The sequence below is a fragment of the Hevea brasiliensis genome, chromosome 17 (assembly GCF_030052815.1).
Source record: "Hevea brasiliensis isolate MT/VB/25A 57/8 chromosome 17, ASM3005281v1, whole genome shotgun sequence".
Classification (NCBI taxonomy): domain Eukaryota; kingdom Viridiplantae; phylum Streptophyta; class Magnoliopsida; order Malpighiales; family Euphorbiaceae; genus Hevea; species Hevea brasiliensis.
Window position 1 is genome coordinate 2,913,811 of NC_079509.1, and position 70,680 is coordinate 2,984,490.

At 35.5% G+C, this 70,680-nt stretch overlaps 3 protein-coding genes and 1 pseudogene across 3 annotated transcripts; 1 reads left to right on the forward strand and 3 right to left on the reverse strand.

Annotated features, from left to right (window-relative positions):
- Positions 1–25,047: 25,047 nt before the first annotated feature.
- On the reverse strand, positions 25,048–26,156 carry LOC110666199 (B3 domain-containing protein At4g01580-like). Its single transcript, XM_021826612.2, has 3 exons — positions 26,073–26,156; positions 25,556–25,919; positions 25,048–25,471 (listed from the first exon to the last, which is right to left on the reverse strand). The coding sequence occupies exons 1-3, from the start codon at positions 26,154–26,156 to the stop codon at positions 25,302–25,304; spliced, it is 618 nt and encodes a 205-aa protein (XP_021682304.2). The 3' UTR covers positions 25,048–25,301.
- Positions 26,157–27,681: 1,525 nt separating this feature from the next.
- LOC110666165 (uncharacterized) lies at positions 27,682–36,778 on the reverse strand. The gene is made up of 5 exons (XM_021826565.2): positions 35,650–36,778; positions 32,247–33,138; positions 29,231–30,611; positions 29,049–29,132; positions 27,682–28,476 (listed from the first exon to the last, which is right to left on the reverse strand). The coding sequence occupies exons 1-5, from the start codon at positions 36,245–36,247 to the stop codon at positions 27,793–27,795; spliced, it is 3,639 nt and encodes a 1,212-aa protein (XP_021682257.2). The 5' UTR covers positions 36,248–36,778; the 3' UTR covers positions 27,682–27,792.
- Positions 36,779–37,975: 1,197 nt separating this feature from the next.
- LOC110666166 (splicing factor SF3a60 homolog) lies at positions 37,976–42,869 on the reverse strand (annotated as a pseudogene).
- Positions 42,870–57,424: 14,555 nt separating this feature from the next.
- On the forward strand, positions 57,425–60,210 carry LOC110666167 (uncharacterized). The gene is made up of 6 exons (XM_021826567.2): positions 57,425–57,639; positions 57,761–57,814; positions 58,752–58,825; positions 59,036–59,153; positions 59,723–59,781; positions 59,965–60,210. Exons 1-6 carry the CDS (start codon positions 57,538–57,540, stop codon positions 60,041–60,043), a joined length of 486 nt encoding a protein of 161 aa, XP_021682259.1. The 5' UTR covers positions 57,425–57,537; the 3' UTR covers positions 60,044–60,210.
- The last annotated feature ends 10,470 nt before the right edge of the window (positions 60,211–70,680 follow it).

The following is a 70,680-nucleotide window of genomic DNA, read 5'->3' on the forward strand; positions in this document are numbered from 1 at the left end:
TAATATTTAAATCATACTTTTTTAAGAAAATTATTATAATTTTAAACAAAGTTGAATCTTCCATGAAAAGATAAATATTGAAAAGCGACTCAATAATTTTGCAACTTGACAGAAGAAATTTCTGTAACTGCTAATAAAACTTTAAATTTTGTCACTTTCTTATTATTAATATCAACATGACGAAACTTGAGGTCTTCAAGAATTAAAAGGCTCCTTCCTTCCTTCACCATCGTCGAAGATTGATGAGGAGGAAGCCATCATACTACACAGATGCAAAAGAATTTAGTTTCTCTAATGAATTTCTATAAGTCAACGTTTCCAGGATGTGGGCAAATCTTGCAGTTTGATCACAAACTAAGTGGAAAATCATTATATGCTTCTGAATCATACACTTGCTAAGATTTTTATACTATCTTGTACAATATATAAATTAAATATATAATTTCATAGGCCACGTTTTCTCAGCTACCTTTAGCATCAAAGTCTGTGATTCACACTCCATATGTCTCCTGATCAAGCTAATGGGAACTCTGTGAAATTTGATAATTAATATAGTATCTTGATAAATAATATATATAGGAGGCTATAATAAAAAAGAATTAAAAAAAAAAACTAATGCATGTTCTGTAAAAGAACTAAGAAATTTTGGAATAAGAATTCTGATGTTTATTGTCCCAGAAATCAAAAATATATATAAAAAATTACAGTTAACAAATAGGTTTCTAATCAAGCTAAACTACTAAAATTGTATCAGAATCATACAACAAAAGATAAGAACAGATATGCACACAAAAATTCCTAAACAAATGCCCTAAATAAATATAAAATAAGTGGCAACTAACAGCTGTCTTTCCAATACCCCCCTCAAGTTGGAGCATGGAGATCTCGAATGCCCAACTTGCGAAGAAGAAAGTCAAACTGATCCTTTTCCAACGCCTTTGTGAAGATATCCGCAGTTTGCATTGAACTACGTATATAATCTGTTCGAATGTTACCATTCAATATCTCATCACGGATAAAATGACAGTCCACTTCAATATGCTTGGTACGTTCATGATAGACAGGATTAGCAGCTGTCGACATCATATTTTGGCCGATCCCTAGAATTAATAAATTTCGAAATCGATCCTCAGCACTAAGTCTTCCTTTGCCAGCCAATTACATTTCCGATCTCTCTTTGCCAGACAACCATATTTCCGATCTCTTCTCAAAAAGGAATCGAATCAATACTAAGTCCCCATGTCATTTAAAGCCTCACCGTCAGACCAATTGTCAAATCTCCTGACTAGTCAATTACATTCCCGAGCTCTCTTGACAAACGAAATTGAACCAACACTAGATCTTTATGTCACCAGTTTTATTGCCGATCTCCCTTTTAAAAGTTTAGGAATAATCAAGTTAAGGTTCCAATCCGGTTTAATGATGATCCCGATCTTAAGTGTTCAAGCCAAATTTTCAATTTTAATCAAGTCCCGTTTAGCGTTGGTTCCCTGCCGATCTCATGCTTATTGTGTTTTCCGATCTCTTACACTTAGATTAATAATCACTTTTAGTTATTTTAATATGCTCAGACAATCAAGTGCTTAAGTAATTTAGAGATTTTTCCGATCACATCCATTCACTGAACAAAAAGGGAATTTCATTTCATATTAAAATTTGTACAAGTCATTCGGCTGGAGGATCACCCCCAGCCTGATCTACATTTTGCTCACTTCCTCTCTCACCCTCAGCCTCCTCCTCGCTTTCCTCTTCGTCTTGGGGAGCCAGGTCGACCATCTAGGAGAAGTCCTCCTCGGGATAACGCTTCTTGAGCTTGACCAAGAGATCCCTGTGAGCATTTACATAAGCGCCGGCCTCCCTTGTTACCGCCTGTTCCTCTTTTGCTTTGAGCTCCTCAGTGAGGTGAGCAACTTCACGGGCCCGGAGCGCCTGAACTTCTTCAAGAACATGGGTTCGCTCGGCCAGAACATGATCTTGCTCGGCCAGCTTGTCCTCGCAGAACTTCATCTGCCCCTCAATTTCAGATATGTAGTTCTGAGCTGATGAGAGTTGGGATCGGAGGGAAGCCACTTCATGCCCCATCTTCTCGACCTCCTTACCCAGGCGGTGAGCCTTCTCTCGGACGATGTGCTGATTCACCAAACACTCCACGTTCAGGCTCATGGATCGGGTCAGGATGTCATCAAGATTGTCCGGAGACAGCCTATCCCGATCCTCCCGGAGGCAGATGGAGGACCCCAAGACCTTAGCAAAACCCGGGTTTTCTCGAACCGTGAGGTATCTGGGCAACCCGAATTGGTATCTGGGTCGACTCATTTATTTATGTATCTGGGCAACCTGAATTGGTGAAAAATCAAATATTCATTTTTACCAAGAGGATTAACATCTCCGTTTGAACCTCCTAACTATCAATTCTAGTTTATAAAGAACGTGAAGTTAAATCTACTTACCCTCATTAAGGGACGAGGTGGGGTGCCTAACACCTTCCCCACCCGTTTACGGACCCCGAACCTAGAATCTCTGTTTTTGAAGTGGTTTCATTTTAATTTGTTTTCGCAAATGGTTTTCTTTAATTTCGCTCAAAATTAAAGTGGCGACTCCTCACTCTTTCCCACTTCGGTGAGGGTTCATCCAGGCGACCGCAAAACCCCTTGCGATAGCTTGGCGACTCCGCTGGGGATAATGACTTAACCCCGGTCCAGAGGTCCAAAAGTATATTTAATTTTGCGATCAAATCATAGTTAGATGGGCTTACTCCGCAAAATTTTATACGTTAATTATTGTTATTTCTGCTAACTGTTTTGCTCGTCTTGCTTGTTCTACTTCCTACAACGCTCTTTGTTTAAAAGAAAAAAAAAAGAGAAAATTTCCCCCTGTATTGGGAAGAGGTAAAGGTGTCCCTTCACACACTGAACATTCACACGATGTCCTCACACACTTCAGCCCTATACCCGGGCTTTCTTACCCTTTTAGGAAAGTAGGAGGGGGTCATGTAGCGGTACCCGTGGGTTTTACCCCGTTAGTATCCGTGAAGGCTTCTGCTCAAATTGAAACTCGTTCTATTCACTGTGATACTCGTGGAACTTTCCCGATAGTATCATGGGGGATAGAATGGGGCTCTACTGTTTACAGTAGGGGCAATTTGGGAACCTGTGGCTTTTAGAAAATTAGACCTTGAGCTAAACTATCACGATAGCTGGAAGCCGTAGCAAGCTACCCTATAAGATAGAACTATCCAATTAGGTAGCACCCAGCCGGTACTAGGACTCTCCTTATTTTAGGACAAAAGGGGCATACTTACTCTTACCCTATTCTGCTTGTGTTCTATTTGGTTCTTATTTTTGAGGGTAATCTTGAATCATACTGTTAAGAAAACCTACACACTTTCCTACTTTGATAAATGTGTATGTGTCACTCTGCCAACAGTATAATTCAAGATTACCTGAATTTATCATGCTAACAAGTTTTTTCCGCAGGCATCACCAAATTAAGGTCTGTAAAAGGATAAGCATCATTTTTAACATGGCATCCTCAAGTCAGTCGGCAGAAGAAGTTCTTAAATCAGAACAAATTGCTAAACCATGGCCCAAAAATTGTTCAGTGCCCCTACAAAGTGATACTAGCTCATTACCTCCATTGGACCTGAGCAAGATTGAAGTCAGAATGAACAGTCTCGAGGGTCTGGCCAATGGTTGAAAGTCATTTCCCGATCAGGTTAAAGCACAATTTGAGAAGAAATATGGGAGGATTGCAACCTTGATGCGAGTTAAAGTTCAAGTCCCGGCGCTAAAGGCCATGTTGCAGGTTTGGAATCCTAAGTTTGGGGTGTTCTCTTTCAACGACATTGATACTACTCCCACTATGGAAGAATATCAAGCATTGCTAGAAATCCCTTATGCGGCGCAGAATCGGATTTACCTACACCTCGAGCATAGGCAGACCTGGAAACGGTTCGCACATATGCTGGGGATCCCACCAGAAGAAGCAAAGGCGAGGGAAACTGTCAGAGGGAACACGCATGGATGGTATTGGACTTATCTCAAGAAGGGGTTAGATCAATGCATCCAAGATGAGCAGTGGGATCAAGCTTCATTGATGCTCGCTCTAGTAGTCTACGGCTTGATCTTGTTCCCTGGACCTTTCGAATCATAACCTGCGGTGTTGTGGAAATGTTCTAGGCAGTAGAGAAATAGAAGGTCAATCCAATATCGGCAATTCTTGTCGAGACTTTCTTAACCCTTACTTACTGCAGACAACAAGGCAAGGGGTCCATTAAGTGTTGTTCTCAATTGTTGCATCTCTGGATTATCAGTCATATGTGTCCTGTGGAGACAAAGGGATTGACTTGGTACCTTGACCAGCCTCTCATTGAGAAAATGACCCGATTAGTAATCAGCCCGAAGGATGAGCCGCAGTGGCGAGAACGGATTTTGAGCTTCAATAGCCACGACTACTATTGGAGGAAATTGTGGACGTCAAGTCAATCCATTTTGATCAGCACGGGGGGTAATCAATCTGTATCCCTAATCGGAGTGACTGGATACACAAGTTACACTCCAGCATTAGTAATGAGACAGTTTGGCTCAACACAGTTCAGAATCAACATTGAAGAATACCACCAAGGTCATTTCTACCATGAGCTCAAAGAAGAGGAAGGTTTGAAAATAGCTCGCAAATCTTGGGAAAACATCATTCTGATGGAGAGGTCGCCTAAAGTCCCGAGTGCCACGAACGATTATCTTAAATGGAGGGCTGACAGGGATCAAGAACACTTGACTGCAGATTCAACAAAATTAGAAGACAGCGACCCTCGCCGAAACGTCCTATCAGAAGAAGCTAATAATCATCTGGTTGATTCCCTACAAAAGGCAAACACTGAGAACTCGCAACTGCAAGAACAAATAAAATAGTTGGAGGATCAACAGTAGAACCTTAAAAGAAAAGTGAGAAGGCTCAGGGAAGAGGCAAGGGCCGAAAAGATGGGCTTCGAAGAGCAAGAGGCACGGTGGGAAAAGGAAAAAAGCTCTCTCCAAGCTCTGGTAAAAGAAGTAGAAGTACAGAATAGTAAGCTTCAGGAAAAAATGAAATACCAAGAGATACTCGTAGAAGAGTATAAACAAGAAAACAAAAAGAAGAAGCTCGAATTGAAGGAACAGGCACTACTCATCAACGATATTCTGAAAGAATGTGCTAAGGAAAGAAAGGAAAAAGAAAGACAAGCTGCTCTCTATCAGGAGCTGAAAGAAAATGTCAACCAGCTGGAGAGAATGATGGCACAGGAAAAACAAGAACTCCTACCTGAATCCAAGTATGCTCTGAAAATGTTCGACCCTGCCAGACAAGAAGAAAGGTTATATGAGTATCTCAGAAAATGTAATCTCATTATAAAGAACCTCCCTGAGCCTAGGCCGATGTAAAGAATGTTGTGCATGAATTATTCAGTTAATAGAATGATTTTTGGGCCATTATTTAGCAAAATTATGAATGAATAGTATGACTCCCGTAGGAACCCCCTCGCCAGGGTTATGCGAAAAATTGGATGTGCCATATGAACAGGTATCATAGATGCGCATTCAATCCAGTCATTCACAGTCAGACTATCGAACGATGCCATGATAAAATTGATGCAATTATCCTTCTGCAGACTTCATTTTGGCTCCCAAATGCCACTGTATCCTTTGTCCGAACCAAGACCTTTAGTTTTTCTTACGAAATTCAAAATTCATTAAAAGCTTTTTTACTTTCCTACAGAAAATCAACATTGCTTCAAACAAAGCAAGTCTGACCAGGCACACGGTTCAACCCAAAAGAGTGTACTTAACAAGATCACGAACAAGAAGGCTAATGGAAGACCAGGAACAAGTTCAGAACCTACAAGGGCAAGTGTCCGAGCTGAAAGACCAGGTCTCAGAACTCATGAGACTAATGAGGGAGATGTCCCAAAATAAACCCGCTTCAGAACCTAACTTACCACTACCTCCCCCACCACCTACAACAATGGATCCTCATCAGGCTTCAACCTCCTTCACCTTTCAGTCACCTATCCTGGATCCGACAATCACTGTCAATCCGGCTACCATAAATAATGACCTACCTTTCTCCCATTACCCAGCCATCTCAAATGCCGACCCATACCCTTCAATACTAATTCCTCCAGTTCACTCCACCCCTCATCTCCCAACTGGAGGAGCATTTCATGTAGTAGGAGGAGAAAATAGGACCAGGGAAAATGAGAAGTTGTCTGCTCTAGAGGAGAGATTGAGAGCAATAGAGGGGCTAAACATGTATGGTTCAGTCGACGTGGCGTCACTGAGATTAGTGCCAGATGTGGTGGTGCCACCCAAATTCAAAGTCCCGCATTCACCTGGCAACCTACATTACCAAAATGTCTGCCTTGACAGATGATGATAGACTTCTCGTCCACTTCTTTCACGAGAGCCTCTCCGGAGTAGCCCTGAGATGGTGCATATAGTTGGACAGGAGCAAACTGCGCTCCTGGAAGGATTTAGCTAATGCCTTCTTGAAGCAATATAAATTTAACTGTGATGTGGCCCCCACAAGGAGGGACCTCCAAAACCTGGTGCAGAGGGACAGGGAAAGCTTCAAGGAATATGCCCAAAGATGGAGGGAGAAGGCTGCAAAAGTATATCCTCCAGTAACCAACAATGAACTATGCTCCCTGTTCATCGAGACATTGAAGGCTCCTTACTTCAATTTGATGATTGGAAACACTTCCAACAGCTTCTCGGATATTATTCAAGCTGGTGAGAGAATAGAGGCCAACTTAAGGATGGGGCGACTGCAGGAGTTGGCTGAGAACCCTGCAAAGAAGACTGCCATTTTTGGCAAGAAGAAGGAGGGTGATGTGCATTCCATCACCCGGCAGAACAATTATTCCCCACTTCCCCAAAATAACTACCGGCCATATCCTCCCCCTCATGGCCAAACCATTACAAACATTCCACCTCCTTTCCCAAATTATCCACACCCACGCCAGCAGTATCCACCACCTACAAATTACCAACCCAGACCACCTCAAAATAACCCGAGACCACCAAGAAATCCTGATCCGCCCCTTCCCCTCCCACTCAGCGAAATATACCGACACCTCGTCGGTATAAACCAGATAGTACCGGTTCCCCTTAACCCAATTCAGCCACCATACCCCAGGTGGTATGATGCCACTACCCGTTGTGAGTATCATGGAGGGGCACAAGGGCATTCAACCGATAACTGCGGGGCACTCAGAGGGAGAGTGCACACTTTAATCAGGAACGGGTGGTTGAAGATTGAGGGAAATGGTTCCCTCCCCAATGTTACCTCAAACCCGTTGCCCAATCATAATGTGGGCAATGGTGTAAATATGATAGACTCGGATGGAGAAGGGTCAACCCCAGAGATAGATGAGCTGATTCCTCACTTTGGGGCAATTTTTAGGATGGCAGTAAGGGAAGGTTACCTTTACCCTCAAGCACCAGAACCTGAAGATGGGGCAGGTTGCTCCTATCATGGAAGGGCAGCTAACCACCAGCTGCAAAATTGTGAAGAGTTTAAGCAAGAGGTTCAGAACTTACTGTCCCTCAAGGTCTTGAGATGCCAGACAAGGTCGAAGGTGGAGGGGGGGGTAAATACAGCCCGACTCGGCCAAAACGCCTCCACCCATAATCACAGAATTACTTTCTCACCCCCAGTATCCTCACCTCCAGTGACAATCATCCGAACCCCGCCTCAGCTCCCTGTCACAAACACCCATGCCATACCTTGGAATTATAACTTCCAAGTTTTCACTCAAGGAGCGTCAAGCAGTACATCAGCTCCTAATCTTGCTTCACCTTCGGCACCTCCAAAACTGTGCTTCACTTCTCATGAGCATTTCAAAATGACTTATGCTGGACCTACCAGCAGTACTACTCCCCAAGCTAATCCTCAGCCCGTCGCTGCCACAAAATCCTCCCCACCTGAGCAAGAAGTCGAGTTTATAACTCGAAGTGGGAGATGTTACGGGAACAAAGAGAAAGAAAAGAAAAAAGGGAAAGTAAAAATGGGAGAGTCACAGGAGAGTACGGAAGAGGAGGTTGAGAAAACGGAGGAAGTAGAACCCACCGGACCAAGAGAGGAAGAGGAGCTGTTGCTTCAAATAATGAAGCAGAGTGAATATGACGTGGTTGAGCAGTTAAGGAAGACACCCGCTAGAATTTCACTATTGTCACTAATTTTGAGCTCAGAGGTACACCGTCAAGCCCTGCAGAAAGTTCTAGATCAGGCCTTTGTGAACCCCGACATCACACCGGGGCAGTTTGAGAAGATAGTGGGACAAATCCAGGCATCCAGTTTTGTCACCTTTTCTGAAGAAGAGATAGACCCTGCAGGCTTAACGCACACTAAAGCTCTGCATGTGACAGTAAAATGTAAAGGTTGTATAGTGGCCAAGGTCCTTATTGATAATGGGTCAGCGCTCAACGTACTGCCTAGTGCCACCTTGGCCAGACTGCCGGTTGACCAATCGAATATACGTCAAAGTGCTATGGTGGTAAGAGCCTTTGACGGTACAAGAAGAGAAGTGCTGGGAGACATTGACTTACCCCTCCAAATTGGCGCATGCACCTTCAACGTCACATTCCAAGTGATGAACATAGAACCTACCTACACTATGTTACTGGGGAGGCCTTGGATCCATTCAGCGAATGCCGTTCCTTCAACTTTGCACCAGAAGATAAAGTACATTATGGACGGAAAAATCATCACTGTGAGAGGGAAAGAAGCCATATTGGTCACCAAGCCACAATCACTTCCTTATGTGGAAGCGGCTGAGGAGTCGTTGGAAAGCTCCATCCAGGCCCTCGAACTACAAGAAAACATTTCAAGAAATGAAGGGGCTATGGCTATGGTAGCCAAAGTGATGACAAGGAATGGGTATGAAGAGGGCAAAGGCCTAAGCGCCGCGTTGCAAGGGATTGTCGAACCAATACCGGCTATCCAGAAGGTAGGCCGCTGTGGTTTGGGTTATGAGGAGGATGCCCTCATGGATGGGCGATTCTGGATGAGGAACAGACTTCGGGATCAGAGATTCGATCAGAAAATCAGGAGAATGAAGGTAGTCCCAAGAATCACGGAAGTCTTCACTAAACCGGTCATTGAAAATCTGGCAGAGGTGGAAGAATCACCAGATGAACCATCCATCGATGTCATCCACTTGGATTCCTTATATGAGGCTCTGGTCTCGCCAATAGCTGAGGGGCAAGAACTGGACAACTGGACAGCAGAGGACATCCCTGTACTTAAGTTCAAGTAAAGTACTTTTGGTTATCTACACTTAATCACTTTGTCCATGGTGGCAAGTGTAATATTGTAAATAGACCCTTTTCTTATATCATAAATGTTAATGAATTAATAGCGCATTTTATATCCAATTCTCTTTTTCTTTCCTTTTGAATTCCATCCTTATAATATATTCTATTTTCGTTTATTCAGGACCATTCATCAATTAACACCTAATAATTCAATAGACTCAGAAATTCCTCTGGTTAATTTTGAAATCCCCATAACTGCCATTACTTCAAATGATTCTGAGGTGGAACTCACAGAGGAAAGGGATGAAAGAGATGAACCTTCCCTAATGCCTTGTGGGGACAAAACGCGCACCATAAACTTAGGCACGGAAGAAGTGAAAAGGGAACTTAAGGTTGTGGAGAATGAAGAATTAGAAGATATGATCAGTTTGCTCAAAGAATTCCTAGACGTGTTTTCCTAGAGCTATGATGATATGGTTGGTTTGGACCCTTATATAGTGACGCACAAAATTCCCCTAATTCCGGGGACAATCCCGGTAAAGCAGAAATTACGAAGAATGAATCCTGACACACTGCTCAAAGTTAGGGATGAGGTCAAGAAACAGTATGATGCTGGGTTCCTGGAAGTGGTCAAATATCCCCAATGGGTAGCTAACGTTGTCCCGGTAATGAAGAAGGACGGGAGGGTCAGGGTGTGCGTTGATTACAGGGATCTTAATAAAGCGAGCTTGAAAGATGATTTCCCTCTCCCTCACATTGATGTGTTAGTAGACAATGCTGCGGGATTGGGCAGGTGTTCGTGTATCGATGGGGCATCAGGGTACAATCAAATCCCAATGGACGAGGGAGACAAGGAGAAAACTACCTTTATCACCCAATGGGGGGTAGTTTGCTATTGAGTCATGCCTTTCGGGTTGAAGAATGCTGGTGCCACCTACCAACGCGCTATGGTCACATTATTCCACGATATGATGCATAAAGAAGTGGAGGTGTACGTGGATGATATGATCATCAAATCCAGGGGAGAAGAGAGCTATGTGCAGGTGATGAGGAAAGTATTCGAGAGACTCAGGAAATATCAGTTGAAACTGAACCCTGTCATATGCATATTCGAAGCTAGATCTAGGAAATTGTTGGGATTCATAGTGAGCGAGAAGGGAATAGAAGTTGATCCAAACAAAGTCCGAGCCATTCAAGAGATGCCATCCCCAAAAACAGAAAGGGAGGTGCGCAGTTTCTTGGGGAAGTTGAACTACATATCAAGGTTTATTTCCAATCTCAGCGGTAAAGCTGAGCCTATTTTTAGACTACTTCAAAAGAAGAACACCACTCAATGGGATTCAGTTTGTCAAGAGGCTTTCGAGAAAATCAAGCAGTATCTGTCCAACCCACCAGTATTGGTTCCGCCGGTGGCAGGAAGGCCTCTGATTTTGTATATGGCAGTCCAACAAAACTCAATGGGATGTGTTTTGGGGCAACATGATGATACCGGCCGAAAGGAAAGGGCTATTTATTACCTGAGCAAAAAGTTCAATGATTGTGAGTTAAGGTATTCTTTCCTAGAGAAAACTTGCTGCGCACTAGCCTGGACAGCAAATCGCCTCAAACACTACATGTTGAATCACAAAACATGGCTCATTTCCAGGATGGATCCTATTAAATATGTGTTCGAAAGCCCATTCGTGCCAGGAAGGATAGCCAAATGGCAGGTCATTCTCTCCCAATATGACATTGTCTATATGACCCGGAAAGCAGTCAAAGGTAGCGTGATCGCCGATCTCCTAGCAGAAAACCCTATCCAGAATTATGAAGCTCTGGATTTTGAGTTCCCTGATGAGCATATTAACGAAGTAGACTGCGGAGAAGAAGAGCCAGCTGATGTATGGGAAATGTATTTCGACGGAGCTGTCAATTTGTCCGGTAATGGAATCGGAGCTGTATTGGTATCCTCGGATGGGAAGCACTTTTCGATAGCTATCAAGTTGAGATTTGACTGCACCAACAACGTCGCAGAATATGAAGCTTGTGTAATGGGTCTACAAGCTGCTATCGAAATGAAGGTCAGGAAGTTGGAGGTATATGGAGACTCAGCCCTGATCATTTATCAAGTCAAAGGAGAATGGCAAACCAAGGATCCGAAGCTAATCCCATATCAGAAGTACTTACTGGAGCTGATTAAGAAGTTCAAAGAAATCTCTTTCACTCACCTTAGTCGAGACAAGAATCAATTTGCAAACGCCTTGGCCACCTTGGCTGTTATGGCTCAAATGGAAGAAGGGCAGACGACTCAGGTATTAAAGATTAAAGCAAGGAGTGAGCCGGCTTACTGCTTCATGATCGAAGAAGAACCTGATGGTAAACCTTGGTACCATGACATCTTGCTTTACATCAAAACCAGAGAATTCCCCTCAGGGGCGAGCAAAAACGAAAAGAGGATGATTCGAAGATTAGCATTGGGATACTTCCCCAGTGGAGAAACCCTATACAAAAGGAGCTCCAACGGCGAATTGTTGAGATATGTGAATGCAAAAGAGGCCAAGAGAATCCTTTTCGAGACTCATGAGGGAAATTGTGCAACCCATGCCAATGGGCATATGATGGCTAAGCAAATTATGAGACGGGGATATTTTTGGACTACCATGGAAAAGGATTGCATCGAGTATTTCCAAAAGTGCCATAAGTGTCAAATCTACGCGGATCCGATAAATGTTCAGCCTCACCAATTGTTCAACCTCGTCTCACCATGGCCTTTCGCAATGTGGGGCATCGATGTGATTGGCCCCATCAACCCTAAGGCATCTAATGGGCACAGGTTTATCCTAGTAGCAATAGACTATTTTTCTAAATGGGTCGAAGCGATATCATATGCCCACATTACACAGAACACATTTCTCAAATTCCTCAGAAATAATATCATCTGCCGGCATGGCCTCCCCAATGAAATCGTCACTGACAACGCCAAGAATTTGAATGGTCCGAAGATTCAGAAATTATGTGATCAATACAAGATCCGACATCTCAATTCCTCCCCATACCGTCGTCCCCAGATGAATGGAGCGGTGGAAGCTGCAAACAAAAATCTCAAAAGAATAATCCGGAAAATGACGATCACTTATAGGGATTGGCATGATATGCTCCCCTACGCCCTTGACGCATACCGGACTTCCGTAAGGACCTCAATTGGTGCAACTCCCTACTCGCTGGTTTACGGGATGGAGGCTGTATTACCTATCGAAATTGAAATTCCTTCCCTAAGGATTCTGAAGGAATCGGGGATTGATGAGTCAGAGTGGATCCAGTCGAGGTTGGATCAATTAAACTTGCTGGATGAGAAGAGGCTAGCAGCAGCATGTCATGGGCAGTTATACCAGAGGAGAATGGCCAGGGCATTTGACAAAAACGTTCGCCCACGCGAATTTCAACCTGGGGACCTAGTTCTGAAGAAAGTGCTTCCGAATCAAAACGATCCCCGGGGTAAATGGTCACCAACCCACGAGGGACCCTATGTGGTTAAAAAGGCATTTTCTGGTGGGGCCCTGATCTTGACCCACATGGACGGTGAAGAATTTCCAAGACCTGTGAATGTTGACGCCGTCAAGAGATATTATGCCTAAAAAAAAAAAAAAAAAAAGGGTAGGGGTGAAAACCCGAAAGGGCGCTCCTAGCAAGACGTGTGAAAGAAGGCGAAAACCCTCGAAGGGCGCTTTCTATAAAATGAGTGAAGGACGAAAACCCGAAAGGGCATCCTGAAAGAGCGAGCAAAAAAAAAAAAATCTAGGGGCGAAAACTCGAAAGGGCATCCCAAGAACCAAAAGGGAGAAATAAGGAAAGGAACATGAAACCGAGAAGGGAAATAAACCGTCATGGAAGGAGACTTCAGAGTACTAGAAATAATAGCAGTTAAGGGATTTCAAAGCTAACCACAAGGAATATGTGAGATCTATCCTTATACCCATTTTCTTTGTTTCTTAAAACCATAATAAAGTTATACTTTATTCACTCTTCTTTTATCTTCTCGTACACTCACTTTTTAATATTGTCCTTCTTCAATCTCTTTATCTAATGCGCTATTAATCATTTAAAATTTTGCCATAAGATTAGGATTTGAAAATTGATAACCTCACGTACTTTGCTATGAGATTTGCAAGAAATGGCTAAAAAAAAAAAAAAAAACTTGGAAGGGCGCTTCTAGTCAAATGGGCGAAAGGAAAGTGAAAACCCATAAGGGCGCTTTTCGTAAAATAAGAAGAAGGTCGGGAACAGAAAAGGCGCATCCGAAGAAATGGGGTCGTAGGTCAAGTCTTGCAACTCATCCTCCATTAATCATCGGCTTTCGGGATCCTGTTAAGTACACTTCATCAGGGAGGAACTTCTCGTGTCGAGATTAGACTTGCTTTGAAAGTTGATTTTAATTTTCAGCATTTTAAATTTCCTGTTAATCAACCTCTGGTTCCTTGATCTAAGTTGATTTTAATTTTCAGCATTTTAAATTTCCTGTTAATCAACCTCTGGTTCCTTGATCTAAGTTGATTTTAATTTTCAGCATTTTAAATTCCCTGTTAATCAACCTCTGGTTCCTTGATCTAAGTTGATTTTAATTTTCAGCATTTTAAATTTCCTGTTCCTTGATCTAAGTTGATTTTAATTTTCAGCATTTTAAATTTCCTGTTATCAACCTCTAGTTCCTTGATCTAAGTTGATTTTAATTTTCAGAATTTTAAATTCCCTGTTAATCAACCTCTGGTTCCTTGATCTAAGTTGATTTTAATTTTCAGCATTTTAAATTTCCTGTTATCAATCTCTGGTTCCTTGATCTAAGTTGATTTTAATTTTCAGCATTTTAAATTTCCTGTTATCAACCTCTGGTTCCTTGATCTAAGTTGATTTTAATTTTCAGAATTTTAAATTTCGTGTTAATCAACCTCTGGTTCCTTGATCTAAGTTGATTTTAATTTTCAGCATTTTAAATTCCCAGTTAATCAACCTCTGGTTCCTTGATCTAAGTTGATTTTAATTTTCAGCATTTTAAATTTCTTGTTAATCAACCTCTGGTTCCTTCATCTAAGTTGATTTTAATTTTCAGCATTTTAAATTCCCTGTTATCAACCTCTGGTTCATAGATCTAAGTTGATTTTAATTTTCAGCATTTTAAATTTCTTGTTAATCAACCTCTGGTTCCTTGATCTAAGTTGATTTTAATTTTCAGCATTTTAAATTTCCTGTTATCAACCTCTGGTTCCTTGATCTAAGTTGATTTTAATTTTCAGCATTTTAAATTTCCTGTTAATCAACCTCTGGTTCCTTGATCTAAGTTGATTTTAATTTTCAGTATTTTAAATTTCCTGTTATCAACCTCTGGTTCCTTGATCCAAGTTGATTTTAATCTTTTAGCATTTTAACTCCTGTTACCAATCTCTAGGTCACTAACTTAAGTAGGTTCTAGTTTCCTAACCTTGAACACCTAATCGCCCAAAATATGGGTCTGAATCTTTACATAATTCCTACACGGGAAATTTTTTTCCCTCTAATAGAAATTATGTAAAGAGGGGCAGCTGTCGACACCATATTTTGGCCTATCCCCAGAATCAATAAATTTCGAAACTGATCCTCAGCACTAAGTCTCCCTTTGCCAGCCAATTACATTTTCGATCTCTCTTTACCAGACAACCATATTTCCGATCTCTCCTCAAAAAGGAATCGAATCAATACTAAGTCCCCATGTCATTTAAAGCCTCACCGACCTCTCAGACCAATTGTCAAATCTCCTGACTAGTCAATTACATTCCCGAGCTCTCTTGACAAACGAAATTGAACCAACACTAGATCTTTATGTCACCAGTTTTATTGCCGATCTCCCTTTTAAAAGTTTAGGAATAATCAAGTTAAGGTTCCAATCCGGTTTAATGATGATCCCGATCTTAAGTGTTCAAGCCAAATTTTCAATTTTAATCAAGTCCCGTTTAGCGTTGGTTCCCTGCCGATCTCATGCTTATTGTGTTTTCCGATCTCTTACACTTAGATTAATAATCACTTTTAGTTGTTTTAATATGCTCAGACAATCAAGTGCTTAAGTAATTTAGAGATTTTTCCGATCACATCCATTCACTGAACAAAAAGGGAATTTCATTTCATATTAAAATTTGTACAAGTCATTCGGCTGGAGGATCACCCCCAGCCTGATCTCCATTTTGCTCACTTCCTCTCTGACCCTCAGCCTCCTCCTCGCTTTCCTCTTCGTCTTGGGGAGCCAGGTCGACCATCCAGGAGAAGTCCTCCTCGAGATAACGCTTCTTGAGCTTGACCAAGAAATCCCTGTGAGCATTTACATAAGCGCCGGCCTCCCTTGTTACCTCCTCTTCCTCTTTTGCTTTGAGCTCCTCAGTAAGGTGAGCAACTTCACCGGCCCGGAGCGCCTGAACTTCTTCAAGAACATGGGTTCGCTCGGCCAGAACATGAGCTTGCTCGGCCAGCTTGTCCTCGCAGAACTTCATCTGCCCTTCAATTTCAGATATGTAGTTCTGAGTGGATGAGAGTTGGGATCGGAGGGAAGCCACTTCATGCCCCATCTTCTCGACCTCCTTACCCAGGCGGTGAGCCTTCTCCCGGACGATGTGCTGATTCACCAAACACTCCACATTCAGGCTCATGGATCGGGTCAGGATGTCATCAAGATTGTCCGGAGACAGCCTATCCCGATCCTCCCGAAGGCAGATGGAGGACCCCAAGACCTTAGCAAAACCCGGGTTCTCTCGAACCGTGTGGTTCTTCTCCAGCGAATGGATCAAGATTTGGGCACCACGGGAAAGGGTCCTTACAGAGGTCGAAGGACCCCTTCGCACTCGGCGATCGGAGGAGGTGGAGGCGGCTCTTCTTGGCGAGGAGGAGATCGGACCACTTCTATGACCGGCAGTCCCGAGGGTTGAGATGAGCCTCCTTGCATTTCCCCGGGCTCATGGCTGGGTGTCTGCAAGGCTTCAGCTCGCTTCATCTCCCATACCTTCCGGGAGATTTCTCTCTTCCGCTTTCGGCTCTCCTTGGAAGATTCACCACTTGCCATACCTGCACAAAGAAGAGGTCAGTGAGATCGCTAAGGTCTAAAGATCTTAGATATAGAAAATACCGATGCCGAGGTCAGAGAGCTGAAGCCCCCGATTTTCGCCAGTGATCAACTCCATTGTCCAGTGATGCAGTTCGGCAGTCACTGCATCCAAACAAGAGAACTTCTCTCTGCCCGCCTGATCTTTCAGCTCCATCACCATCAGGCCTTCTTCCCTATTCAAGGTGAGGCGCTTCAGAATTAACGGGCCTTGGTGTAGCCAGCTACGAGGGAAACCCTCAAAGCCGCTCGAAATTTTGCTCCTTAGAATGAAGAAGCGATTCTTCCAATTCTTCAGGGAGGAGGGCAGATCGGTGAAAAGCCCCCAATGCGGCTTCGCCTGGAAGAACCAATACTCGTCGTCCTTTTGATGAGTTAATCTATGTAGTTCGGCGAATACCTTAGCTGTAGGACATAATCCCTTAGCTCGGCAAAGGCCTCTGAAGGCTACTAGGATCCGCCACGAGTTCGGGTGGACTTGGGCTATGCACACTTGGTGAAATTTTAAGACTTCCTTGAAGAAATCGTCAAGAGGGAACCGCAGCTCGACTTTTAGTTGCTCTTCGTATACTATAATCATGTCGTTCTCTTTGAAGAAGTGATCGGCTTGGAGATCGCCGTGACACCGGATGAGTTTGAATGAATCAGGATGAATGTTGTATTCTTGGCTGAACGATTGTAGGTCGGTTTCTTGAAGAATTGATGGCAGCTCGTCCATGGGAAGATTTTCCCTCCCTGAAGAAGGTACATGCCTTGATGGTGCTGCTTGCCCCCGAGCTGGAACAGAGACCCTAGGAGGTTCAGGTCGCACGCTTGGTCCGACCACCTCTACTTCATCAGATGACCACGAGATCTGAACGGAAGGGGGGCTTGCCGCTCTCTGACCCTCGGCGTCGCTCATTTTCAAAGGAAATAGAGAATTTAAACTAAAAGAAAGATCAAAACCCTTACCGGAGTCTGATCGGTGTCGGAAGAACTTGAGAAAACGAGAGAATTTTGAAGTTGTTCGCGAGAGGCTGAAAATGACATAAGGGAGCAACTGGCTAACCCTTCCCCTATTTATACCCGTCCGAGCATTTAATGCTCACGATGTCCCAAGCAGCGCATCGGTTAACGAGATCCGCCAGTCTTTTCTGACACGTCTCACAAATATTCCGGAGATTCTATAAAGAGATCAGTTAACTATAGAGCGGCAGATTAAGGTGTTTTGAATTACGAATCGAATAAGGTCATTCAAATTAAGAGTTGGATCGGGTAAATACTTCAGAGATTGGAAAATAACCAATGAAATAATAATAAAAATGATAATTGACAAAATAAAATTTTATTCCCAGAAGGTCGGATTACATCATTTGGGCGATCTCTAGAGATCGGATTACATTAAAGGTCTGATTACATCATTTGGGCAATCTCTAGAGATCGGATTACATTAAAGGTCTGATTACATCATAAGGGTGATCTTTATAGATCGGTGGAACATCCTATCTAAAAGGCCTATGACAAAGCCTAGTCTCGTGGCTGAGTCAAAAGATGTGTTTGACCAAGAGACCGGCTGTTGACATCGGATAGATGTACAGCTATGAGAATGAGAGAGGTTGTCATCAAAGTTACTGCTCGAAACCGAGCCGCTGTCGGAACACCCAGTGTGGTGAGGAGCCAGATGAACGCCAAGGAGCAGTCACCGGTGTTAAGGGGAATATTAACAGTCTTCTCGCCCGAAATCAGTTCGCCATTTGTATCCGAACGATTCGAGATCAATGAGATCGAGGTCCTCGATCCGGGTCGGTAAATTAGTCCTGTTCTCTCACGGTCATTAAATGAAGTTATCATAATTTCCCGTTCACCAGGATCGTAAATTTTCAGGCAAGGAACAAAGAGGGCAACCGGAAAAAGATCAAAAGCGGCCATCATGTCCGGGATTGTTGCTGGAGCAGCTAGAACAGGAAAAATGAGGAGAAAAGGAAAGAAAATCAAATGCAGAAGGTTTCCCTGTTGAAGGTATATATAGAGGAGGTCCGAGCATTTATTGCTAAGCAGAAAACGAGGCGGGCGCCTCGAGAATTGGGGGAAATAAATGCTTTGATCGGATCGGACCAGATAAGGGAGAAGACCGGAGTGACAGAGATCGAAAAAAGGGAGGCTGGCACGAAAGATCGGAATAGCATCATGTTGGAAAGATCGGAAAGGAGGAGAGATCGAAAAACAAAGAGAATAAAATGCCTACCGCTGTCGTCATAATCAGAGCCGAGGTAGTTAAAGCGTTGCAGACGAAATCTCCACCGCACGCCCCAGAATCGCCCGCATTACTGACATGCGCCAGCGTATGTCATGACAATGCTGTACATCCTAATCTCCACCGTTGATCTTACTTGTAAGGACGAACTCGGAGCCCTTGGATCAAAGAAGAAGATGACAAGACCAGCGCCTTTCACTCCTAGCCCTTGGATCGCTCTTGACAAGAAAATTTTGGGCCGTCAGATTAGAAGAAGAAAGGACAAATATTGCGGAAGGGATCTCAGCCATCCGTTCTGATTCTCTTTAATTCCCGAGCCTCAGATTTTGTCCTTTAAATTCTTAACCCTCCATCTCCCTCAAAACAAATCCTAACCCTCCATGGGGAGCACCCGGTTCCTATAAATACCTACATGAAAACTGTTCAAAGGACGAAAAAAAAAATAGTGAATATAGCGGAAGGACTCTGAAACTTAATTCAGCTCGTTACTCTGCTATTTTTAAGCTTTCATAAGAAAAACTTTTAAAACCAGTTTTCTGAAGTATTTTCTTGCAAAGGGATTTCTGAATACTGAAACTCTCCATTTTCAGTTCGTTCATTATCCTGTGACACTCTCACTTTCTGTCTTTGTTATCTTTATTTCCATTCCCATTGTCCAAGCTCAACTTCATTCAAACTCGGTTATAATTTTGATCAGACTGCATTTTAGCAAGGTATTCTTCATTTCAAGGCGAACCTTAGTCTTCAGGTTATCAGCCAGCAGCCCCATTACGTTTTGCGATCCCGTAGTTAGTTCAATAGATTCGGCTTCCTACAAGTGAGTGCTTATATCACTGCTTTATCAAGTGCTTGTTTTAATTTTACGTATTTCCTTTATTCCTGTGTTTGTAATTTTCACCAAGTTTATATTGCGTTAAAAAACGCGCAGAAGGTTATTCCCGAGTTTACTTCTTTGTTAATCAGCCCATTCTTTTGTCAATCTTCGTTACTTCTAAATGCAAGAGTTCTAGTTGGATAAAATGTAGGTAACTGTATCTAAAGCGTTTCTTTAAAAATGAAAGGTCTGAATAATAAGTCAGGAAAATAGTAAAATTGAATCATTAGGCTAACGCAGAAGACGATCGAGTAAGACGCCATAAGGCGGAATAAAAACCAAATCTCAGATAGATAAATAGAACAGATCGGGTATCAAAAGGTACTGGCTAGGCGACCACTTAAGAGGTCGGTAAAATTCAGTTCGGTATCCCCTGTCCAGTCACGAGGTACCAAGGAGTTAAAAGAAGTCTTATTCCGATCCCCGTCATCTTTGAATGCCAGAACTCTTAGTCTTACGCTCTTATGATCTGTAGCTGTAATCAAATTTCGATAGGTCGGAAAAGTCCTCATCCGACTCCCATTAAAAATAAAAGAGATCGGAGGAGAGTTCTTATCCGATTCTCACTTAAAAATTTTAATAAATATTTTAAAGAGATCGGAGGAGAGTTCTTATCCGATTCTCACCTAAAAATTCTAATAAATATTTTAAAGAGATCGGAGGAGAGTTCTTATCCGATTCTCACTTAAAAATTTTAATAAAGAGATCGGAGGAGAGTTCTTATCCGATTCTCACTTAAAAACTCTAATAAATACTTAAAAGAGATCGGAGGAGAGTTCTTATCCGATTCTTACCTAAAAATTTTTAACAAATATTTAAAAGAGATCGGAGGAGAGTTCTTATCCGATTCTCAATCCAAAATTTTAACAAATATTTAAAAAGAAATCGGAGGAGAGTTCTTATCCGATTCTCAATCCAAAATTCTAATTTTAATCTAAAAGAGATCAGAGGAGAGTTCTTATCCGATTCTCAAATTGAATTCTAACAAATATACAAAATGGCCCCTTAAACAAAACTAATATGTAATAGTAACTCACTAAGGGTCGATTCATTTATTTATGTATTTGGGCAACCCGAATTGGTGAAAAATCAAATATTCCTTTTTACCAAGAGGATTAACATCTCCATTCGAACCTCCTAACTATCAATTCTAGTTTATAAAGAACGTGAAGTTAAATCTGCTTACCCTCATTGAGAGACGAGGTGGGGTGCCTAACACCTTCCCCACCCGTTTACGGACCCCGAACCTAGAATCTCTGTTTTTGAAGTGGTTTCATTTTAATTTGTTTTCGCAAATGGTTTTCTTTAATTTCCCTCAAAATTAAAGTGGCGACTCCTCACTCTTTCCCACTTCGGTGAGGGTTCGTCCAGGCGACCGCAAAATCCCTTGCGACAACAGCTATATGCAGAGCTGCCTGACTATCACAATGCAAATTTATAGGTTCAGTATGCGCCACACCAAGAGAATTTAATAATCCTTTCAACCATTTAAATTCACAAGTTGTAGTACTCATAGACCGATATTCAGCTTCAGCAGATGAGCGAGACACTGTCTGTTGCTTTTTAGTCTTCCACGAGATAAGGGATTCACCCAAAAGAACGAAATAACCGGTCAAAGACCGTCTCATCAAAGGACAGCTAGCCCAATCAGAATCATAATAAGCAAACAATTTGATATCACAATTGGCATGCAATAGTATATCCTGACCTGGATTTCCTTTCAAATAATGCACAACTCTAACAGCTACCTCCCAATGAGCTTTCTTCGGTTGTTGCATGAACTGAGCAAGAATATGCACACAATAAGATAACTCGGGCCAAGTTATTGTTAGATAAATATGCCATCCCACCAGACGCCTATACTGAGCAGGGTTATCCACATCATCACTCTCGGTAAGGGCCAGCTTGTGATTTTGTTCAAGAGGAGTTTTAGCCGGCTTGCAACCTAGTAATCCAACTTCTGAAATTACATCCAACGCATACTTACGTTGACACAAGAAAATACCATTCAAGTTTCTGGCTACTTCAATCCCTAAAAAAAATTTCAGCTTTCCCAAGTCTTTCATATGAAAGCAACGACTCATATAGTTCTTGAATTTTTTATACAGCGAAAACATCATTGCTTGAGATAATAAGGTCATCCACATAAATAAGCACATTCAATTGAACAGTCCCAGCTCGAAAAGTGAACAAAGAGTAATCTGAATATGATTGCTGAAATCCATAAGCTTTCAGAGATGTAGCCAATTTCATAAACCAACATCTAAGTGCTTGCCGCAAACCGTATAGAGATTTCTGGAGTTTACAAACCTTCCCTGGTGATTGAGAAGCAAATCCAGGCGGCAACTTCATGTAAACCTCTTCCTCCAAATCACCGTGTAAGAAAGCATTTTGGACATCCATCTGATGGAGTTCCCAATTCTTTGCAGCCGCAACGGCAAGAAAGGTGCGCACAGTAACCATTTTTGCTGTAGGAGCAAAAGTCTCCTGATAATCTATGCCTTCAACTTGATTATTTCCAAATATCACTAACCACGCCTTGTATCGTTCAACACTTCCATCAAAATTGTATTTAATTTTGTATACCCACTTGCTTCCTATTGCTTTCTTCCCAAATGGCAGATTTTCAACTGTCCATGCACCATTATCCTCCAAAGCCTGTATTTCTTTTCTCATAGCCGCTCTCCACCGTTCATCCTTAACTGCTTCTGCATAAGAGCTTGGTTCATGTCCTGTAATAATGGCTGCTAAAAAACATCGATGTTGTGCAGAGAATTTATCATAACCCACATAATGTGCTATAGAGTAAGGCGTACTTGAGGAATCAGATTGGGAAGGTGAGCATACCGAGGGGCTTGTTTTGATGGCGTTTGTCACATAATCTTTCAAACGAACACTAGGTTGCTTGGCCCTTTGTCCCCTACCTAGTTGCTTTTCAACAACTTCACCTCTATCCACTCCCTCACTATTTTCATGGATCAATTCTTCCGTTTCAGGATTCACCTCACTTTCTCTACCCACACTTTCATCGTGCTCCTTTCCCAAGTTGTTCTCTAAACCATCAACTTCATCACCCAACTCCTCAACTCCATTTTTAATGAGTTCATCACCCATTATTTTCTCATTTGCATATGGAAATTCTGTTTCAGCGAATACTACGTCTCTTGATACAAAGTATTCTTTAGTTTCCAAATCATACAATCTCCATCCCTTATTTTCAAATGGATACCCAACAAAAATACACCTACTACTTCTACTACCAAATTTATCTTTATCCCGATTCAGATTATGCGCATAGCACAAACAACCGAAAACCCAAACGTGTTTGTAAGAAGGTACTTTCCCAAAGAGCATCTCATATGGGGTTTTACCATTTAATAACATAGATGGAGTCCTATTAATCAAATACCCGGCTGCAAGTACACATTCTCCCCAAAATTCTATGGGTAAATTTGCTTGGAAACGCAAGGCTCTTGCCACATTAAGAATATGGCGATGTTTTCTTTCCACTCGGCCATTTTGTTGAGGTGTTCCTACACAGGAAGTCTGATGCAACATCCCTTGTTCATCAAAATATTCTTTTAAGCACATAAATTCACTTCCGTTATCACTTCTGACAATTTTCACATTTTTTTCAAATTGGCGTTTAACCATCACAACAAATTTCTAAAGAACACAAGCTACTTCTTGTTTTCCATTCAGCAAATATATCCAAATAGCACGAGAGTAATCATCAACAATTGTTAAGAAGTAAATTGCTCCACAAGAAGTTGGGACTCTATAAGGTCCCCACAAATCACAATGTATCAATTCAAAACAACTATCAACTTTATTGTCACTAGAAAAGAAAATCTCTCTTGTTTGCTTTGCTCTAAAACAAACTTCACAAGTTTTATTAGTTTTCCTAACTATATTACCAGCTTCTGGAATTAACTCTATCACCTTATAAGAAGGATGACCCATTCTCTTATGCCAAAGCTCAAAAGACCCCACATCAGTTACCTTGCAAGCATGTACCAATGTCACTCCCTTGAGAAAGTACAGCCCCTCGCATTGGTCACCCGCTCCAATCAGGTTCCTCGAATTTAGGTCCTGTATAGCACAAATTTTGTTAGTGAGTTGAATAACCAAATTTGAATCATTAAGTAGTTGTGATACAGAGATCAGATTGCAATTCAAATTTGGCACATAAAGGACTTGTTGCAATTTCAAGTCTCCTCCAAGCAACACAGTTCCTTCTTTCACCACCAAGGTCTTTTCTCCATTAGGTAACCCGACTGAGCATGGCACAATGTCATGCAATTCACTCAAAAATGCCAACGTTCCTATCATATGATGGGAAGCTCCTGTGTCAATAATCCAAGGAAATATCCTCTGCGTACCTATCAGCCTCTCATTGCCACCATTCTGACAAGAATTCAACATGCCCAGCAAAGCAGCCCACTGCTCTTCATTTAATCCACTAAGACCCTTTCGATCTGAATCTGTCACAATTCCATGCCCACCATCAACTCCAGTTGCTTGTGTGGCGTTGGCACAAGCAACTCCTCCCTTGCTACGTCCTGCTCCATTGCCATTCTTTTGACCACCTCCTCGTCCAGCAGAAGTTCCGCTTGGTCTATTACCCCACCATTTTGGATAACCTATCAACTGGAAACAACTTTCAGCATCACGTCCCTCTCGGTTGCAATTAGAACAAATTGAGGATTTGTCTTTATCCCACCCTAAATTTCGACTTCCTGCTCGAATTGCAAAACTCATAGGATTGCCTCTTTCTTCCTTGGTTCGTGTCATAGTTTGCACCCGCTCTTGCTGAACAACCATAGCATAGGCACGATTCAAAAGGGTTCAGTGCTCAAAATATTAGAGCGCACTGTTCCGTATCCTTCTTCATCCAAGCCCATCAAAAACTGATGAACTCTCTCTTCTTCACGCTTTCTTTTCAATTCAATGGTAAGATTGCATCTGCAACCTGCACAGATACACACTGGTATCTGATCATAGTTGTTTATTTTATCCCATAACGTTTTGAGTCTTCCGAAATAGGACACGATCGGTTGACCTTCCTGCCTACAATTCGCCAGATCCGATCTTAGTTGCTGCATTTGTGGACCATTCCCAATCGAGAACCTCTGTTTAATATCCTCCCACAGATCCTTTACGTTCTCCATGTGAGAGATGGTCGAGCGAAGCATCGGTTCAATGGTGTTAAACACCCAAGAAACCAGCATAGAGTTAACCATCCACCAATCTTCGAGTTCCAGTGAGTCATCTGCTGGTTGCTTAACAGATCCATCAATAAAACCATATTTCTTTTTGGCCCGCAATGCAGTCCGCATAGCTCGCGCCCATTCTTCGTAATTCTCGCCCTTCAACTGAACTTGGGTAATCAAGTTACCTGGGTTGTCATTCGAATTCAGTGTGTAAGAACTAGAAGTTTTCTTCCCTGATTCAGAACTCTCATTTTTCTTTTCATCAGCCATGGCTCTGATACCATGTAAAAGAACTAAAAAATTTTGGAATAAGAATTTGATGTTTATTGCCCTAGAAATCAAAAATAAAAAATTACAGCTAACAAATAGGTTCCTAATCAAGCTAAACTATCAAAATTGTATCAGAATCATACAATAAAAGGTAAGAACAGATATGCACACAAAAATTCCTAAACAAATACCCTAAATAAATGTAAAATTAGTGACAGCTAATAGCTACCTTTCCAATATGTTCTTCCACAGGAGAAACCTTGTGCATTTTTGGTTTCACCATCAAAATCAAATCAAATATTAAACGACTGTGGCTGCTTCATATTTATAAATTCCATACCACATTGTGATGCTGCCTTAAAACAACCTTGAAGTATGGATAGCTTGAGATGAAGTCACTGTCAGCAGCTTCATGAGCTCCACAAGTTTTTGAACATTTAGGCCTTCTTGCCTGCCTAGTAATGCCCTTCTCATCCTTGAACTGCTTTCTCTTTCCTACATTGAAGAAATTAACAGGTACTTAAATGGGGTCCTCCTTGTTCTGAATTAATAATTGGCAGGAAACCTCAAGCTTTATACCTTTGGATTGGTTGCCACAAGAAATGTCATCTTGATCATTGGCTTCTTGCTTATTGGGCTGTGGAGATTCTCCATTAAAATTTTGCATCCTCGAATGGAGTTCACTGCTTGAATACTCAATCTCTATAGTGCTCTCATCAAATATGAACACATAGAAAAGGCTATCTCTCTGGTATTGAAAAAGTACCAAGCGCCCATATTTCAGAGTGTGATTCTCAGAAAATTCTGGCCAACCCTTTTCTAGCCAAACCTCATTCATATTCTTCAGCAACTCCACTTTCCATGAGGTTCCTGTGGGATCTTTAAGGATTATTGGACTTGATAAACAATTGCCATAATATTTCAGAAATTTTGAGGGAATCCTCTGTCCAAAAAACACCCAAAATAATAATAGAAAAGAAAATCAGAAGTTGGGCATTTTTAACTAATTTAGGACCAAAGGGATCAAATAGAATGAAACCAGAAACCCAAGAAAAAGAAAAATAAAACAAAGTGATAAAGAAGAAAAGATGCTTACAAGTTTTCCTTCACGGATAGTATTTTCAAGAATTATCTTGAAAAAACAGGATGGTTTTCTTGTAACATTGGAGGGAGGAGTCATTGTGAAATAGAACTGTCTCAATATTGCTGGTAGAGATTCTATGTTTATGTAGCCAAAGCGTTTTTTCTTATATTCTTTAATGAAGGACTCACTGTTCCATAAACATACCTTGGGACTACAGGCAGAATCCTAAATCCTAGATAATGAGCAATCTTGGGGAATTACTAGGACCATGCCAAGCACACAGGTCAGTCCTGTTGCCTGGAGACCAAATAATAAAAGCCTCCGAGCATTTCAAGGGATAAAGATACAATTCCCTCCGAGCATTTAATTTATATATTGAAATTATTCAATTTATTTATTAAAATATATTAAAAATTAATTTTAATTATTATTTTATTTTTAAAAATAATAATATAATATGTGCCAAAAACAAATAGGTAAAGAATTTTTCATATATTTATTGGTTATATATTTAATATGATTCATTGATTTATTTATTTTAGGGAATTTTTTATATTAAATTCTTAATTTTTATTATATATTTTATGTGTGTCATGCTACATCCTATGCTGACAGTTTATTATTTATTATTATGAGTTGATTCATTTGTGTCGATGACAATTTTATTAATGAAATAAATTTAATTTATATTAACAAATTTAAATATTACTCAGCCATTTGATTAAAATTATATTTTAATATTCATCATTAAGATTAACATGAATGAATTTAATAGTGTAATTAAACCATAAAAAGTGCTAGGTGTAGTTAAAGAAGTTGAAATCCTTGTTAGAATAAAAATAGGTTATTAGTTAGTTTTATTTTCCAAAACTAATTGAAATTAACCTCAATAAATGCTTCCTAATCATATCCTTATAAAGATTTTCAATGTTTGCATAAAATACACTGATAAAATGATCATTGAAATAATTGAAATAATAAACTAGCCTCGTAATTCTTTTTACGATAAATTATAATAAGTCTTTTAGATTTAAGTAAAACCTACAAGTCAATGTTAGTTTTACATGATTACCTGCCTATGATAATTTTATTAATGAGCCAAACTTAGTTTATATTAATAAATTTAAATTTCATTAAATCATTTTAAGAAAAAATATTTTAATATTCATTCTAATATTATAAGATTAACATTAACAAACAATGTAAATTTATATATCCAATAATATATATAATAACATTTAATCATTTTTATTTTTCAAAACAATAATCATAATTTCAAGCAACTCAATCTTAGTACAAGTAACTAAATATTAATATGTAACATAATATTCACATTGCAGTATAAAATGACTAATCTGATCAATTCCCACATTAAAAGTTATGACAATTTCTTTAATTAAAAAAAAAAGTAAACGACTAAATATTAAGTATCAATCATACATAATATGCTGAGAAACTAGCGTAAAATAAATACCTGATCCTCCCTTCCAAATACGGAAGTCAACAGGTGACGATGCAGCAGAAAATCCAAGCTGCAGTTAGTTGAACGAGAAATAATATTTGCATATAGAATGCAGATAATTTGATAGGGAAGACCCCTATTCCAGGGGCAAGGACCTAATAAAGAGCATATTTCCCTTTTATTACCTTGAAAGGAAAAAGCAAAATCAACAGAAAAAGCTAAAATAATTAAACCAAAAACTCATTAAAGAACATGGATATAGAAATTGTTTCAATGTGTACTTTCAGGAGAATTATGTATCCGACTTAAAATTACCGACTCAGACTCATTTGACCCAGGCATCAAAGCCCCTAATGCCTTGGGAGAACCATCCGAAAAAAATACATGGCCACATATTGCATCACCAAACCCCGGCCTTTCTTCAGCACAAGTAAAAGTATTACTATCTTTCATCTCACTATTGTCATCCATGTTCTGCCCATCAGTGGGGAGAACTTCGTCAGCATTTGGCACATCATCAGGATTGGAAACAATATCTCCTTGTTTATCTTCTGAATTCACCAGCTGAGACAACATCCTATCTACCTTATCACCACTGAAAATCATCATGGGCTGCTTTTCTGTGCTATTATAACTAAGAGTTTGACTGGCCCATTCCACCTTCAGAGTAGGAGTATGAGCCTTAAAATCCACCTCCTGGCTGCAAGCCACTTCTGAATTCCCTTCCTCAATAGCAATTGAAGGGCGAACTTCCACTTTCTCCCCATCTAAGTTCAACATCTGCACATCAGACATCACTGCAATGTGATCAAAAACTGGCTCTTCTGCTATGACCACATCATTAACAGTTACTTGCTCCTCCATTTTGGAGGATGAAATAGCATGTATTGTTACACCATTAGCCATTGGCAAGCTCAAACCTACTCTCTGCCTCTTGTAAATGTCCATTGCTCTCTGCAGGTAAGAAATCAGATTGTCAGATTCCAGAATTGGCACTTTAAAAAATCCCTTAATTGATGAAAGCAATCCAAACAATTACAATCTGTCTGTGAGGTTAAATCCATACAAGGGTGAAAAAAATCCCCCCAAATGCATATAATAAACATCAAACCATATCCCAGAAGAGCAAACCAAGAAATGGGAGCTTTTTGGACCATGATTTACCGTAGTCCTAATATCACCTTATCCATCAATAAAGCATCTTGATTTCTCATACAAGAACAAGATAACTCTAATCCACAATCTAAAAAAGAACCCTATGCAGCCAAAATTCACTTCTAAGTGAATTAGTTTCTACATATGTTCATATTTATACACGGTACAGCCGGATATTCATAACCTACCATTGGAAAAACAAGAGAAAAGAAAATTGTATGTACATGCCTATACCATTCTTCTGATTCAATTTAAGAATTGTTGCATAAAAATAAATTCATTCATATCCAGCATCTCAAAAGCAATAGTAAAACCCTTTTAAAAGGCATCTTTAAAACACAATAATATACAATCTAATCCATGATGATTACCTGAAAAACAGTATCACTTGTAGCAGGAAAAAGTGAGGAGCTCAACAAGGTATCAGAACTTCTTGGTACTGCTCTAGCACCATCCTGTCACATTAGGAATAATTGAAAAAAAAATTATAAAACATAACAAAGAGAGAGCAAGCAAGGTAGAGAGAGAGAAGGATAGGTCTGAAATTTTCTACCTTCAAATTTACTAGCATGGCAGTGTCTTCATCAGCAGTAGCACTCTGTTCTATATTAAACAAGCTCATAAACTGATTGTGCAACTCTGGATCAGTAAGCTCAGTTGAAATGTCCAGCTTGGAAAGATAAGCACAGTAAACATAAGCAACATAATCATTACTTGGTGAATTAGGATGATCAGGTTTCTGCTCATGGGTAGTTTTAGGTGAAGATTTAAAGGATTCTTTTGCTGAAGGAGTAACAGCTACCTTTGTTTCAACAATTTTTGCCTGAACCCCATGATAATTACCTTCATTTTGTGACCTTTGACCTTCCTGGCCAGTGGCAACATCTTCCGCAGGGGCCTGCAATGGAAAATCCTCTTTCAGGGATGTCGAGGGCAAATCCATATTTGCATCACCATTTTGCCCTTTCCAAATGTCAGCACTATTTTCCCACCCTCGACCATTCATTGGATGCCTGTTCTGGTCCCATTCTGTTCCCCCATATACGTGTGATTCATCCCTAAATACACCATTATTTCTATCCCATCCATGCATGTGAGAAGGCCCTGAACCATCCATCATATTCTGCCATCCAAGGGGCCGCAGATGACTGGAAAACCTGTCAGCATCAGGAATATGATAAGGAATGCCAGAGTGGTTGATTTCCATTGAGGGTCTGACTCCAAATAGAGGAGGAGATGGAAACTGTGGCATCATGGCTTGAAAACCTCCATGAGGTGGCCCATGTTGGAAAGGAATGTAGCCATTCGGCAAAGGTGAAGGCCAGTTTGGAGCACCTCTCCAAGCATTTCCTTGCCCTCTTCCAATGTTGGGATCAGCACTCCTCTTGTAGCGGGCACCACTGTTAATTCTACTATCTTCTTCCAGTGAACCCAAAAAAGGACTGCCAACTCCACCCCTGAAAGCAGATGGTGGAGGAATCAAAGCAGAGTTATTTTGACTATTTCTGTTGTAAAAGGAAGAATCAACAGAAGGTGACTCATCAGCTAGAGACTTATCGAAAGGTAAATCACGACTTGGCCTGTCATCAGCACAAGGCAAATCTCGTGCACCCATGGAACCACTGCTCCTTCTCCCCGATTCTTCGATGTCAAGACTCCATCTAACACCAGACTTATTCATGTATCTGCGCTCCAGACTTGATGTAGGAGATCTATCCACCAGGCCCATGGGCGAAGCTTTAGAACTTGAAGATCTTTCTAAAGACAACTCCCCAATATGGCCATCATCCATTTTAGTAGGCTTCTCAGCAGATCTATACTTGGAAGCTCTTTCTGATGCTCCTGCCAAACTAGTAACCTCCCTAGAAGAAACTGATTTGGATCTCTGTTCTATTGCAGCATCTCTGTGATTTAGTTCTTCATGTTTAAATTGCCTGCAACAAAAAAGAATAAATCAATAAATACCAACATCATCATCATTCAGTTTGATTAAAAAAAAAAAAAAAAAACACTAAGGGTTTGTTTACTTGTAGAAAACAAGTTTCTATTTTCCATTTTGTAAGAAAGCTCTCGTTTTCATTTTTCATGGAAAATGTATTCATCTGTCAATAATAGAAAACACATTTCTAATTCAAAAAAAAAAAAAACTATCCATATCTTTCATAATGAAAGAAAATCATTATAAAATATATTTAAAAAATGATTTTACTTAAAAAAATTTTAATATGTGTTATTCGTTTTTCATAATAATATGATTAATTTTTTTATCATTGTAAATAAATATTTTTCCAAAAAATAATTCAATTTTAGTTATGAAATAGTATAATTTTAGTTATAGAAAAGTCATTGTTTTCCATTTGGAAAAAAACTTTTGTTATAAAAAAAAACAGTGAAAAACAACCTAAAACCGTTTTCCAAATCTTAGTTAAAATTTGAAAACAGAAAAACTAGTTTTCCAGTTCTCCATTTGGAAAACTGGCACATATGAACACAAAACCCTGCTTTCCAATTTTCTTAGAAAACTTTTCTCGAAAACTACTCCAATTTTCCACAAGTGAACAGGCTCTAATCTCGCTTGTTCAACTCTTATTCCTTAATGCCCTGGGTCCGAAGTCATGTGGGCAGAGGCACCAGTGTCAGGGTACCATGCCCTGTCACCTAAGTGAAGAGCATCCTTCGTCCTTTCAGGGAACAATGGTCATAGGGCTTAACATTGCACATTACAACAGAAAAATCCATGCTTATATGTCTGACCACCATAGCATAATCCTTATATTTGCTAAACTTCTGTATAAAATAATACTTTAAATGAATCCACCAAATTTTGAACTGTTTTCAGTTTCCATCCTCTTCCCCATGGGGGACACAGACCAAAGGACTCAATAGTTTTACCATGTGAATTTTATGAATGTGCTTATCCTGATAAATACAAAAAAGAAACAGTTGTAGACAATATTTTAAGCTGAAAGGAAAACTTTTTAAAACAATTGAGTATGGGAAAACTTTTTAAAACACTGAGTATGTATGTTCGTAAAAAGAGCTCCATAAAGGTAACCAACCCTGTACTCTCTCTCATGATAGAAAATAAATACACTTGATGAATGCAACAGACACCGATGACAATGAGAAGCACACTATACACTAATGACAATGAGAAGCACACTATGTAAATGAAAGAAAACAGTTTTTGCTTGTAAACTGTAAGGTAGTCACAAGGATCAACATGCATGCAGAGAGAGAGAGAGAGAGAGAGAGAGAGAGAAGGGGTTAGGCATGCTTTGCAACTCCTAAATTTAATATGCATTTAAAGATAATAGTCCTACATTCTATTGCTAATAGCATGCTGGAATTTATCACAACAAACAGTTTTAACATAGCAAAGAAGCTATTAAAATCTGCCAACTGCTGTTAATCAGATGTGAATCCTGCATTCCCAAGTCAACAAAGGCATATGATTAAAAATGTCTGAAATGGCTGTAAGAATATTCCACAAGGCAAATTACCCATCCCAATACGACAAATCATATAGCATTTTCAATTTCTTTTTACAAATTTGAAAATATAGATACCTGTAATCATCTGCAGCTCCATGAGAACTGGTGTTGGGGGAAGCTCTCCTCCTATTGCTGTTGGTACTATTGTCTGGGTGATCTTGAAGTGATTGAGACCTTCCCCGGTCAGCATCAGACTCAACTCTACTGTTGCTCAAAGATTTCTTTTCCATGTCAAGATAAAGGGTTTTGACACCTCTAGATTTAGAATCATTATAATCATCACGATCATCAGGAGATATCTTCCTTCCCCTGCTCTCTTTGTATCTAGTAGCACTTCGATCATCATAGTCAAGATTTCTGTCACGGTCACGGCCACGCTCTCTATCTCGGTCCCGGTCTCGCTCTCGTTCATGGTCTCTCTCTCGTTCACGATCTCTTTCCCGATCCCAATCCCGGTCACGCTGCTCTCGATCCCAATCTCTATCATGGTCGCGGTCCCTATCCCGGTCTCTATCTCTGTCACGATGATAACTTCCACCATCAATATCATGATCATAATCCCGGCCAAGATCAAAATCATGATCATGATCTCGCTCATGGTCACGATCACCATCTTGTAGCTTATATTTCTTTGGTTTAACATCTTTGGTATCTTTATCATCCCTCAAGCTCTTACCATCAGACCTGCTGTTAATGCGATCTTTTGCAGCACGCTCATCTCGGTGTCTGTTTTCCCTGTCCACATCTTCACGGTACTTGTCTTTATATCTCTCCTCCTTATACTTCTCATCCTTTGGCCTTCCATCCTTAGCAACATCCTCCCTTGAGGACAATTGTCTGTCATTGGTGTCTCCATTATCATCATGATGCTTATCCCCATCGCTAAAACCATCTCGTTTTCTCTTTATCCGTCTATCAGGCAGGGTATCCAATTCGGGACTTTGCAGTAGATCGCGTGCATTCAACTCTGCAACAAGACAAAATCAACCTCTTAAATGGAGATTCAGCAGGAAAAAAGAGAAGAATATATACATACTTAAAAATGTCATTAAACAGGATCTTTATATCTCAACTGCAAGAAGCATTTCCACCAGTAAAAATGAAGAAATTGAAGGTAGAATCATTTGTAAAAGGGTAAGGGGAACTAGGAAATAATAAATAAACACTTAAACTATTGATGCATCATGCATGTCACTTAAATCACAAAATTGTTACATAAGAATAGTAACAGATCTTGTCTACATAACATAGATCCTATTTGTTTTACTTCTTTCTATATCTCTAATTGCAAGCACTCCAAAACTACATGTAGAAAAATCCAAACACGTATGGGTTTACAAAACCATATGCAAAAAGGCCTACAAACAGAACTAACATTGAACAAGAAGTTTCCATCAGCTCCACACTCTTCTAAGAACTAGGATAACCACCAAGTCATCTACTAAGGAATTAACTTCAAAAAGAAAAAAAAAAAAAAAAAAGATTGCAATATCTGAAAGAAAGCATAAGGTGAAAAAAAAAAAAAGAGGATGCAAAATCACAATTTTTATGCCCCTAAAAATATCTAATTCAGATATACTAAGAGTTTACAGTATCTCTCATTTTTCTTCTACTAATGCAAAAACAAGAAAGACCTCCAGCTAACAGTTCATAACATATCAATGTCCATCTCCTGGCAACAAAAACATGTGGTGAATTCTATAAAAAATTAGCGAGTCATGACATGCTTTGATACACCCAAGATTATATGGGACATCTATACAAAAATATAAATCCTCTAGGACAATTTGATCAGGTTTTTCCAACATCTATTCAACTTAAGAAAGTGATGATATATAAAGAAGATGAATGTAGGGTCCAAACACCTAAAAATAAAATAAAAAATGAATTATATAAAACAAATGTGTAGAAGGAACACTAATAGTACAAACGGATAAGCAGCGAATGATTCATCAAAGATGAAAAGGATGCTAAACTCTAATCTATTGCTAGCAACTGGAACAACAACCTCAGTGTCCAAGGTGTTTATTTTTGAAACAAAAGGGTGAGTGTTGTAATTACACAAGACCTGCAATAAGTTTATAATAGCACGATAATAATCATCCCAGATTTTCGAAAAAGCAATAAAGCCAAAAATCAGAATAAAAGAATTTGTGGGGGAGGGACGGGGGTTTTGGGGCTTTGCCTGCACATATAAATAACTTGATCCATCCATAAGAAAAAATGCAACAAAATGAATGGAAACCAAAACAAGATTGATTATGCAAACTCACTTTGTGCAAGATGATTTGCAACATTCCACCACTCAAATTAATATCCATATATCTCCATCAAAGAAACTCAAATAACTCAAAACTTCCATAAGAAATAAAATATGTGATGTTTGGAGCTCCCATATCAAGTACACCAATGAGATAAAACAGATCAGGAGATATTTAACAAACAGGTAACAGTTCTGATATGACACTTCTTTGTTAGATTCCACAGACTACAAATAGAGTTGTGCTTGCATTTCAAGCAAGCCAATAGCTTCCTTCCATGTCAAGAATTTAATACGACAACATTCTCCTGAAGTAGTCAAGTAACTAATCCTGAAACATAAACTAATTTACAAAAGTGCAAGTAGATGACCTCAACACAGAAGAAACTCTACCAATCCATTATACATGGAAAGAGTTGTTTTTCTTCTCTGATTCAACACCGTGTACATTTGTAACATTTTACTCACTAAAAAAAAAATGAAGAAAGATTTTATTATGGGTATTAAATGCAGGAAATTGAGCAGAAAAATGAGTTCCTTAATTTTAAACTCCCTTTCCCTTATCACATTAACAATTAAGCTTTCATTTCACTCATAAAGCATACATTTATTTGTTATTTTGAAGTAGCATAATAACCTCTGTTTCGATTCTCTTGTACCAAATTCTGGTTTTTATTAATTATTATTACATTTGAAAACCATTGTGACCCAATGGGTGTTACTGTAACCACATACAGCTTTATTAAACTAGCATCTTTGTCTGACAATATTCTCTATAGCACTCTATCAATGAATATAACAAACTTCATCAGAAGCCAGATAAACATTCACTTTGGTTAAGCTCTCTCATGTTAGGTAAAGCTCATCTATCCAACAAACCCCCCCCCCCCCAAACCAAAAAAAAAAAAAAAAAAGTGACAGTACTGAAACAGGCAACTAATGCATAATTAACCATTAACCAATATACTTTGAAAGCAAATAATAATAATAATAATATTAATTTCCCTCTTAAAAAAAAAAAAAAACTCTTGATGGGGTAAATACTATTAAAACCGCAATTATAATACACAACACTTACAACATTCAATCCCATGAGTTTTCAAAACAATACTCATTAAACACATTCGAACAGAACCACTGTACTTCATATAAATGTGCACGCACATGTACATTGATTGTAAACCAAGTAACAACCAACAAATCAATCAGTTACCTTACCAGTTTTTTCAGATACATGCTTCACTGAACGCATGTCTTCACCATCAACCAATTTGTCACTCTCCCCCTCCTTACCCCTCCTATCTCTCTCCTTTTCCCTTTCCCTCTCTCTATCCCTCTCCCTATCAGTTCCACCTTCTCTCCCCTCCTTCCGACTACTTGATTCCCTATGCTTTCCCTCACTCTTTCCGCTGCTCTTTTTCACCAACTCCTCACTCTCACCATATGCTCCAGCACTCTCATCTCTCCTCTTACTCCTGGATTCACCCGACTTCTCCTTCAACTTCTTCGTCCCCTCCCCTCTATCATCATCCCCGCCATTCCACCTATCATTCACGCCATCCTCAACTCTCTCCTTAACCCGCTTTGATGACGAGTATTCCTCTAGGTACTTCCCATTTCCAGAGCCAAACGAGTCTTTATTGTCCTTAGACTCGAGCTTTCGCTTCTCACCAGAGCCAGACTCCTTCGGAAGTCTAACAGTACTATCCTCTTTGCTCTTTCTGTCCTTGGAGCTTGACTCCTTCTCAGAATCTGAGTAGTCCCTTGCATCTCTCGAACTATGTTTGCTCGATTTATGGCGTGAACTTCGCGGCATCACTGCCAAATACTCAAAACCCTAATTGCGAATCTGAGGACTGTATAAACACTCAAATCGAGATTGAAACCCCAACCCCCGAAGCAGCAAGCAAACGTAGGAACTAAAAGTAGAAATCAAAACCCTAATTTTAAAAAATCTGAAGATAAAATAAATAGCCGAATCTGATATTGAACCCTGATTGCTAAGTTTGGACGAGTAATTCGATACTCGACGAACTCTATCTAGGACGATTAAGCGAGAGATAAGAGGGTGAAGAGCAAGAGCAGTGAAAACCTTAGCCGGACGGATATTGTCGCCGGAGATGACAGAACAGCAGCGAGTGGATATGAGGTTTGAGATATTGAGATTGAAATCGAGTAAAAATTACGAGAGATACCAAGGAAATAGCGGAGGGCGATGGGGGATAAATGCGGAAGAGTATAATGTTGGAAGCGGAGAGGAAAATAGGTTGTGCACGACTGTGTTGTGTTTGGGAAAATTCCCTTTCCTTTTTTTATTTTTTTGGTTTTTGTTTATCGGTGGTTATGAGACGCCGAGTCTGAGACCGAGACGACTCGGATATAACTTGTGTCGGTGAGACGATATTGCCCTCCGTAATTCCACTTTATTGCGATCTTATCATAGGGTTGTTCTTCCGGTTACAGTGAGAAAATAATCATCGTTCACTGATTGGGTTACTTTGCTCTCTCCAATAAGAGCGTGACACATAGGTATAAGTACTAAAATGAAAAAGAAAATTTCGGGTGTTTCAAAGACCAGAAAAGATAAGAGGGTTGGCCAATGAGAATCTAATCAGAGAGACGCTTTGATGTGATTAGACTTGGAGCCGATGGGTGTTTGGAATTTTGAGTGGGCAGTGAACCCGCAGTGGAAAATTTTAATTTATAATTAATATATTATTTAAAATTAAAAAATTCTATGATAATTTTTAGTCAATTAAATATTCATTTTAATTAATAAACTTTAATTACAATAGAGATAATAATGATTATTGGCGACCCACCTAATCAAAATGTTGCCACTTCAAGAAAATATAATTCCAGAAGTTTGCAAACAAATGCCTCCTGAAATGTTTGATTTGTCAAAGCTTGTTTCTTTATGGGACATATGTAGAATCCTGTCTCAGGGATGACAACGGAATCTGTGATGAGTTCAGATTTAATTTTGATTTTATATGTTTGATATCTGTTATTTGAATTTGTTTATTAAAATATTTAATTAAATATAAAATATATATTTTTATAATAATATTTATAAATTTTATATATTTTATTTTATATAAAATAAAATTAAAATATTTTATAAAATTATTAATAAAATTTATTTTTTTATATATATTATTAATTAAAATATATAAAATTAAATGAATTTAAATATTTACCGGATAATAATAATCGGATTTGAAATGAATTCAGGTAATTGAAAATAAATTTTAATCAGATTTCGAACAGGTTCGGATTTTGAGAATATTAATCAGATTCAAATTTGAATAGTACAATTTTTATGGATACCCTATCTGTTGTCATCCCTATATTGGTCTTTGGTAAGGTTAATGGATCAGCTCTCTTAATTACAAGGTCTTGTGTTGATGAAAAATTGTTGATAGCAATTGTCATGGAGGAAAGTGCAATTATATATTGTAATCTTATTGCCATTCCCTGTATATGTTTGATTGCTTGCTTTCTATGGTAAGGTTCCTGTATTCATGAACTTATTTTTGGCAAATGACAAAAAATATTCAATGAATTTTGAAGGGACTATAGGGTTAAGCCAGATATCAGATATGAACTACAAGGCAATGTCATATTGAGTACTTTTGACTCCTAATACAAACCTGGAGATCATCAAAGACATTTAGGCGAAAATAGAATGATTACTCAAATTAAATGGATCATGCCTTGTCTTGGCTTGGGACTCTCAGTTAAGTGGGGCAATCACAAAAATTCATTCGCACGGAGGCAGGCTTGTCCAGCAGTATTAGAAACTTAAATTAATCCCTGGCGCTGCAGATCAGTATATGTCTTTTTGTTGTAAATATTCCCGTCTTCATACTCCTCAAGATCTGGCCACCATTTGTTCGGTCCTTGTCGGTCTTGTATTTTTTTCCACAATTCTTTTGCTTCCTGCAAAACATATAGGTTAGACTTAAAGATGGTAATAATCAATAGTGTGAAATAAATATTATAAAAAGAGTTTCAGTGCTAGCTTGAACGTATTTTGCAGTATTCTATACCCACATTTATTAATCACTCCTTACAACTGTCACTCCATTTTATATAATCAAGCTGATAGCAAAGCAGATATCCATTTGGATGTGTAAACACTACTAGAATGGTACTACAAACCATTGCTAGGTACTACAAAACAAATAAATCCATGTTAATGAAGCACTTCATTTCAAGGACAAGGCTTGCAAAAGCATACCTCAATTGATGTTATCTCATTAAAGTTCTTCGTGTTTGGAACACCAAGACAATGCATTCCATGCTGATGGCGTCCCTCCTTAAAATGCCGCTCAAAAGTCCTACGTCCCTAGTAACTGTAGTTCCCACATATATCACACCTGAATTCCTAAGCAGCAGCAAAAGAATTTGCGATCTTGTGAGCCACAGAACATATAAAATAATCTCTATGATAACATAAATGTGAAGAGATCAACCAAATGGTAAGGGAAGATGACAAAATAAGATGGATACTTAAAAGGCTGGCACACAAAATATAGTTTCATAAGATCCTGCAACTAAGAAGAGGAAGATACCTGACCAAGACCATGAAGTTTATACAGCCAGTGAGGAAAAGGCTTTCCATCCCAACCCATTGCTAGCTTGAGAGGATTGCATATCTGTTGCTCCTCATCATCACTTTCAGTATCAGCTTGTGTCTCTTCCTGCACCATATTTCAGGTCAAATAACCATGTATCAACAGCAACCACAAGATACAGGATTCAATTCAACTATCCTAAATAGTATAATATGACAACTTTTGGCACTACAACAATCACAAGAGGAAGAAAAGAAAAATTTCATGACGAAGTGTCCTAATAATACATTACAAAAATTTTCCAGATGCAATTACTTTTGCCTACTTGCCACTGTGCTGGGTACCTTATACTGCCAGAGCTAGGGCATTGGGTTAAATTTCAAATTTTTCACAAGTTCTTAGAAGAATTTTCAAAACCAAAATAAATTTGGACATATATTGAAGTTGATCTACACTGTAGTAACATAAGAACTTGTGCTACTTTCTGTTAACTTATCTCCTCACGTTCTGCTTCCATTTCATCATATGTCAAAGCCTGCTTCTTCACAACATTTTCTTTTGTTCGTACAATAGTCTGTGGTGGTTCAAAATATAAAAAATCCACATTTAAGCCCTTTAGAAAAAGTAAATGAAAGTTCAGCTTAGGAAGGTTAGTAAAAATGCACCATGATATTCAAGTGCAGTTCAGGCACTAAGAACAAAGTTGACAGGTACTGACACCTTAGATCTTAATGAGCTATCTCTAAATGAAGAGATTCAATATAATCAATAAGAACCAGACAATTTTGCAACAGCATTTTACCTTACTCAGTAAATCACATAGTTTTTTCATTTTGGCCTCCATCAGGGCAATTGCTTTTGAATTATTAACTTCTTTTAAGGCAGTTGCACCTCCATTCCGTTCTGATCCATGTGAAACTTTTGCAAAATGTTTAGTCCTAATGCACCCAATGCTGAACAGTACTGCCAGTCTTTAGTCCTAATGCACCCAATGCCTGTCAGGCAAACAAATTTTGAACAACTTATAAACTAGTAAATAGAAGAGACAACTAAAATCAACGCAATGGCTGTATTAGGACTGTATCACACTTAAACTCAACTCAACTCAACTCAACTAAACCTTTGTCCCAAAAATTTATTGGGATCTGCTATATGGATTCTATTTCTCCACTCTAAACGATTTTGGATTAAATCCCCAGAAATGTGTAATGCTTTTAGGTTATGTTGTACTACTCCTCTCCAAGTCAGTTTAGGTCTACTCCTTTTTTTTCTTTCATCCTCTAACCCAATGTGCTCTACTTGTCTAATTGGAGCCTCCGTATATCTACACTTCACATGACCAAAGACCAAACCACCTCAATCTCCCTTCTGTCAACTTATCCTCAATTGGCACCACTCCTACCTTTTCTCTAATACTCTCGTTACGGACTTTATCTAATCTAGTATAGCCACTCATCCACCATAACATTCTCATCTCCACAACTCTCATCTTAGACACATACAGCTTCTTCATTACCCAACACTCACTACCATATAACATGGCCGGTCGTATGCCTGTACGATAAAATTTTCCTTTTAACTTATTAGAAATCTTACGATCACATAAAACTCTCGTGGTACGTCTCCACTTCAACCATCCAACTTTAATCCTATGACTCACATCCTCCTTTATTTTGTCAGGGCCTATACTGAGCTGGAACTTGCCCATTTTCTTTAAAATCCTTCTCCCATCCTTGTACTTTGTCATTTTCCCATTGCTCTTCTAATTCAGCTCTAACCTGCCACAACTCTTCATCATCCAAAAATGCACATTACCAAATCCACTAAATCCTCTTTGCTTTATGGAAACATATCAACTAGGTATAACTAGCAATAACATTGAAGTGTTTGGTTTTTGAAAACAAAGATCTTCCAGATCTGTGCATATCAAAATTATTTTAAAATCTACACTACAAAGATCTTCCAGATCTGTGCATATCAAAATTATTTTAAAATCTACACTGTCCACATCCTCAAAACATACCAAGTGTACCATCGCACCTACAGCTAGCATAACACAATATTATGATATAAATTCCAAATTTATGACACAGCTCATTGACGTTTCAAAACTTTCAATTTTAAGCAAGTTAGGTTCTCTCTCTCTCTCTAAAATTTTTTGCTAACATTGCAGTACTAGTGAGAACTTTAGTAACACCTGCATCTAAATTAAAACAAATATACTACCATCAAGAAATGACTTTGAAAATATTCCACATACACGCACACAAAAATAAATAGATAAATAAATAAAATAAAAATCCTATCAAACGAACCTTTGACAATATCCTATCTAGATCTTGTAAAGGCTCTGTCCGCTGAAAAAAGTACATTAAATACTCAAGTAGATTTTCCATATATTCCCTGTATTGCCTGCAGAAAATTAAAACAGAAACAGAACTATCAAATCCTGGATGAATTGTTTGCACTAAAGAGAAGATGTGGGTGTCGAGAAATGAACCTTTAATGAACAATATTTTTCTGCTTGCAAGAGAGAGAGAGAGAGAGAGAGAGAGAGCTTCCCTTGTTAACTTCAGTTTACGAGGGATATTATGTGGTTGTGGGAAAACATCAAGATAAGCAGAGTATTCAATAGGCTCCCCAAATTTTGAATTAATAAACTGGTTGTACAACTCGTGCATGTCCAGATATTTCTCAAATGCTTCCTGAAAAATATATCTAGATTACTTCGTTAACCTGGATTGCGAAGAAGAGAGGGACCAAAAGGGAGAGAAATGAAAGTTTTTTATTATAATATGAGGAAAAATCAAACTGCCAATCACGAAAAGAAAATAATTGACCAGTTAACCTGAAAGGATGAATCACATGATAAAATTACAGCATGATAGAATTAATGTGCAATAATAAATCATGATAGAATGTAGCGCATGCAGTACTTAAATGTAAGGAGAAGGAAAAAATTTGAGAAAATCGAATTAAGCAAAATCTCTAGAGGCAACACCAAACAAAGGAACGGGGATTTGATAGTTGACAGAAGTGAAACACCAGCAAAATCTCAAACTGTTGGAAACATGGTGCTCAATTCTTCCTTCTCCATGTATCATATAAATGCCTATAAAAAAAAAGGTTTGCTATCTGACTTACCAATTGTTTAAACATAATTCTCATGATGCAAATGTGTGCTGAAAAGATAAATTACCCAGTAGGTGATATAAGTTGGAGAGAGAGACCTCCCCAGTAAACTCAATTAAAGGTTCCTCTTTAAGCAGTGCCCCGTGGTCCTCGTTGGCATCAACGCCGCGTGCAGCTGGATGCCTCCTATGGTATTCACGAATCTAAGCACACAAAATTATTTCAAGAACAACTCAATACATTCATAATCAATAGCGACACCACAACTTCAAATACAAATAATATTCAATTCCAATCAAGAAATAGAAATACATCAAAATTTAGCTCTTTCAACCTATCATAAAATGCACTAAACACGTTCGTTCCTGTTGCTGTTTGGCGCCCCCAATTCTGCAATCTCGTCCTTCCTTGCACTATCCTTATCTTCGTAAATCTCAACCTAACGAAAAGATTTAGAACAAAAAAAAAAGGACGAAATTAAGTTCAAATAATGACAATCAACAGCAAGTAACCCAATTTAGTTATTCAAGTGATATTTTCTCAGAAAAGTACGAGTTTATGCGTAGTAGACATGATGGCTTCGATCGTGTTAAGAGCTCGGTGGCTCTGAAAGAGCCGGTCCTTGTTCGTTGCGGGCTCATTCTGGAGATCCTTCACTATGAACCGCTCGAGCCGTTCCACCTCTGTTGTCCCAAAGGGTGAATTGAACTTCGGCCCTTGCTTGTATATGTATTTTATTTTGTTAACGTGACTTTAAATTGTAATTCAAGTTTTAATTAATATTTATAATAATTTTAATATAACATGTATTATAAAATATTCAATTAATTTTTTAACTTATTCAATATATCTTTAAGTATATCAATTCAATCTATTCAATCAACATTCAATATCATACTTAAAAATCAAATTACACAAAAGTAAAAAAATTAAGGTTAGAGAAATTAAATACAATGATTTTTATAGTGTTTCGGTTTAATTAATATACATCCACTCTCTCAAAGAACCCTCTTTGAATCTTCTCTCTATTATTTACTCTTTTACAGGCAAGAGACCAAAAGTTCTTTACAACTTTTCAACATTAAACTTTTACCAAGTTAGCTTGAACTCTTGACAAGTGTTATCTCAAGCACTTACACTCTCAAGCTTCAATAAGTGCTTGTACAACCTCTCTTAAATGCAATTTAATGTTTTAATACTCACTCTCACTCAATACAAATCAAGTTATAAAGAAGAGATGAGTTGATTTGCCAATGGTAGCTCAAACACTTTAAAGCTCTTGAATGAAAACAATAAATGAAAAATCAAGATTTGAGTGCAATTGTAAGCTTTCATCAAGTGTAAAATGAAGTAAAGAATGTGTATTTATAGTCCCAAATCATTTTAAATTGTTTGAAACCTTTTTGGAAAGTTATACATTCTATTATAGGCAAAATAGCTGTTATTTTGTCTTTTTGTGCGAAGTTGTGCAACTTTAATCATTTAACAAACTAATGAAATTTTTTGCGACAGTAGTAATCTAGTTAGCAAACTAATGTTTTAGCAAACACATTAGCAAACTAATATTTTAGCAAACTAATTTATCAGATGCCTGTTTTAAATTGTAATTTTTAAAAATCTAATTTAGACTTTAAAAAAATATATATTCCAATAACAATATCCAAGGTCATGATGAGATAAAATTTTATAAAGTAATTGAAAGAAAAATAAATTTTGAGCTCCATTTGACTAAAACTTTCATATATTATTTTTACACAAGTCCTAAGACTTAATTTATAAATCTATAACTTTCATACCTTTACTTTGAATTTTAGCTTTCATAAACTTATTCTTTCTCAACTTTGATTCATCTTGAGATGCTATTGAGTGCTCTTCCTTCTTAGATGCAACTTTAAAGGTTCTTCATGAATAAGAGAAAGAATTTACACATCACTTAAGATTGAGTTAAATAGATTCTCTTTGACTTTTGTTATCATCAAAATCAATGTTCATTTTTAGCTACACGGGGTCAATAATCTCCCCATTGTTTTATTATGACAAAACTCAATTGAATCATCAATAAAAAATAAATAAAAGTGTGCGTAAGTTTATGTATATCAAAGCATGTTAATATGCGGAAAATACTCCCCCTAAATGTATGCACACAAGTTCAAAAAATAAAAGTATTAACAGCTACACAAAACTCCTCCTGAATTTATGCTATAAAGCATGTTCATAAGATATTCACAATTTCAATATGCAAAATGTTAAACTTAATAGTTTGCTCACATAAGCCACAATAGTTTGAATACACACTTCTAAAACATAAGCATACTTTCATTTTCAAAATATAAGCACACATCTAATTTCCCAAAACAAAAGTACACATCCATTCTCCCCTTTTTTGTCATCATCCAAAAAAGAAACAGGAGATATTAATCAAAAAAGAACCAAGTAAGCACAAACTGAAAATCAGTAAGATAAACAATAGCAAACTGAAAAACCATTCAACAACAGTAGTAAACATATTAGTAAACTAAAATAGCATATCATTTTCTAAACATTAAGCCTTTTGCTCATTCAAATAGCTTTGGAAGGCACCATCTTCTTCTTGGAGGGTTTAGCAGCAGGTGGCTGAGAAACTTGGTCAGCCAAAGGCTCATGCTCCTATGACTCATCCTCATCAGATGGGGTTTGAAGGGCAGCAGCCAGAGTCTGATATGGATTGGACACCGTAGACTTAACTCTTTTCTTGCCCTTCTTAGCCTAAAATGCTTCAGCTGCAGAAGGTTTAGGTGAAGCACTCTCCTACTGATCCTTTAGAGAGTCTTCCTTCTTTTGTGGAGACTCAACTGCAGGTTTTACAGTTGGCTCAACTACAGGTTCTACAACCTGTTCACTAACATGCTCAACAACAGGTTCAACTGCAGGTTCTACAACCTATTCACTTTCATGTTCTACAGCAGCAGTAGACTCACCAAGCCCAGTACCTCCACACTCAACATTACCATAATAAAAAAACATGATCATCATGAGGAGAAGGATCACCTGCAGGGACATCAGTCTCAACTTTGTTTGTGAAACCAGTTTCCTGTGCCTGCTTAAGCTCTACAATCTGTTTCTTTAACTCCTCATTTTGAGTAAGTAAATGACTTACTTTATAATCAACAATATCCACAAATTTTCTTAGAAGTTCAATAGACTGATTTGATGTACTGAATTTTTCATTAATGAAAACTCTTAGCCCTTGAAGCTCACTCATAATTTCACTTTGGGAATCTGAATCAACTTTAGCTTTAGAAGATCCACTTTTTTCAAAACGTTTCTTTCTGCCATCAGTATCATAATGAATTTCTCTAAGCACAATTAAATCTGCCCTAGAAGTCTCCTTAGAGACATTTATATCCAACTCTCTAAACAATGCAGTTAAGAGGCATGCATAAGGTAATTTACCAATCCCATAAGCTTTACACATATTCTTGAAAATCAGATAGGCCAAATTCATTATTACTTTGTTAACAATATGCCACATGATGCACATATCCAAGTAACTCAAATATCCATAGCTGCCAGATTTAGGACAAAATATACAATTCACCATACTGTGAATGATCTTAATGTGCTGAAAGGCTTTAGTGCTAGTGAATTTTTCACTAGTGGCAGTGTTGGCAAGAAAGACTTCACTTTCAAATTCAGTCAAATTAATACCTGGAACTTTAGCAACATCTCTATGAGCAGAGATTCTATTTCCATCATTCAACAATTTTAAGGCTTTAGCAATCAATTCAACAGAAATGTCATATGCTCTGTTATTCAAAGAGACCTCAAATTTGTCTTCTTCATCAACTACTTTTAAAGTTCTATAGAATTCTTGGACTAGTCTAGGGTAGTAAACATCAGTGCATTCACAAACATTCATCCATTCTTGAAATTCAAAGAGTTCCTTAAATTGAAAATCAACCTGATAAAAAATTTTCCATTTAATGAACTTACAATCGACAAGCGCTTTGTCAACAACAGAGCCCGATGATTTTACAACACCCTTTTTGCGTTGAATATCAATCCCATGCATTTTCCTCCCCTTTTTCTTTTCTGGTGCCATCACAGCAGGTTCAACTTCCTTAGATGGGTTAGAAGATACACTGGTGGACTCAGTTTCTGGTATTTTCTTCTTTTCCTTCAATTTCTTCTTTAATGCAACAACAGGGAGTTCTTCAGATGAAGAAGAGGACGGCGAGGCTGCAGCAGCAGGGGTTTTTCGTTTGGTGCGACCCATGAGCCATAGATGGTGAACCAGAGGTGATGAAAAAATTGGGAATCTAAAATGGGTTTTAGCACAGTGAGGAATGAATGAGGAATTGGAGTTTTAAGTGATGATTAGAGAGTGAGATAAGCGCTTTGAAGAAAATGGGTCAGTGTTAATGAAAAAAAATTGGTAAGAGTAGTATCATGAATCAATGCAGAGGAGAGAGAGAGTCGAGTGTGGCGAAAAGAGAGAAAAAAAAAAGTATTGATAGGTAAGGGTTTCGTGTAGCAGTGGGTAAGGTTTCTTGAGTCCCACGCTTTCCCTCTTCTAGTGTACTTTATTTGAATTTCATTTTTATTATAAATGTGTGTGTGTATATATATATATATATATCTGACACAGCAAAGAAAATGTGAATGGATAAGTTTATTGATTAGCGTGAAGAATATTCAAAATACAATCACTTTTTGGCTCAATTTTTGAACAGTACATGATACAGCAAACTAATTTTAGGCACGCAACAATAGCATACAACTTAGTAAACTAATTTAATGAGTACAAAAATAAGTTAGCTACTGTTATTTAGAATTTTCTCAGCAAATTTATATCACAGCAAATTACTCACACATTAAATAATATGCAGATATATTAAATTTATATGAATTGAATTTCAATCAACTGTTATTTAGAATTTTCTCAGCAAATTTATATCACAGCAAATTACTCACATTAAATAATATGCAGATATATTAAATTTATATGAATTGAATTTTAATCAAGTGGTTCACTCATGCTAATTTCCCTTATAATTTTGCAAAAAGTTTCCTCATTGAGTGGTTTTGTAAAGATATCTGCAAGTTGATTTTCAGATGTAACAAATTCAATTTTGATATCTCCATTTTGAACATGATCTCTAATAAAATAATGTCTAATCTCAATATATTTTGTTCTTGAATGTTGGACTGGATATATATATATATATATATATATATATATATATATATATATATATATATGACACAGCAAAGAAAATGTGAATGGATAAGTTTATTGATTAGCGAGAAGAATATTCAAAATACAATCACTTTTTGGCTCAATTTTTGAACAGTACATGATACAGCAAACTAATTTTAGGCACGCAACAATAGCATACAACTTAGTAAACTAATTTAATGAGTACAAAAATAAGTTAGCTACTGTTATTTAGAATTTTCTCAGCAAATTTATATCACAGCAAATTACTCACACATTAAATAATATGCAGATATATTAAATTTATATGAATTGAATTTCAATCAAGTGGTTCACTCATGTTAATTTCCCTTCTAATTTTGCAAAAAGTTTCCTCATTGAGTGATTTTGTAAAGATATCTGCAAGTTGATTTTCAGACGTAACAAATTCAATTTTGATATCTCCATTTTGAACATGATCTCTAATAAAATAATGTCTAATCTCAATATATTTTGTTCTTCAATGTTGGACTGGATTTTTAATCAAGTTTATGGCACTTGTGTTGTCACACCTAATTGGAACAAGATTATATTTTAAACCAAAATTTTCCAATTGTTGTTTCATCCATAAAATTTGAGCAACACAACTACCAGCAGGTATATATTCAGCCTCAGCTGTAAACAGAGTTACTGAAGTTTGTTTTTTACTGTGTCAAGAAACTAGTGCAAAACCAAAAAATTGACAGGTACTTGAAGTACTTTTTCTATCCAATCTACTTCTTGTAAAATCTGAATCACTATAACCTACAAGATTGAATGATTTACATTTTGGATGCCATAAACCAATTGAGCGTGTGCCAATGAGGTATTTGAAGATTCTTTTAACTGCACTTAGATGGGATTCTTTTGGACATGATTGAAATCTTGCACACAAGCAAACACTAAAATGTATGTATGGTCTAAATGCAGTAAGATACAAAAGAGAGCTAATCATACCTCTATAAAGCTTTGTATTTACTTCTTTACCTTTCTCATCATTGTCCATTTTAATTGTTGAACTCATAGGAGTGCTCATGCTCTTCAAATCTTCCATTTTAAATTTCTTCAACATATCATTGATATACTTTGATTGATTTATGAAGATGCCATCTTTCATTTGCTTAATTTGAAGTCCAAGGAAGAATGTGAGCTCCCCCATCATGCTCATCTCAAATTTATTCTGCATAATCTTAGAAAATTTCTTGCAAAGAGATTCTTTAGTAGCACCAAAAATTATATCATCAACATATATTTGCACAATGAGCATATCATTATGATGCTTCTTAACAAAAAGTGTTGTGTCTACTTTGCCTTTTTGGAAATCATTTTGTAAAAGAAATTTACTAAGCCTTTCATACCATGCTCTAGGAGCTTGTTTTAAACCATATAAAGCTTTAGTAAGTTTATAAACATGATTTGGATGCTCATGATTTTCAAAGCTCGAAGGTTGTACAACATACACTTCCTCATCAATATAACCATTTAAAAATGCACTCTTGACATCCATTTGATAAAGCATAAAATCTTTGTAACATGCAAAGGCACACAACATTCTAATAGCTTCAATTATAGCAATCAGAGCAAAGGTTTCATCAAAATCAATACTTTCCTCTTGGTTGTAGCCTTGAGCCACTAGTCTAGCTTTGTTTCTAATAACATTGCCTTTTTCATCCATTTTGTTTCTGAAAACCCATTTAGTACCAATAATTGAATGATTTTTGGGTTTAGGCACCAAATTCCAAACTTTATTTCTCTCAAATTGATTGAGTTCTTCTTGCATGGCAAGAATCCAACTTTCATCATTTTGAGCTTCTTCAAAACATTTTGGTTCAATTTGTGAAACAAAGGCAACATTACCAAAATATTTTCTCAATTGTGCTCTGGTCATCATTATTTGAGATGGATCATCAATGATGTCTTCTTGGGGATGGTTTTTATGGAATCTCCATTTTTTAGGTAAATCTTAATGTTGGTATTCATTCACTTTTAATTCTTCCAAATTTGTCATTTATTCATTGATTTGATAATTGTTAGCATTATAGACATCTATTGTGGTATCTCCTTGAGTTTCTTCATCTTTGTCATCAATTTGTTCCATTTCTTGACTTGATTTTACATTATCTTTCTCAAACACCTGCTCATTATTATCATCAAAAACATCTTTCCTTCTAATAGAAGAGTTAGCCTCATCAAACAAAACATGAATAGTTTCCTCAATAACTAACGTTCTTCTATTAAACACCCTATATGTTGAATACCCAAGAAAGATTCATTCATCAGATTTAGCATCAAATTTCTTTAAGTTATCCTTATTGTTATTTAAGATATAGCACTTACATCCAAATGCTCTGAAATATGAAATATTTGGTTTTTTTCCTTTCCAAAGCTCATAGGGGGTCTTTTTTAAAATTGGTCTAATCAAAATTCTATTCAACACATAGCAAGAAGTATTAATAGCTTTAGCCCAAAAATACTTTGACAAATTATTTTCATTCAACATGGTTCTAGTCATTTTTTGCAAAGTCTTATTTTTCCTTTCTACAACCCCATTTTGTTGTGGTACTCTAGGAGCTGAAAAATTATGATTGATTCCATATTTATCACAATATTTCTCAAATAAATGATTTTCAAATTCAGTTCCATGATCACTCCTTATAGATGTAATGCAAAAACCTTTTTCATTTTGAACCATTTTACTAAAAGATGTGAATTTCTCAAAAGTTTCATCTTTATGAGCAAGGAAGAATGTCCATGTATATCTTGAATAGTCACCAACAATAACTAAGGCATATGTTTTTCCACCAAGACTAGAGGAGACACGGGTCCAAAAAAATCAAGATGAAGTAATTCTAATGGCCTAGTAGTAGAAACAATATTTTTAGATTTAAAATATGCTATAGTATGCTTTCCTAGTGCACATGCCCTACATTGAAATTCATTTTCATAGTTAATCCTAGGAAGACCTTTAACAAGTTCTTTCTTAGACAATTTTGAGAGTGTATGCATGCTTGCATGTCCTAATCTTCTATGCCATAAATAACTAGAATTATCAAAAGTTACTAGACATGTACCATGATTAGTTTTAAAGTTATTCATGTCAAGCAAGTAAACATTATTAGATCTATTGGCAATGAACAATGTGTCATTATCTAAGTTATTGATTGTACAAAGAGAAGAAGTGAACTTTATCTCAAAACCTTTATCACAAAGTTGGCTTATACTTAGCAAGTTGTATTTCAAACCTTCAACAAGTGACACATCTTAAATGCAAGGTTTGGTTCCAATTGTGCCATTTCCAATTATTTTTCTTTTTCCTTTGTCTCCAAATTTCACATGTCCTCCATCTACCATTGTGATTTTTGAAAACTTGTTCTTTTCACCGGTCATGTGTTTTGAACAACCACTATCTATACACCATTTTTCACTTTCCTTCATCCCTTTGAAACAAACCTGAAATTTAATCATTTAGCTTTAGGTACCGAAGCAACTTTGGATCCTTAAAGGTTAGTGACTTTAGGTAAGGTTCCCTTTGGCACCCATACCTTCTTTACCTTAAGGACACCCTTCCTAAGTGCACAAGAACTAATCATTTGACCTCTCTTATTGCAATAATAACATGTGACATTAGGCAAGGAGGATGTAGATGCTTTAATGAAATGATTTTTGTATTTACCATAGTTCATGAAACCATCAAAACTAATTCCATATTTTTCATTTGAAATTCTTTGGTTTCCAAGAAGTACATCTAGAGTTTCTTTTACTTTTGTAAAATTTGCCAAATCATTTGTCAAAGATTCTATTTTAGCTTGAAGAACCTTATTTTTCTCAATGAGCTTTTCACAAGTTTCTTTTGAGATTTTCAACTCTAAATCTAGCTCTTTAAACAAAGCAATTTATCCTTTGTAAAATTAATTTTCTTTATATACATTGGACATGGCAATATTTTGTGATCTCAATTATTCAATTTCTAAATTCATTTTAGTGCACTTTCTCTTATAATTTCTATACTCATCATATACTTTAGCAAATGCAAGTTCAAGTTCCTCTACATTAGGAGGTTCAAAAGAGTTTACCTCATTATCACTTTCTTCTTCCTTTTGTGAACTTTCAACTTTCTCTTCAAATGCCATCATACAAAGGTGAGCAGTCTCCTTTTCACGTGATTCATCATTTGAAGATTCTTCACCATTGCTCCACACTACTTTCATAGCTTTCTTGCTCCTGTCTTCTTTTTCTTTCTTCTTTTTGAGCAATGGACATTTGGGTTTGATATGTCCTGGTTTGTGACACTCATATTATACAACTTCTTCTTTTGAATCCTTGAAACGTTTATCCTTGGGAGTATACTTTTTCAAGAATTTCTTGTATTTACTTCCTCCCTTCTTGAAAGCTCTTTTGAATTTACTTGCAAGCATAGCCATTTCTTCATCATCATCACTTGAAGCACTTGAGTTGTCACTTGAGTCAACTTTAAGTACAACTCCTTTCTTCTTATCTTCATCCTTATTTGACTTGAGAGCAATGCTTTTCTTTTTCTTTTGCTCATTTTCAACTTCATCTTTCTTATATACCATCTCATGTGCAATGAGAGATCCAATAAGTTCATCATAGGTGAATGTTTTAAAATACTTGGTATCTTGGATAACTGTAGTCTTTCCTTCCCAAGATTTTGGAAGTGATCTAAAAATTTTCTTCACAAGTTCAGCTTCCTCAAATCTTTTACCAAGTGCTTTGAGAAGATTGACAAGATCGGTAAACCTTGTACTCATATTCGCAATTGATTATCCTGGCTTCATTTCGAATAGCTCATAATCTTGGATAAGGAAGTTTGCCTTAGACTCCTTAATGACATCCGTTCCTTCATAAGTGACCTCAAGCTTTTCCCAAATTTCCATAGCAGATTGACATCCTGAAACACGATTGTATTCATTAAAGTTAAGTGAGCAATGCAAAATATTAATAGCTTTAGCATTTACATAAATTTTCTTCTAATCATTATCATCATATTCATCTTCATTTTTAGGAACTTTAGTATTTCCTTGACCATTCTTTTGAGGAACATGAGGACTATTTTTAATAATTCTCCATGCATCAATATCTATAGATTGTATGAAATTTCTCATTCTCACTTTCCAAAATGAGTAATTAGTGCCATTGAAGAGTGGTGGTCTAGTAATTGAGTAGCCTTCAGCTAGTGGCGCGGGTATACCGATAGTGTTGCTAGATGAACCAGCCATTGGGGATCACTCTAAGGTTGTGACACCTTAAGCAAGAGAGACAAGCTCTGATATCAATTTGTTGTCCCAAAATAGTCCAAGAGGGGGGTGAATTAGACTTTACAATTTTTCGGCCCTTGCTTGTAGTCTAATGAAAAATTATGGCTTTGTTCAACTAGGTGCTCATTTATATATAGTGAAAGTGATATGTGCTTCAATAATGTGTCCCTAATTTGCAATTCAAGCTTTAATCAATATTTATAGCAATTTTGACATAACATGCATCATTCAACTAATTTCTCAACCTACTCAATATATCTTCAAGTATATCAATTCAATCTATTCAATCAACATTCAATATCATGCTTAGAAATGAAATTACACAAAAGTAAAGAGATTAAGGTTAGAGAAGTCAAACACAATGATTTTTATAGTGGTTCGGCTTAACTAGCCTACATCCACTCTCTCAAAGAACCCTCTTTGAGTCTTCTCTCCACTATTTGCTCTTTTAAAGACAAAAGACCAAAAGCCCTTTATAACTTTTTCAACACCAAGCTTTTACCAAGGTAGCTTGAACCCTTGACAAGTTCTATCTCAAGCACTCACACTCCCAAGCTTCAATAGGTGCTTGTACAAACTATCTTAAATGCAATTTAATGTTTTAACACTCACTCTCACTCAATACAAATCAAGCTATAAAGAAGAGATGAGTTGATTTGCCAATAGTAGTCAAACACTTTAAAGCTCTTGAATGAAAGCAATAAATTAAAAAACAAGATTGGAGTGCAATTGTAAGCTTTTATCAAGTATAAAATGAAGTAAAGAAGGTGTATTTATAGTCTCAAATCATTTTAAACTGTTTGAAACCTTTTTAGAATGTTATACACTCTGTTCCAGGCAAAATAGCCATTATTTTATCTTTTTGTGCGAAGTTGTGCAACTCTGATCATTTAACAAACTAATAAAATTTTTTGCGACAGTAGTAAACTAGTTAGCAAAGTAATGTTTTAGCAAACACATTAGCAAACTAATATTTTAGCAAACAAGTTCGTAAACTAATTTATCAGATACCTGTTTCAAATTGTAATCTTTAAAAATTTAATTTAGACCTTAAAAAAATATATATTCCAATAGCAATATTCAAGGTCATGATGAGAGAAAATTTTATAATGTAATTGAAAGAAAAATAAATTTTGAGATTCATTTGACTAAAACTTTCATCTATTCTTTTTACACAAGTCCTAAGACTTAATTTCTAACTCTATAACTTTCATACATTTACTTTGAGTTTTAGCTTTCATAAACTTATTCTTTCTCAACTTTAATTCATCTTGAGATGCCATTTTGAGTGCTCTTCCTTTTTAAATGCAGTTTTAAAAATTCTTCATAAATAAAAAAAAAAATCTATACGTCATTTAAAATTAAATTGAATAGATTTTATTTAAATTTTATTATCATCAAAATTAATAATGATTTTAAGCTCTGTGGAGTCAATAAACTCCTCATGAGCTACGCGTGTCACTTCCAAAAGCGTCGAAGACATCTCGGTTGGCTCCGCCGTTCGAGTTTGGTCGTCTAATGCAATAGTATAAGCATTGCCTCCGCCAGAAGCACCCATGTACTTGTTTGGTAATTCAAGAAGTAAAATTCCGAAACATTGAGAGGACATTGAATTATTGCACACAAACAATCAATGTCTCGAATTGGGAACCCGACGTTGATCATCAGTGCAGGGACATGAAAACGATACACTAATTATAAAATTAATTGATCATCGATCACGATTTCAGTACACGAGAAAAAGAGAGAATATCCCGATTATTATATTATAATGATAATTAAAAAAATTATTGTATTTTATTTAAAATGTTAACAGTAATTTTTGATACATAAACTTAATTTCTATTTCACTTAATAGTTATTTTTTTATAGTTTTATACGAACTTAATTTTATTTTACATAATATTTATATATATATATATAAACTAGATTTAGTGAAATAATAATTTAATTATTTGAAATTAATTTTATTTTATTTAAATTATTATCTCAAATATTTAGAAATTCTATTTTATGTAAATAGAGTTGATATGGGCATCCTATATGCATATATATAAAGTTAATAAAAGAAATTTTATGGCAGAAGTCTTAATGTATGTTAGTTTTGGACTATTTCATGGAAAATGATGGCTAGAATAATTTTTTACGGGACCATAAAAGCGGCCTTTGAAGTGGTGAATGCTTTTGCAAGAAATTTATAGTTATAGTTTAGCATATTTCAACAAATATTATATTTCTGTTTCTCATTTATAAGTGAGTACCCCAACTAAATTGAAAATTAAGATTTTTATTGAGTTATGTAGTAAGAACTTTAGGCATTTGCTTAATTATATTTATTATTTTATTATAATATATGAAAATATAAATAATAAAAATATTTAGTAATAAATAAAATGATATATAACTCTATTCATTATTCATAAAATTATATTATTTATTTAATTAATTTGAAATATTATATTATAATTTATATATTATTTTTATAAGTAATTCTATTAATAATATATAGTATTCTTAACTCTTCAAAATATTTTATAATTTAATTTTAAAAATATAAAATAAAAAATAAAAATAATATTCTAGTAATTTGAAAAAAATTATCTCTTCTATTTGTTTAAAAAAAAAAATTCTCTTTTTATAACTTTAATTGATAAGATCCGAGTAATTAAAAAAATAAATATTGAGTAATATTAAGATCAGAGTTTTAGTAAAAGTAGGATTATATAAATATAATTTGATTAAAAAAAAGAGAAAGCTAGCTTTTTTATAAATTCAAAAAAATTAGTTAATTATTGAAAAAAAATTATCTATACTTTTTTATTAAAGAAATTTTGATAACTCTTATATATTACATCAATATAAATAAATAAATATATATATATATATATATATATTAAAAATATTAGACTTAATTTATTAAATAAATCTTCATACTAAAACTTATTTAACACGTGTTTAAAAAAAATCCTATTCCAATTTAAATTTAATAAGTATCTTCGATTTTAATTTTTTTTATTTAATTTTAATTTTATTTTGATTTAAATTTAATTCAAAATTCAACTAAACTTTTATCCCAAAAATTTGGGGTCGGCTATATGAATTCTTTTTCTGCATTCTAAACGATTTTGGGTTAAATTCTCGGAAATGTGTAATGCTTTTAGGTCATGTTGTATTACTCTCCTCCAAGTCAGTTTAGGTCTATCCCTTCTTTTCTTTCTATCCCCTAACCTAATATACTCTACTTGTCTCACTGGAGCCTCTATATGTCTACGATTCATATGATCAAACCACCTCAATATCTCTTTTCTCAACTTATCCTCAATTGATACCACTTCTATTTTTTCTCTAATACTCTCATTACGGATTTTATCTAATTTATTTTGACCACTCATCCACCTTAACATTATCATATCCGCAACTCTTATCATAGACACATACGACACCCAACACTCACTATCATATAACATGACCAATCGTATAGCTGTACGGTAAAATTTCTTTTTTAACTTATTGGGAATCTTGCGATCACATAAAACTCCCGTGACACTTCTCCACTTCAATCATCCGGCTTTAATTCTATGACTAACATACTTCTCACATCCCCCATCTGCTTGAAGGATTGAGCCGAAATATTTAAAGTGATTACTTTGGGGCAGTACCACTCCATCCAAACTAACTACTTCCCTATCACCAGTTCGGCCTTCACTGAACTTGCAATGCATGTATTCTGTTTTCGTTCTACTTAACTTAAAACTTTTTGACTCTATAGTACTTATCAAAAGCTCTAGCTTTCTATTGACTCATTCTCGCGTCTCATATATCAGAACTATATCATTTGCAAACATCATGCACCAAGGGATACTCTCTTGTATATGTTTTCCAATTCATCTAAAACTAATATAAAAAGGTAAGAGCTTCCAACTGAACCTTGATGTAATCCAATTGAGATAGGAAAATCTCTTGTGTCACCTCCCACTGTGCGCGCACAATAATAGTTACTCCTTCGTACATATCTTTCAACACTTTATGTACCTAATAGATACCATCTTTTGTTCTAACATTCTCTATAAGACATCTATTGGAATACTATCATAAGCCTTCTCTAAATAGATAAAAATCATATGTAAATCTTTCTTCACATCTTTATATTTCTACATCAAGCTTCTAATGAGAAAGATCGCTTCCATAGTCCTTCGTACATATCTTTCAACACTTTATGTACCTAATAGATACCATCTTTTGTTCTAACATTCTATATAAGACATCTCTTGAAATACTATCATAAGCCTTCTCTAAATCGATAAAAATCATGTGTAAATCTTTCTTCACATCTTTATATTTTTACATCAAGCTTCTAATGAGAAATATCACTTGCATAGTTAAACGACCGGGCATGAAGCTAAATTGATTGGGAGAGATAGAAGTATCATGACGTAGTCGATATTCCACAACTCCCTTCCACAATTTTATAATTCAAAATTCAAAATACTTATAAAAAAGTAATAAACTTTTTGCTATAATCTTTTATTATTATCTTTCTGCGATTAAATTAATAAAAATAAGGTCATTAATTATTTTATTTTATAAAATATAACTATTAAAAATAATAATATAATATTATAAAATGATTTTTGTATGATACGCATTTAAAAATATAAAATATTTTAGACATAGTAAAAATATTCTAAAATTAGAAGTAAAATACAATAATGAAATTTAATTAATAATTAAAAATAAATATGTTGTAATAATATTATATTATATATGATAAATTAATATAAAATTATATATAAACAAATTAAATCACTATGTACCTAAGCGGCACGTATGCTCAAAAGCATTCCTCTTTCCCTTTTCAGCTTCTGGGTTTAAACTTTAGCATGTCAAATTGGAAAGAAAAATAATGCGGAAGCTGAACCAGTTCATATCAGGAGACGATGGAGAGAAAGGAGAGAGCTTCTTGGATGAAGAATCAGATGTCCTTTGTTCACTTTCTACTACGCAGGTTTCAGTTTCTTTCTCTGAAAATTTCAATTTTGATCAATTTTTTTCCCATTGAAAATGTTGATATTAAGATAGTTTCAACTTATACGGTTTTTGTGTTTTTTTTTTTCTTTGATAATCAGAGAATGTACGCATTTGCTGGTTGTTTGGTTGCTGGTCTGGCTTGTATGTTTCTGGTATGAATCCTAAATTAACTGTTTTTTTATGTTAATTTATCTATTTCAATTACTATTCGAGGTTTAATTACTTCGTTCAGCTTAATGAAATTTGATCTATGCAGTAGTAAAGGTGATTCTACCACTATTATTGAATGCTTCTTTATGCATATATGTTTTTTCTCAGGTTTCTAATTTCCTTTCGGGCCTAATTATCGGCCATAAAATAATGGAATTGTTTTTGGGGAAGTTTACTGAAGTTTCAATCGAAACCAGAACTTTGACCTAAGTGGGGAAATTACGCAATTTCTTAGGCGCATCATGTTTGCATGCCTGCTTATGCTACTTTGAATTGAAATCATTTTATAACACCCTGCTTACAGGGTGCCATACTGCCACTATCAAATTATGCACATTGAATAACAAATCATCACTATTTGGAATATTCTTTTTCTTGAGATGAATGGGAGTTTTCCTCCCATCTTGAAGATGTCGGACACTTTCTGCTTGAGGACTATTCTATCTAGAATAGTGTTCCTTAAGACTGCCTGTTTTGGTCTTGCCTTGCCATTTGCATGGGACCACGTAATGCAACTGAATTTCCTTGCAAAGAGTTTCTTATGCTTGAGTTACCAAATTCCATAAATTTCAAACTCATTTTGCCTTTCCCTTTCTTCTTGCTAAAGAATATACAAGTTCCTGTTTTGCCAGAATGGAGCTTTCCTAATATTTTCTACTTAATGGAAACACTAGTTTAGTTGAGGCTAAATTATGGGAATTATAATAGAGGCAAACTGGACATATTAAGTATAAACTAGAAACGGAAATGGATTTTATAATTATTTATTGTTGCATTTCAAAAGGTCATGGACTGTTGTTGAGAAGTTATAGCTTTTTTGACTAGTGACTGCATAAATTATAGCTACTGATAGCTTTACTACTTTTCCTTGTTTTGCAGTCTCTGATTGTCTTTGCCAAGCCCATCAAGTTTGCAGTATTATTTACCTTTGGCAATGTGTTGGCAGTTGGAAGGTTAATTGATTTTTTTCCCTTAAAATCTTGCATGAGTTTGAAACCTAGGAAATTGCCTAAATGGTTCAAGAATATAGACTGATGAGAAAGTGTTAGACTGTTAGTGATGTCATATGGATATTTTCCCTAGGATCATTGCTGACTCATTTCAAATAAAGCTTTTCTTCTCAAGGTTTCTCATGTTCTATAACTTGTGTTCCTGATTGGCAGCACAGTCTTCCTCATTGGACTTGGGCGGCAACTAAGTATGATGTTTGACTCAGTCCGTGTTTATGCAACAGCTATTTACATTGGATTTGTAGTTATATCTCTTATTTGTGCTCTCTTGGTAAGTTAGCATTCCTGATCCATCTATGGACTAGAATAATACTGATTCCCTTTAACAATGTAGATAGCATGGAAATTTACATAGAAAAAATTGTGGGAAATCTTTGTTGAGATGAAGGCAGATGCCTGATTTTTAAGCTTCAATTGTTTAAAATACCAATTCCAAATATTTCCTCTCAGTACTTCATTCTGGTGAATTATATCTGCTGATTTGATGCTAAATTACTGCTGGGAACAAGATAATAGAGAATTCTTATCATTTTTATTCAATTTACTGATTTTGTTATTTTATTTTTGAGTGCAAGAATAAGAGAAATTCTTACCAATTTCTCATAATTATGTAGTATTCCATCCTTTCTATATACCACAGCCATAGTTGCAAAATATACTGGAAGGCATTGAAATTTTATTCATCCCGAGAAAATGAGAATTGTAAAAAAGTTGTCAAATCTTTAACTTATGCATTGTGTATTAAATTATACTAGTTTCTCATTAATTTGCCTTTAATTGTGCTAGTCTGAATATCGTACAGGTGGTTATTCATCATGTTTTCTTCTTTTCATGTTTCAGATTCATAGCAAGATTTTGACAGTGATTTCAATTGTCTGTGAGATTTGTGCCCTTATTTGGTGAGTTTTCCTATCATTTCGTTCTCCCAATTGACATTAATAATTTCATTCTGTATACTGTATGATTTCAGTCATTCATCTATATGGCTATTATCACTAAAATAGAATTTATGCTTCTAATTTTATCAGGCATTTTTAATGGTTGTCCCAACCCCTTACATTCTCCCTTTTGAGCCATTTCAGGTACAGTCTCAGTTACATTCCATTTGCCCGAACAATGGTGTCTAATTTTATGGTACGATTCTGTGACACTGAGCTGTAAACAATGCAAATTCGAGGGGATTGATCACTCGGGATTGGTTTCTGGCTTCGTCTTCTTTTTTTTTTTTCCCCCAAAACATGAGTTGGCACCTTTTTTGAAAAAATGTTTACCTGAGTGCAGTTTTTGTGCATCCCAGTTGTTAACAGGCATTGCCTGGTTCAGGATTTCTTGATTGTCTCTGGTCTCAGTTTCTTTTGCCCCCATCTCCCTTAACTTTCCTTGGGATCGAAAGCTTTAATGCTAAGGGCCAGGGAAGAAGAAAAAAAAAAAAAAAAAAAAGCAGGGAACATATTATGTAGATTCTTGTTCAAAAATGTTTTCAGCTTGTAGTTGGTGTGTGCAGTTTCTTAATCATTTTCGATTAAAGTGCTCGATCACGCATACTCAGTTTCCAACTTTCCATTGGAGCATCTTGCTTTTGCTCAGATTGAGGCAATAAAACCAAGAACCCTTTCCAAGGAAAGGCTAGGGATTTGATGAAGGGATGTGCAGAATGGCCAAGTGAAGGAATGCTGTAATATGATAAGTCTTGTACTAGGACGATGGTCTAACATTAAAAGAGCCCAAAATCTTGGAGCATGCCCAGTTCGAATCTTATGACGAGGTGAACTGTGTGAGCCCACAAGGAGAGCCGAAGAACCATTTTTTGGGAGATACCAGTGTATAAATATAGGTATATGAGGAGCAGAGGACTATTGCGTACAGTGGCCAAAGCACTAAAGACAAAAGCAAAAAACGAAAAAAGATTTGAAAATTTGCATACTTGGGCCATAACAGGCTGGAGATGACAAAGACGTACATATTTTCTCCAACCTTTGGGAGAATCTAACTTTGACCAGTGAAGGAAATCCAACGCCCATGACCCAAACTTACTACCTTAGTGGTAGCTACCTACCACTGAATGCAGTGTGTCTTGAACCACCAAAACTTATAGCGCAAGTTCAGCAATAGAAGCACCTACTTGTATCGTATTTAAAGCAGATCATCAGTTCTTGTCTCCATCATATGTAAGACCATTCTATTGCTCCCACCATGCCCTACATGAAAACTACTAGTCGTGACCATGTCTGTAGTGTCTTACAAATCTAGATTTCACAAGCACTGTGTGCAAATGCTATCTTTATATTGATACTGACTCTTTGAGCGTGATTGTTAAGCAGATATTAGCACCAGTCTTTTGAAACAACTAGATTTTCTCTTGGGTTTTCATAGCTGGGAATAAGACAGCAAAAAAGAGTTCAGAACTTAGAAACACAGGAGGAATTGCCTTGGAATATTGGAGTATGTTTATATACTCATTTTAAACCCTCTGAAAATTCACCTTGAAAAATGCAATGATGTTCTGTAGAGCTCAGTAAGGAGTAGTGCAGCTCCAGCATCGGCCCGTTGGAAGAATCAATTAACAACACTAAGAATTAGAAACCCAACAAATAGTTTGTTTAATTTAAAGTTTAATTAAACCACTTGTGATTATTATACCCAAAACCTATGGGGTTTGGTGGTAGAAAAATCTAACATCACAATCAATGATGCCGAAACACCAAAACTCTCCTTTTTTGCAAGATTTCTTATAATGTGGAAACAAATGAAATAATTAAATAAGGTTTGGTTTTAACTAAGTAGGTGGTTAAAGGGAAGGAAGTTGCTGGATCTTTGGTATGGCTATTAATTGAATAATCATTTGGGAGTTGGTGGGAAATAGCACTGCACCATCATCAATCATCATTATTTAATAGAAAGAAACTGGCGAGCACAAGCTTGAATGAATGAAATATTCATCCCCTTGTCCATGTTTTCCCAACAACCCACTCCCAGTGTATGGCCTATCAGCCACTCACAACCAAATCTACCACTTTCCGCCCTATCACCCAACGATTCCACCGCAGTCGTAGGGCCACCACGCCGCCGCAGCTATAAACAATTGGGACTATTGCTTTTTGCTAAAGTGAAACTGTGCTTAGTGCTTATGTTTTAAATTAAAATTTTATTTTATTAATAATAATTTTAATAGTAATATTAAACAGACGGCAACATGTGATTGCACCTATGAAACGCAACTAATAAAAGGGTTTGGCTCTTTAGGCTCATACTTAGCATTTAACTCTTGCCATCTATGAAGGACTATAAACGACCCCTCAATTAACGAAACGGCCATTCCTTCTCTAATCACTCATAATTTGTTTATATAATTTTAAAATAATTAAAATTCCACTATGTTCAGAGCACTATTAAGATATATGAGCCGTAAGTAATTTGCCGACCATTCATCTCATCACCATGCATGGATATTGCAAAGTCCACGTTGCCTTCGCTTCCATGAATGGATTGGATTTCATTTCTCAACAGTCAACACACACACACAGACACTGTCTTATTTTAATTAAAATAAGATGAAAACTCCCACTCTGCTTCGATAAGCCGCATCTTATGTTTTCTCATAACATCATACGATATTATTATGTTAATTATATATATATTTACACTGAAAAAATGTAAATACAAGTTAGACAAAAAAAAAAATTGGGAAGAAGCAAAATTATTGTTGGCAACAGCCTTCCACGTGAAACTCAAGTGAGCATCATGCAAATGCATGTGGGGAAGTTGATGGGGATGGGCAAATCAAGAAGGATCAATCAATTTAATTTAAAGAGAGACGCTTTATCCACACACATACACATGCATAAGGTATATAGTTGAGTAACTGAAATGTTTTAATTATTTATTTCTCATTCTTGAAATGAAATGAGGAAAAAGAGAGCAACCAATACTCTTAAAAATTGCATTTCGTTTTGTCTATGATTAGAAACACGTTGCTTTAGTTTTTATCTCTTCTTCCATTTCCCCACTCTAAAATAACTTGTGTTTTGCCAAATAATATCCCATGTCGTTTTTGCTTTATTATTACGAGAAGTGTTTCAATTTATTGTCTCGCTCATTTATTTATTTTACTTATAAATGAAGATATCAAAAATAAAAAGGTGTTTGTCTTGAAACCAGCTTATTATAAGCTCTAAAACTACGCTGACTTGTTTGTTTATAATAATTTATACACTTATAAATTAATAGACCAGCTAAAAAGAAATTGATGAATCAATTTTCATTTTAATACTTATAAAATAATTTGATCAAATATTTTACTATATTATTCTTATTGAAGGTGGATGAGTGGTCATACTAGATTAGATAAAATCCTTAATAAGAGTATTAGAAAAAAGGTAGAAATAGTGCTAATTGAGGATAAGTTGAGAGAGGGGAGATTGAGGTAGTTTGGTCATGTAAAGCGTAAACATAGCTCCAATTAGACAAGTATAGCACATTGGGTTAAATAATAAAAAGAAAAAAAAGGAGTAGACTTAAACTGACTTGAAGGAGAGTAATATAACATGACTTAGAAGTATTACACATTTTTAAAGATTTAACCTAAAATCGTTTAGAGTTGAGAAAGATAATCCATATAGCCGACCCCAATAATTTTTGAAATAAAAGTTTAGTAAAATTGAGTTGTATTCTTATTTAATTTTTAAAATTTCATCATAAATCTCATTCAATATTCTTTTTAGTCATCTTAATAATAAATAAATATACTTATAAATTATTTTTTATCAAACACATTAACTATTTATCAATAATTTATAAATATTTTAACTAAACACATAACTATTTAAAATTTTAAATATTTATAAACTCAAATTAATTTATAAACATTAAATTTTTATAAGTTATAAGTAAAACAAATAAAGGGTTTACGTTGTGGCATCCTTTTTTTACTTGAAAAGGCTCACAAAACGCATGCTTATGTAATATTTTTGAAGGGCATAAAAGGCGCTGACCATTTATTTATTTGGGAATACAATAGAATTCATTGTTTAATTACAAATGTCATAACAATTGAGGGATACCTTTGTGTGATTTTGTATCCCACGAGAGGGAGCTAACCCACAATTTCATATGCTATTGCTTATAAAGTAGGGATTGTTGAGTTTCTATATGCAGCTACCGGACAAATCATTATTATTTAATTTATTCCCATTGGGGTAGTCAAGAGTCATTGCTTCACCCACGCAACTACTGTCTTCAACAAAGCAAATTTCGACACAAACTCTTTTTTCTTTTTTAGTTTTTTTTTTTTTTTTTTTTAATAAAGGAGGGTGCTTTTGTTAAAAAAAAAATATATATATATTTATTATATATATATATATATATAGACGCAGGTTAGGACGAAATAGGATTAAATTTTCCCTTAAAATGATGTTAAGAGTCTATTTTCCTATATTAATTAATTTAATGTATTTAAAATAAATAATTTTAAATTATTTTTTAATAAAATGAAAATTCAGAGATACCCTATATTATCAAGTAGATTTTAAAAGTTAATTTAAATTTATAAATATTTAAAATTTTAAATAATTATGTATTTAGTTAAAGAAATATTTATAAGATACTAATAAATATTTAATGTGTTTAATAAAAAAAATAACTTATAAATATATTTATTATTAAAAAAATTAATAATAATATTAAATAAAATTTATAATAAAATTTTAAAATTAAATAAATATAATATAATAAAATATTTAGTCTCTAATTTATTTTTTTAATTTATAAATTTAATTTATAAATAAAAAATTATTATAAATAAAAAAATTAATATATTTTTAAAACTTATAAGTCGATAATAAATATTATTTTAATTTAAATTCTCTTCAAAATGTAAAATTTAAATTTTAATAGAATCAAATATATATATCAACATAGCACCAACGATGTTGATGTATTGATTCCTCGAGCTTTGTGATATAAAATTAAAGGCAGATGTATATAAAAATTTAAACTTTTGGTCAATTGTGCATTGTTTATAATTGATATCCAACTCATTCTTTGTTCTAAATTGCTCCTTGAATCTCATGACACTAATAAATTAAGAGCAAGCGGAGCTTACAAAATTAAATTAAAATTCCTCTTGTGGGTCGATGAAACACATGTCACAGGATTTTCTTGTATCCATAACCTAAGTTCTGCTTCGGAACCTACGCACTCACTATAGCTTCGGAGTTCGGTTTGGGCCAAATTCATTTTTACTCTCTACCCATATATCCATATATTATACGTATTTTAGTTTAAAATTAAGGGAATTGGAATCGGTTTTTTAGGGTTTTTTTTTTTTAATTTTCAATTTGGTATTATCATTGTGTTTACAAAGTCAAACATTTCATTGAATTGAGGATGCAAATGCCTCGTATGGGTGGTAGGTGACCATCCAATGTAAAGTTTCCTGTGGTTTTTCTATAGAAAATTAAATATTTTGCTCGTAAGTGTATTTATTTAGGGTATTTATTTAAAAATTTTTGTGTGTATATTTATTTTTATTTTTTGTTATATAATTTTGATATAATTTTAGTAATTTAGCGTTATTAAAAATCTATTTATTAACTGTAATTTTTTATATATATCTTTAATTTCTGAGATAATAAATATTAAAATTTTTATTCTAAAATTTCTTAATTCTTTTACAAAGTGATTCAAAGTCTTTTTTATTTAATATGGGAATCAAATACATGAATTTAATAGCATTTAACCGTTAAATCAAGTTAGATCATACTATATCGATGCACTTTATTATTGAGTTCAAAGGTATATAATAGTTTTCTATGCCTCATAATGCAATGTTTACTTATGCTTAATTATTACAAATTAATCATATATAATTAGTTCTATTTATATAGTAATAAAATTTTAACAATATATTTAATTATTATAAATTTATTTATATTTAATATATCATAAATCAAAGTTATAAATATGTAAATTATAAGAGATTTTATTCTTTTGATTTAATTAAAAATATTATTTTTAAGTATTATCAATTAATCGTTTAAAATTATAATAAACAATATTTAAAATTAAAATTTCAATTATTTGCTTTATGATATTGATTAATCATGCAGTAGCTAGCAATCATTGGAACACGTGTAGGAGCCCTTATTAGTGTGATAATTTAGTGGCAGGAATTTAGACAACCTTCGATCGATTAACATAAAATCAGAAATAAGAAAACAATTTCCAAAGATTCCAACTAAATTGCCTGTGTTCCATTGGTCACCGAATAACAGAGGCATTATCCTGGGGAGGTTCTAACGTCCTACTGTAAGACTCCCACACATGAGATAATTATATAAAACAACAATGAGACGCCAACAATGGCGGTGAATACAAGGAAAGCCATTTTTAGAGTATGCTTTTCATTCCTCTTTAAAAAGTTATTATTTTCTTTTAGTATTAATTAGAGAATATAAAAAAATAATTTAAATTAAAAAAAAAATTAAAACAATAATTCTAAACACCTTAGTGATCTTTAAGGTATCTGATATGATTTTTTAGATTGTAAACAAAAATTAAATATTACTATTAAATTAAAATACGTTGACACTGTCATCATAATTATGAATAATAATGTAAATTCAGGAATTGATCATTTGAAATATTAATTTTCAATAAAAAAAAGTTATGGTTATGATTTTTGTTGAGTTTAATTAAAAATTGTTCATTATGAGAGGATTTTAATTAATTTCCGAGTGGCAAATTGTTGTCCCTCACAACATCTCTGTCTATTCTAACTTCCAAACCTCTACTGTCCCTTCCATTATTATTATTTTTCATGCACTTTGCCTCCATTTGTTTTAAAAAAAAATAATCATTTATATATGAAGAATATTTTTTTATAAAATATACGAAACTAAAAGACAAATTTTATTATTTTTATTGTTTATATTCATTCATTATTAGTAAATGATAAGTGGTGAGAAAATCCATATATAATTAAAATAAAATGTATGATATTAATTAATGTTTTTTTTTTTTTTTTAATCTTGATAAGACTGGGTAAGCTTGATTAACCAAGAAAACAATATGTGGCATGGATTGGCTAATCATCAAGTCATAATCTTATCCCTTCAATAATAACCTCAATCGTGGACAAGGTGTAACAAAGAGTCAAAAGATCCATTGACAATAACCGGAGCTGCAACCTCGTTCATGTTAATTTCTGTTTTCCACCACGCTAAGACAAGCAAATAACTTGTTTTCATTTTTTTAGTGGATGGTAGTATTCAGATTAATAATGACAATTCTAAGATTTCAATATCTGGAGTCAGCTTCATACCATTGATGATAAGTTGGCTTCTTTAGTATAGGTCTTTTGGTTTCTTTTATACAAGAAAGCTACAAAATTAAACCCAATTTGAGTTTTGAAGTGAAGCCTGCGATGTGCTTCTTTGGCACCTTGCAAGTCAATTTCTTCTTTTTCCTTCACTTTTTTTTTTTTTTTTATCTTTATTCATTTTAGATAAATTGAAATGCTAAAAATTAATACGATTGAAATTACTATATATATATATATATATATGTATGTGTGTGTATTATGGCCACATAGAAGATTCTGGATGTGATATAGGTACACAGATGTAGAATTATTTCAATTCAAATCCTTGACATTAAGCTTTCCTTGATTCACCAAACAGTTCATGACACTCCATCATCCAGGTGGCTGGTGATAATATATACCAGCCTCTTTTATTTTAGGTGTATTTTATGGCTAGTAAAGTAAAATTACTTTTTTATGTGATTTTTTATCAGTTTATAATTTATTTTATAATATTTTTTTAAAATTTATTTTTAATAATGAAAAAATAACTTAACAGATAAAATAATGGTTATTAAAATTAATTAATTTAATTTTTTAATTTTATAAAAAAAATATGATAATTTAAAGTAATTTTACTATTCTATCTTATATTATTTTTGAAATCTGTAAAGTATACAATTGTATGTAATATTAGTATTATTTTAATTATTTTAGTATTTCCTATAATAAATGGGTAAATAGTTCTTATAATTTTTTCATAAAATTTATTACATATAATTTATTGACTGAATTTTTAAGAAAATATTATATATTTTTTTTACATAAAAAAACTGTATTTTTTCATAATTTAATAAAATTTTTATAATTAAATGCCTTATAAAAAATACTATTTATAAAAATTTCATGCGATGAATTATAAAATTTTATAAAATCATGTAATACTTTAAAATAAAATTAAATAGCTATAGAATATATCTTTATTATAATATTTAAAAAATTATAATAAAATACAAGAAATTAGATTCCAGGAGTACGTGTCTAGCAGATAAAGCCAAAACACTTGTAGAGTAAATGCGATCGGGTGACTTTAATTTAGCCTGTCCGGATCTGGGTTTCTGTTAGCTGTAGAAGAAGAAGAAGGGTCAATCCGTACTTTTCTCTGAAAAACTTTGATAATAAGGAGTCCTTATAATTTTCTTTACAAGAAAGGACCTTGACTTCCCCTGAATTTCATTTTTTAACTCCCTTGAATTTGATGCTAGAGATTGAGATGGACACGGTAGTAGGCAGCGAGGCAGAGCTTAGGCCATGTGGGTTTCAAGACCTTACAAGACAACCATTGATTAAAGCATTTGGCCATAAATTTTGAGGGTCATCTGCACAGCTTTGTAAATTACCATACCACTAATAGTTACATTAATAATTATAAGTATTTTTAAATTAATATATTTATAAAAATAAAAAGACTCGAATTCGATACTGATTCATCTGATATTAAGTATTGATGAATAAAAAAAATATATTTAATTTATTGAATTAATTTATTAAAGTTGATAGATGAAAAAAAAAAAAAAGTCTTTACTTTACAATCCAGTTAAAACACATGGTGGTTGTTGCCCAACTACCATGGATGGACACATTCACAACAGTGACATAAGTAAAGGGTAAGAAATTTCTAGTGGTTGGAATATAATCATTTAATATTTATTTTAGCACATTGTTTTTTTAATTAATAAAACAACTTTAAAATAATTAAAAGGAAAAAAAGCATAAAGTGTAAAGGTAACTTTGCAATTAACATGAAAATTCCATGCACTCGTGTTTACACACTTGTGAATTTTGCATATGGCATGAAGCTTCCTTTTGTTAATGGGCATATGTCATAATTGTAATGGCGGGACATTTTTCTTAAATTTTATATGTATTAATTATATTAATTTATTTATTATTCAATTTAAAAATTTATTTATATTAAATTCATAAATTAATTTTTAAATTCTAAATCTTGAAAATTAAGCATAAAATAAAAAAAAATAAAATACACATTTTTTGTAAAATTAAAAAAAAATCTCTAATTATTACTAAGATTTTCTTTTAAAAAATAATAATTACTAAGCTAATTCTTTTTTTTTTTTCCTCCAAATTCTAAATATTATGAGAGCGGTTTGAAAGTGAATTGTGATTTACACTTTCTCCTTTTTGACCCTTGATTAAAGATATGTCCCTATTAATTATAGGAATAGCATAGTCACGTGTCTAAACTCTCTCTCTCTCTCTCTCTCTCTCTCTCTCTCTCTCTATATATATATATATATATTGTGATTAGAACAGAGAAACGCCACCTACAACTACACTACACAGCTACAGAAATACGGAGTTACCACACCATCGTGCAACAACCAGCCCAACATTTCCAGAGGAGGTCCCTGCAGAACATGCTTTCCGACAGGCAACGACAACGCCTTGTTAGCCAAGAAACGGCACAGCCGTTGGCTTCATGAAACACATTAACGACTCTAACCAACCAAATCTTGGTTCAAAAGACGCCTAATTCTATCCATTAGCACCTTCACATGCCCGGGAGGATCACTCAGCCCCAAAGCAAATTGAACCACACTAACATGGTCACACTCCAAATGTGAAAAATATTTTTATGAAATAAATGAAGCTTATATATAAATATATATTTTTTTACGCGGCACGTTATTTTATTTAATCGTGACGAAAATGTCATGGATTACTTCAATATGAGCAATATGTGGATTGGTTTTTTTTTTTTTAGTTTTTATTTCTTTGAGTTTATGATCTCTATAATATTTTTTTGGGACTTTTTTTTCCTTAAGTACAACATGATTTAGTGAGTGCAACTTGTTCCCATATTTTATAAAAAAAATATAATATTATAAGTTAAAACTTATATAGAAATAATTATAATAGTTTTAAAAAAATTATTAAATTTATATATTTATTATTTCTTTCATATATGCATATACTTTATTTAAGTTTTACAACAATTGTGTGTGTTAATTAAACATACTATAATTTGATATGGGATTAAGATAATGACGCATTAAAATCAAAGCACACAGTTAGTTAAAAAGGAAAAGCAGAAGTGTTGGTCAATTTTGTATTTGCACATGTGAGTGACCATTTGGCATGGACAAGGGTTCAGAGTCCCCAAGTAAGGTTCTAAAGGGTAGTTAAGATATGGTTTGCTTAAAAAAAGCAACCCTTTCTCCTTATCAAGAAACAAACAATGGATGGTGCTATTAGTATTCTACCCAATTCCATGTGCTAACTTTGTTAACCCAACCCACAAAATGTCTACAATCCATTGGTCAGTTGGCCAACATAATTTTATTTAATTAAACTTTTATCTACTTTAACTGACGTTAACCATAACTCTCTAACTGCTGGAATGGACGCATAAATTAAAAACCTGCCGCCGGCTATTCAATTCACGTATACTATTGGCCGCGTATGCCATATTTCTACT

Bases quoted from the DNA above. Each gene is read 5' to 3' on its own strand.
- LOC110666199 (XM_021826612.2), bottom strand. From the start codon at position 26,156: ATGACTCCTCCCTCCAATGTTACAAGAAAACCATCCTGTTTTTTCAAG. The intron at 25,920-26,072 runs GTAAGCATCTTT...TTTTTTGGACAG, and splicing joins CTATCCGTGAAGGAAAACTT to AGGATTCCCTCAAAATTTCT. The intron at 25,472-25,555 runs GTATAAAGCTTG...TCTTCAATGTAG, and splicing joins TTGTGGCAACCAATCCAAAG to GAAAGAGAAAGCAGTTCAAG.
- LOC110666167 (XM_021826567.2), top strand. From the start codon at position 57,538: ATGCGGAAGCTGAACCAGTTCATATCAGGAGACGATGGAGAGAAAGGA. The intron at 57,815-58,751 runs GTATGAATCCTA...CTTGTTTTGCAG, and splicing joins GTCTGGCTTGTATGTTTCTG to TCTCTGATTGTCTTTGCCAA. The intron at 58,826-59,035 runs GTTAATTGATTT...CCTGATTGGCAG, and splicing joins AATGTGTTGGCAGTTGGAAG to CACAGTCTTCCTCATTGGAC.
- LOC110666165 (XM_021826565.2), bottom strand. From the start codon at position 36,247: ATGCCGCGAAGTTCACGCCATAAATCGAGCAAACATAGTTCGAGAGAT. The intron at 30,612-32,246 runs GTATCTATATTT...TTTTTGTTGCAG, and splicing joins GGAGCTGCAGATGATTACAG to GCAATTTAAACATGAAGAAC. The intron at 28,477-29,048 runs GTAATCATCATG...TCTTACCTGCAG, and splicing joins CAAGTGATACTGTTTTTCAG to AGAGCAATGGACATTTACAA.